The sequence below is a fragment of the Brachypodium distachyon genome, chromosome 3 (genome assembly GCF_000005505.3).
Source record: "Brachypodium distachyon strain Bd21 chromosome 3, Brachypodium_distachyon_v3.0, whole genome shotgun sequence".
Lineage (NCBI taxonomy): Eukaryota > Viridiplantae > Streptophyta > Magnoliopsida > Poales > Poaceae > Brachypodium > Brachypodium distachyon.
The window spans coordinates 15,882,162-15,952,939 of record NC_016133.3 but is presented as its reverse complement, the minus strand read 5'-3'; the positions used below and the strand labels follow the sequence as shown (position 1 = coordinate 15,952,939).

General features: G+C 45.6%; 5 protein-coding genes across 7 annotated transcripts; 3 read left to right on the top strand and 2 right to left on the bottom strand.

Annotated features, from left to right (window-relative positions):
* The first annotated feature begins 20,348 nt into the window (after positions 1-20,348).
* On the top strand, positions 20,349-23,206 carry LOC100821819 (F-box protein At4g22280). 3 transcript variants are annotated; one of them, XR_731400.3, is made up of 6 exons: positions 20,349-20,521; positions 21,177-22,029; positions 22,108-22,272; positions 22,353-22,576; positions 22,691-22,778; positions 22,934-23,206. XR_731400.3 is itself a non-coding variant. In XM_010236137.3 (6 exons), the coding sequence occupies exons 2-5, from the start codon at positions 21,199-21,201 to the stop codon at positions 22,698-22,700; spliced, it is 1,230 nt and encodes a 409-aa protein (XP_010234439.1). In that variant the 5' UTR covers positions 20,349-20,521; positions 21,177-21,198; the 3' UTR covers positions 22,701-22,708; positions 22,934-23,206. The 3 variants fall into 3 exon arrangements, 2 of the variants coding, with proteins under 2 accessions (XP_010234439.1, XP_003571515.1); XM_010236137.3 differs by having other exon boundaries at positions 22,691-22,708; XM_003571467.4 differs by having other exon boundaries at positions 22,691-23,206.
* A 400-nt stretch (positions 23,207-23,606) lies between these two features.
* Positions 23,607-24,940, bottom strand: LOC106866490. Its single transcript, XM_014900747.2, has 2 exons — positions 24,407-24,940; positions 23,607-24,322 (listed from the first exon to the last, which is right to left on the bottom strand). The coding sequence occupies exons 1-2, from the start codon at positions 24,567-24,569 to the stop codon at positions 23,892-23,894; spliced, it is 594 nt and encodes a 197-aa protein (XP_014756233.1). The 5' UTR covers positions 24,570-24,940; the 3' UTR covers positions 23,607-23,891.
* Positions 24,941-34,072: 9,132 nt separating this feature from the next.
* On the bottom strand, positions 34,073-37,562 carry LOC100821509 (leucine-rich repeat receptor-like protein kinase TDR). Its single transcript, XM_010238168.3, has one exon. It carries the CDS (start codon positions 37,243-37,245, stop codon positions 34,183-34,185), a length of 3,063 nt encoding a protein of 1,020 aa, XP_010236470.1. The 5' UTR covers positions 37,246-37,562; the 3' UTR covers positions 34,073-34,182.
* Positions 37,563-56,059: 18,497 nt separating this feature from the next.
* LOC100826882 (exosome complex component RRP42) lies at positions 56,060-60,507 on the top strand. The gene is made up of 7 exons (XM_003573470.4): positions 56,060-56,313; positions 56,426-56,482; positions 56,831-56,923; positions 58,050-58,128; positions 58,476-58,600; positions 59,415-59,558; positions 59,919-60,507. The coding sequence occupies exons 1-7, from the start codon at positions 56,188-56,190 to the stop codon at positions 60,153-60,155; spliced, it is 861 nt and encodes a 286-aa protein (XP_003573518.1). The 5' UTR covers positions 56,060-56,187; the 3' UTR covers positions 60,156-60,507.
* Positions 60,508-63,000: 2,493 nt separating this feature from the next.
* LOC100826049 (inositol 2-dehydrogenase) lies at positions 63,001-66,630 on the top strand. The gene is made up of 7 exons (XM_003573467.4): positions 63,001-63,359; positions 63,622-63,792; positions 64,717-64,881; positions 64,954-65,118; positions 65,400-65,534; positions 65,758-65,855; positions 66,195-66,630. The coding sequence occupies exons 1-7, from the start codon at positions 63,150-63,152 to the stop codon at positions 66,385-66,387; spliced, it is 1,137 nt and encodes a 378-aa protein (XP_003573515.1). The 5' UTR covers positions 63,001-63,149; the 3' UTR covers positions 66,388-66,630.
* Positions 66,631-70,778: the final 4,148 nt, after the last annotated feature.

The window sequence follows — 70,778 nt, the reverse complement described above, 5'->3', positions numbered from 1 at the left end:
AACATCATTGTTATGGGATGGTGTAGGAGATCGTAGCCTATTCGTCCCGGACATGATAAAGGATGCCGAGGAAAAGGTTAGACTCATCCGAGACCGACTGAAGGTAGCTCAGTCAAGACAGAAGAGCTACGCAGATTCCAAACATAGGGAGGTTACCTACGAGGCTGAAGATAGAGCGTATCTCGGAGTTTCATCGATAAGCGGAGTTAAGAGATTTGGAATCAAAGGAAAGCTAGCACCCCGTTTCATTGGACCTTTCAAGATCTTGTCATGCCAAGGAAAAGTGGCCTACAAATTGGACTTACCAGAAGCACTATCCAATGTTGTAACATCCCAAAATTTCAAACTTTTACATGTGCATTGCATCCATAAGCATCATGCCACAATTGCATGTTTGAATTCAAATTTTGAATCACAAAAGGCTTTAAGAGATTTTGATTACACCCCTGTAAACTTTGGATTTTCAAACCAATAAGGTTGATGTATAAAAAGGGTTTAATGCATATATAAGCTATCCCATAATTTTTGGTTAATTATTTGGAGTTGGAAAAAGTAAGTTTTATTCAATAGATATATAGCCCTAAAGGCATTTATAGGGCAAATATATTTTTGTATATTTTATTTTGAGGGAAAACTACTCCCAAAAGTTGTATCTTGATAGAACATGATTTTAAAAAAATTCTGGATTTTATTTGGACCATTTTGGAGTTCAAAATCAAAAGATATCAAAGATTTGAGAAAAACAGAAAAAGAAAAGAAGAAAACCGGACCGAACCGGCCCAGCCCGACCGAACCGGCTCGGACCGACCGCGTCCGACCGAGCTGGACCAGCCCGGTCCGCCCGCGCGCGCGCCCGGGCCGCTGACAGGCGGGGCCCGCCTGTCAGGGCCTTCTTCCCCGATGGAAGGCGCCGCGATCCCCGCATGCTTGCCGTTTTCGCCACCGCGCGCCGTCTCCGCCGCAATCCCCTCACTCCGTCCCGTTCTCGCAGCCCCGAGCGCGTCCCTATAAAGCCCTCGCCCCCGCCGTTCTTTTCCCCCTGCTCGCCCCCGCTCGAACGCCGCCAGGCCGCCCCGATTTCTCGCCGTTGAAGCTCCGTCCGCCGCCGTTTTCCCTCTCTCCGACGACGTCGCGGTGAGACACCTTCGAAGCGGCCGCCCTCTCTCTGTTTCCCTCTCTCTCGCGCTTCTTTTGACGCGCGCGCCGATGTTTTTGGTCCACTGCAGCGCCCGCCGACCGCCACTCGAAGCCTCGCCGGAGTCCGCCGCCCGCGCCGTCGCGTCTCCGCCGTCCTAGGCAAGCCCTCCGGCCTCCCGAAGCCGCACCGACCCCGTCCCCGTCTCCGCCGTGCCGCGCTGCGCCGACCCCGGCCATCCCCGCGTCGCCCGCGCCGCCGCCGCCCGTGCCGCGCCGTCGCCGGAGAAGGTCGCCGGAACCCTAGGTAAGCCCGAGAGCCCCCGTCCGTCCGATCTTTGATCAACGGCTCGGATTAGATCGGGTTAATTCCCTTAAGTGAACCGGTACGCGCCTATCAGAAGCTGCCACGTGTCACCCGGTTTCATAAAATAAAAATGTAATTTTAATTCCCCGGAATTAATAAAAGGCACTTTTGCAGATAGGCCCCTGTAACTTCAAATGATCACAACTTTAAATCTGTTTGGCCAAATTTAGTGATCCACACCTTTTTGGAATCCTTAGGAAATGTAGAATCTTTTGGAATTGTCCAAATTCAAATTTGAATATTTGAATCACATTCAAAGTACAGATTAGGGTTTTAAGCCATTTAAATCATAACTAATTATTTAGAAGTCCTTTTTGAATGAAACCAGTGCCCAAAATTTTGTTTTAATGTCCTTTGTCCAATGGGGCAGAGAAATAAATATTATGAATTAAATTGTTTTGCAGATGCAAATAAAACCTCATTTTAGGTTTTAAACCCTAGCTTTTGCTTTTTCTTAAAAACCCTAATTACATGTGTTTAATTCTCAAGGCATTGGATCAGCAGATCACCCAAATAAAATAAATCAAACTCATGTCACATGTTTTGCACCGCATCATAGCATACATATTCTTTTGTCATGTTTGTATTGTGTGTTTATGTGTGTGTATATGTTTGTTGATGGTATAGTATTCTCGGAGAGCGAACCTTGCGATTGTGACGAGTGTTTGAACTCCAACTACTATCAAGGCAAGTTCACTTTGATCATTTACCTATTATTTTATTATGCACTAGATTTTATTAGTTGCATTGTTAGGATTATTATTGTATCTATACTAGCTATGATCTATCCTACTAGTATAGGATACCTTTGCCATGACTTCACCACCAATTGCCATCGTAGTAGTAAAATGCTATGCTATGATAATATACGAGGGTGGTATTATTACAATGTGATACTATTGAATTACAAATATAGTTTTCCTAGTGTATGGCAAAACAAGTAATTCAATGAACCGTCCTGGGTGGGCTGCTTTGAGTATTCGGATGTAGTTACGTTAGGTCCATTTCTATGGGACCCGCTGAGTCGTCTCTCCGTGTGATTCGGGAGCGTCCATGGTCGTCTCCCCGTGCGATTCGGGGAGCGCCTGCGTCACAATGTGGGATGCCACCCGGGATAACCAGAGACTGGACTAGTTTCCTGTTTAGTAGCTTCCAGTACAACCACATGGTATTATGGGCTCTGCCAGGATGGATGTAAGAAATATGAACCTGGATCCGAGGTGACATCGGTATGTAGCAGTGTAGGTTGGAACGCGTCCCTCAGGTGGTTTGGGGAAATATGTTCTGAAAATTCCTGTAATCGATGCCGTTGCTACTCCATCTGGAGGACAGCAAGGGATTAACACGTCGATTTCTTGTGGGTAAAGTGTACCACCTCTCGAGAGTGTCAAACTAAGTACTTAGCCGTGTCCCCGGTTACGGACGATTATGAGCAACTAGATATTGAAGCTGTAAGGAAAGTCTCACTCATTCAAATTTCCTAATAAAATGAATGGTTTGAACTGGGTAGGAGCATTGATGTTTCTACTCAATGTGCCTAGGTTAATAGGAGCATGGGTGTTTCTACCCCGTGTCCAATAGAATTCAAAACTATTTGTCTAAAAATGATAGGATTTGAATAATGATGCTTTTATGCAAAATAGCCAAACCCCACCTAACCAAACTATGCATGTACTTGGTAGGACCTTTATAACTCTAGTGAGCTTGCCAATACATTCAAATGTATTGACCACGTAGTGGCTGCAATTAACAATGCAGGTGGATCCGACGATGAGTGAGGTTCGTCGTTTTGTCATGGGTCATGTGCTTACATTCCAACATGCTCTCACCTTGGAGTAGTGTGGCCCTTATGTTCTACCCTTTTCCGCTGCAGTATTTTGAAATATTTTTTTATGATGTTGAAACAGTATTTGTTTTATGATGGCCCCAGAGGTCATGCGAGGTTGTAAGTACTATTAAATTCTGGATGATGCGATGTAATAAAGTACTTTGACCTTTGTTTCTGTATATTTCATCATGAAACTGTGTGTGCTAGTGAGTTGATCCAGGGACTAGCACAGTAAGCACAGAGATCGAACCCTTGGCGAAGGGGAGGATCGCTTCAAATGTCCACAACGTCTTCCATGTATCGGAACTGAAGAAGTGTCATCCTGAGATGGCCGACACACCACTAAGGGTTACGATACCCCTAGAAGAAGTCCAACTGCAAAGTGACCTCACCTATGAGGAGAAACCGATCAGAATCTTGGATACAGCTGAGAGACAAACCCGATCCAAGACCATCAGGTTTTGCAAAGTTCAGTGGGACCATCACACTGAAGAAGAAGCCACTTGGGAGCGCGAAGATGATCTTCGAGAAGACCACCCACACCTCTTTGCTACCCACACCGAATCTCGAGGACGAGATTCATCTTAAGGGGGTTAGGTCTGTAACATCCCAAAATTTCAAACCTTTCATATGCACTGCACCCAAGAGCATCATGCCATAATTGCATATTTGAATTCAAATTTGAATCTCAAAAGGCTTTAAGAGATTTTATTTCAATTTAAACCCTAGGGTTTACACCCATTTGAGCTTTGGATCTTCAAACCAATAAGGTTTATTTATAAAAAGGGTTTATTGCATAAATAAGCTATCCCATAATTGTTGGATAATTTTTGGAGATGAAAAAAAAACTATTTTATTTAAATAGTTATATAGCCCTAAAGGCATTTATAGAGCAAATGTATTTTTATATATTTTATTTTGAGGAGAAATTACTCCCAAAAGTTGTATCATGATGGAACATGATTTTACAAAAGTTATCAAAGAAATGAGAAAAAGGGAAAAAGAAAAGAAAAAAAAGGGAAACCGGACAGGTCCGACCGCTTGGGCCGAACCGACCCAGAACCGACCGCGCCCGAACCGCCCTAGCCGAACCGGCCTGTGCGCGCGCCCACAGCCACTGACAGGTGGGGCCCACCTGTCAGGGCTTTCTTCCTCGTTAGGAAAGCCGCCCGTGTCACGCCGCCGAGTCCGCGCCGGACACCGCGCGCCGCCATCTTTGGGATCCGCCCATCCCGACCTTCCCGAAACTCGCCGATCGCGTCAGTACAAAGCCCGGAGCCCCCTCTCTTCTTTCCCCCACTTGCTTCACCGTCTCCACGCGCCCACGCTGCCGGATTTCACCGCCGAAGAGCTCCGCCGCCGCCACCTTTCACACGCCGTGCCGACCTCGCTGGTGAGCCATTCCGCCCGCATCTTCAAATTTCTGGAGTGCCTCGACCGTGCCCTTCTTTTGACACGCGTGGTTTTGTTTATGGTAATCCCTAGCCGCCGGAAACTGCGCTGCCCTTCCTCGCCCTCGCCGCGCCCTCGCCGCCGGGAGTCCCCGCCATCCTAGGCTTCGCCCTCGACCTCTTTTCGTCGCGCGGACCGCGTCACGGTCTTCACCGCGCCGTGCCGCCCTCGTCCGCCGCTTCCTCGAGCTCCGGCGACCACCGGAACGTCCCGCCGCCGCCTGCCCGTGCCGCGCCGCCGCCGGAGGCTGTTCGCCGGAACCCTAGGTTCCCGGAGGTAAACCCTAGCCCATCTCGACCGTTGGATCAACGGTCAAGATTCGATCGGGATTAATTCATTTAACCGAACCGGTACGCACAGATGAGAAGCTGCCACGTGTCACTGCTTAAATAAAAACGAGAATAAAATTTTAATCCCGGATTTGATTTAAATATCACTTTTGTAGAAAAGCCCATGTAACTTCAAATGATCATATCTTTTAATCTGTTTGGCCAAATTTGATGATTCACACATTTCTGGAATCCTTAGGAAACGTAGAATCTTTTGGCACTGTCCAATTTCAAATTTGAATATTTGAATCACTGTCAAATTACAGAATAGGGATTAATGCCATTTAAATCATAACTAATTATTTAGAAATCCTTTTTAATTGAAACCAGTGCCCAAAATTTTATTTTATTATCCTCTGTCCATTGGGACAGAGAAATAAATATTTTGAATTAAATTAATAGGCTGATGCCAATAAAACCTTATTTAGGGTTATTATTAAATTGTTTTTGCCCTTTTATTTAAAACCCTAATGCATTTGTTTTAATTACTTATACTTAAGATCAGTTGATCACCCAAATAAACTAAACAAAATCATGTCACAGGCTTGCATCGCATCATAGCATACTTTATTTTTGTCATGATGTGAATTGTGTGTTTATGTGTGAGTATATTGTTTGTATTTGAATAGTTTTCTCGGAGAGCGAACCTTGTGATTGTGACGAGTGTTTGAACTCCAACTGCTACCAAGGCAAGTTCACTTTGATCATATCATATTATTATTGTTTTTAAAATACTTATGCATTAGTGTTGTTTATAAAATGCATTGATAGGACTATTAATCGTACTTATGCTAGCTACGATTGACCTACTAGCGATAGGGTTACCTTTGCCATGAATCCTCCACCAATAGCCATCGTGATTAGTATTGCTTAGCCATGCTATGTTAGTAAACGTGGGAGGGAATCTCAATCACTGTGAACTGAAATTGTGGAGTAATTTTGGAAACTTGTAAAAAACAACCCTAATGAACCATTCTGGGTGGACTGCTTTGAGGATTTGAGATGTTATGCGACGTTAGGTCCATTTCTATGGGTCCCTTTGAGTCGAGTCTCCGTGGATTCGGAGATGGCTCGTCCATGGAAGTCTCCCCGTGGATTCGGGGAGCGCTTGCGTCGCAAATGTGGAATGCCACCTGGGGTAACCAGAGACTGGACTAGCTTTCCTTTTTAGTAGCTTCCAGTACAACCACATGCTAAATGGGCTCTGGCAGGATGGATGTAAGAAATATGAACCCGGATCCGAGGATGACATCGGTATGTAGCCGTGTAGGTGGGAGCGCGTCCCTCAGGTGGTCTGTGGGATTATGTTCTGAAAATTCCTGTAATCGATGCCGTTGCTACTCTATCCTGAGGACAGCAAAGAATTAACACGTCGATTTTTTGTGGGTAAAGTGTACCACCTCTCGAGAGTGTCAAACTAAGTACTTAGCCGTGTCCCCGGTTACGGAAAAATTTGAGCAACTAGATTTGGGGGCTGTAAGGAAGGTCTCACTCATTCCAATTTCTTAAATAAAATGAATAGTTTGAACTTGGGTTTAGGAGCATTGATGTTTCTACTCGATGTCCTTAGATTAATAGGAGCATCGGTGTTTCTACCCGGTGTCCATTAGTTAACAATGTTGTAACATTCAATTGTACTAAGATAAACTATGTTTTGCTACCACGCCATAAAGCCTGAACCCCACTATACCTCAATTGCATATACTTGGTAGGATCTGTTATAACTTCCAGGTGAACTTGCCAATACATTCAATGTATTGACCACGTAGTGGCTGCAATCAACAATGCAGGTGAATCTGACGAAGAGTGAGGTTCGTCGATGTTTCGTTGGGTCATGTGCTTACATTCCAACATGCTCTCTCCTCTGGGAGTAGTTGAGGCCCATTTGCTCTACCTTTCCGCTGCAGTTTTATGATACAATGTTTATGGTTTTGAAACAATATTTGTTTATGCTGGCCCGAGGGGTCATGCAAGTTTGCAAGTACAATTAAGTCCGGGAAGATACGATGTAATAAAGTACTTTTGACCTTTGTATCTTGGTATTACATCTTGCAACTGTGTGTGCTAGTGAGTCGATCCAGGGACTAGCACAAATAAGCACAGAGATCGAACCCTTGTAAAGGGGGCGGTCGCTTCAATGGCTAGCTTGGAAGGTGAGACCAAAAAGAGGTTTGAGGACCTCTTGGAAAAACTAGGTGAAGCTCAAGCTACCATTGATGAACATGATGAGCTCATGGATGAAAAGGTAAGATTTGAGTGCATTTCCGCTCATGAAATTGCGGAGCTTAATGAAGCTCTTGAGAAAGAACAAGCTATAGGGAAGCAATTGAGGAGTCACTTTCTAAAGATTTTGCTAAAATGAAAGATTTCTATGATAATGATATTTCCCCTGCTCATGAGTACTTAGGTAAAATATGTGAAGTTGAGGATGGTCATAGGAACCTCCTCGAGGACTTTGCCAATCTTGGAAGGGACCACAAGTCCTTGACAAGTGAGTACAAGTCTCTCAAAGAATCTTGTGATCATCTTTTATATTCTCTTGTGAAAGAATTAATCTCTAATGATAAAGATGCTTCAACTAACCCTTGTCGTAAGCATACATCTATAATTGAGAAGAATGCTAGATTGAAGGCCCAACTTGAAAAGGGTTTAGCCACTTGCTACCAAGGCGAGAAGAACCTACATGATCTTTTGATTGATCATAGAAAAGCTTTTGGATTAGAGGGAATTGGGTACAACCCCAATGAGAAGAGCAACAACAAGAAGAATGCCAAGGCGCCTCCCCACACTAATGCTTATTTTGTGAAGGAAGGGGAGGCGGCCAAGGAGAAGCCAAAGAACAAGGAGGGTGGCAAGGCCACCTATGATAATAGTGCCGGGAATTTCAACCCCTCATATGTTCTTTGTCGTACTAATGATGGGCATGTTTATGCCAAATTTGTTGGTTCTCCTTATGAATATGTTCTTGGTCTATTTGAGTTCCTGAGACCCTTGTTGCTAACGCTAAAGGACCCATTCAAAGATAGGTACCTAAAACCAAAGCTTAAACTTGTAGGAGGTTGCTTTCGGTGGATCTTCATGGATAGTGGATGTACTAATCATATGACCGGGAGCAAAGAATTGCTTGTGGACGCCAAAATGAGTACATCAAGGTCCAAGCAAGTTACATTGGAGTTTCTTCACAATCAACGGTATTGGGACTAGGCAAGGTTGTCATCTCTCCGGATACATCCATTGAGAATGTCATGCTTGTTGAGTCCCTTTCATACAATTTACTTTCGGTACTTCAACTTGCACATATGGGTTTTTATTCCTTCTTTGGCACAACTAGTGTGACCTTTTGTGGAGTAAGACTCTTAAAGTAGCCTTTGTTGGATATGTGGAAAATGGTCTCTATGTGGTAGATTTCGGTAAGAAACCCACTAGAAAAGAAACATGTCTAATGGATAAGGTTGATGTGGGTTGGCTATGGCATCACCGTCTAGCCCATGTCACTATGAGATCTTTGCAAAGCCTCCTCAAAGGTGAGCATGTGCTAGGACTAACCAATGTTTCATTTAATAAAGACCGTGTGTGTAGTGCTTGCATTGAAGGAAAGTTACATGAAAAGACACATCACCACAAGACAATTATCACTTCAATGAGGTCTTTGGAGCTCCTTCATATGGATCTCTTTGGTCCTCCTACATATGATAGTCTAGGTGGTAAGAAATATTGTTTGGTTATTGTTGATGACTATTCTAAGTACACTTGGGTATACTTCTTCAAGCACAAGAGTGAGACCCAATAAACCGTCATCGATTTTGCCAATGAAGCTCAACGCCAATACAATGCAAAGATTATGGCTATTAGGAGTGACAATGGCTCCGAGTTCAAGAATTACACCTTGATTGAGTTTTTGAGTGACGAGGGTACCAAAAGACAATATTCCGCTGCGTATACCCCTCAACAAAATGGTGTAGCGGAGAGGAAGAATAGAACTCTCATGGATGCGGCAAGGACAATGTTGGCGGAGTTCAAGTCTCCATACAACTTTTGGGCCGAAGCAATCAACACCGCTTTCCATGCTACTAATCGTCTCTATCTCCACAATATATTGAACAAGACACCTTATGAAATTCTCACAGGATGCAAGCCCAACCTCAAGTACTTTCGGATATTCGGTTGTAAGTGTTTCGTGCTTAAGAAAGGTGTTCGTTTATCTAAATTTGAGCCTAAAACTTATGAGGGCATATTTGTTGGCTATGCATCAAACTCCCACACTTATAGAGCCTACAACAAATCCACCGGATGTGTTGAAGAATCTTGTAATGTGGAGTTTGATGAGAATAATGGCTCCCATGTGGGACAAGTTGATGTTGTGGATGTACATGATGAAATTCCTCCCCAAGCCATACGAAGATCCCCGTATGGAAGAAGGAGAAGGACAATGCTCTATTCAAGTGGAGCACTCATCTCCACAAGATCCACATGCTAGCCAAGAACAAGAACAAGTCCCTCATGTTGATGAACAAGTTGATCAAGGACAAAATCAAGCAAATGTTGATGTTGGTGATTCTTCACCAAATGATGTTCAAGATCAAGATCTTCAAGATGTTCAAACTTACATTGAGCCTCAAGATCAATCTCAAGAAGCTATGGAACGTCGGGCCATGAGGATTGCCTCACGACTTCAACGTCAAGAACATACCTTGGACAATGTCCTAGGGAGTGTGAGGAAAGGGGTAACTACTCATAGACAATTAGCTAACTTTTATGAACATCATGCTTTTGTCTCTTGTGTTGAGCCCCAAAAGGTACATGAAGCACTCGAGGATCCGGATTGGCTTAATGCCATGCATGAAGAGTTGAATAACTTCGAGCGCAATAGAGTTTGGACATTGGTGGAGAGACCAAAAGATTGCAAGAATGTCATTGGCACTAAATGGATATTTAAGAACAAGCAAGATGCACTTGGACAAGTGACAAGGAACAAGGCAAGATTGGTGGCTCAAGGTTTCTCCCAAGTCGAGGGTATTGACTACGGTGAAAATTTTGCTCTCGTTGCTTGGCTTGAATCTATTCGTATCTTGCTTGCATATGCATCGCATCATAACATTACTTTACAACAAATGAATGTGAAAAGTGCATTTCTAAATGGACCACTAAATGAGTTGGTATATGTCAAAAAACCACCGGGGTTTGAGGACCCTCAATTTCCTAACCACATGTACAAACTTGATAAAGCCCTTTACGGACTCAAACAAGCACCTCGAGCTTGGTATGAGCACCTAAAGGAGCTACTAGTGGATCGTGCCTTTGAAATTGGGGTTATTAACCCACTCTTTTTACTAAGATGGTTGGTGGTGATTTGTTTATATGCCAACTATATGTTGATGACATCATATTTGGTTCTACTAATGGTGTGTTCAATGATCAATTTGCTAAGCTAATGACCGAAAAGTTTGAGATGTCTATGATGGGTAAATTGGAATTCTTCCTCGGATTTGAGATCAAGCAATTGAGGAATCTTTGTTAATCAAGCCAAATATACCCAAGACATACTCAAGAGATTCAAGATGAGTGATGCCAAGAATGACAAGACTCCAATGCCTACATCAAGCTCTCTTGATCTCGATCCCAATGGTAAAGATGTGGATCAAAAGGTATATCATTCTATGATTGGTTCTTTGCTTTACCTTTGTGCATCTAGACCGGATATTATGTTAAGTGTGGGTATTTGTGCAAGATATCAATCCGCACCAAAACAAAGCCACTTAGTGTCGGTCAAAAGAATCTTTAGATATTTGGTTCATACCCCAAACTTTGGCTTATGGTATTCTAAAGGATCAAGTTTCAAGCTCACTGGGTATTCGGATTCGGATTGGGCGGGAGATAAAGTGGATAGGAAGTCAACTTCCGGGACATGCCAATTTCTTGGTAGGTCTTTGGTGTGTTGGTCTTCTAAGAAGCAAAATTGTGTGTCTCTCTCCACGACGGAAGCCGAGTACATAGCCGCCGCAAGTTGTTGTGCACAATTATTATGGATGAGGCAAACATTGTTGGACTATGGAATCACTTGTGAAAGTGTGCTTCTTTTATGTGACAACGAGAGTGCAATCAAGATAGCCCACAACCCCGTGCAACATAGCAAGACGAAGCATATTGAGATTCGTCATCATTTCATTCAAAAGCACGTGGCCCGTGGTGATATTGATCTCTCTTATGTTGCCACCGGTATGCAATTAGCGGATATTTTCACAAAGCCACTTGATGAAGCAAGATTTCGGGAGTTAAGGCATGAGCTAAATATCCTAGATTCTAGTGTTGTGGTTTGATAAACTTGCACCTGTACCCACGGTTAACATTTGTCTAGTTTAGATGTGCGCATGAATGTAGGGGGAGCATAACTCAATTCATGAGCAAATGCTACTTCTACGATGCTAACATTAATCTTATACATTGATCTTCAATGTGAGTTTTGAGTCTTGAGCCCAAGAATCTATATTCGCGGTGTCAATGAAGCGATCCTCCCCCATACAGGGTTCGATCACTGTGCTTATTTGTGCTAATCCCTGGATCGACTCACTAGCACACACAGTTTCGAGATGTAATACCAAGAAACAAAGGTCGAAAGTACTTTATTACATCGTATCATCCAGAACGTAATAGTACTTACAAACTTGCATAACCCCTTGGGTCAGCATAACAAATAGAGTTCCAAAATACCAAAATATTGTTTCACAAACGGCAGCGGAAAAGGTGGAGAAAATGGGTCTCAACTACTCCCAGAGGAGAGAGCATGTTGGAATGTAAGCACATGACCCAAGAATAACGACAAACCTCACTCTTCGTCAGATTCACCTGCATTATTGATTGCAGCCACTATGTGGTCAATACATTGAATGTATTGGCAAGTTCACCTGGAAGTTATAACAGATCCTACCAAGTATATGCAATTGAGGTATAGTGGGGTTCAGGATTTATGGCGTGGTAGCAAAACATAGTTTATCCTACTACAACTGAATGTTACATTATTGTTAACTAATGGAAACGGGGTAGAAACACCCATGCTCCTATTAACCTAGAGCACAATGAGTAGATACATCAAGTGCCCCTACCCTGCTCAAACCATTCATTTTATTTAAGAAATGGAATGAGTGAGATCTTCCTTACAGCCCCCATATCTAGTTGCTCATAATTTTCCGTAATCGGGGACACGGCTAAGTACTTAGTTTGACACTCTCGAGAGGTGGTACACTTTACCGACAAGAAATCGACATGTTAATCCCTTGCTGTCCTCAGGGTAGAGTAGCAACGGCATCGATTACAGGAATTTTCAGAACATATTCTCCCAAACCACCTGAGGGACACGTTCCAACCTACACTGCTACATACCGATGTCACCTCGGATCCAGGTTCATATTTTTTACATCCATCCTGGCAGAGCCCATAATACCATGTGGTTGTACTGGAAGGTACTAAACAGGAAACTAGTCCAGTCTCTGGTTACCCGGGGTGGCATTCCTCAGTTGCAACGCAGGCGCTCCCATAGAACTGGCGAGACGACTCATAGAAATGGACCTGACGTCGCATACATCTCCAATTCCTCAAAGCAGCCCACCTAGGACGGTTCATTAAAGTTGTTTTTGCCATGTTTCCAAAATACTTTATAATAGAAGTTTCAAGGTAATTGAGGTTCCCTCCCACGTATACTAACATAGCATAGCATTCAAGTACTTACGATGGCAATTGGTGGAGGGGTAATGGTAAAGATAATCCTATCACTAATAGGTCAAGTCATAGCTAGCATAGATACGAATAATATCCCTATCAATGCAAAATACACAACACTAGTGCATAAATATCTAAAAGAAAGAATGTAATGGGAAATTATGATCAAAGTGAAACTTGCCTTCATAGCAGTTGGTATTCAAACACTCTTCGCAATCACACAGATCGCTCTCCGAGAAAACTAATCAAACACAAACAATGCATACATAAACACACAATACAAATAAAAGAAGATATATGTCATGATGCAATGCATAACATGTGACATGATTTGGTTTATTTTATTTGTATGATAAACTGATCCTAAGCATTGGTAATTAAAAATAATGCATTAGGATTTTAATCAAAAAGCAAAAGTTAGGGTTTAAACCCTAAAATAAGGTTTTATTTGCATCTGCAAAACAATTTAATTCAAAATATTTATTTCTCTGTCCCAATGGACAGAGGACATTAAAACAAAATTTTGGGCACTGGTTTCACTTAAAAAGGATTCCTAAATAATTAGTTATGAATTAAAAGGCATTAAACCCTATTCTGTAAATTGACTGTGATTCAAATATTTAAATTTAAACTTAAACAGTGCCAAAAGATTATACAGGTTGACAGCTTTCCAAAAAGGTCAAGTTTGTCAAATTTGGCCAAAGGGTTTAAAAGTTATAAGCATTTGAAGTTACAGGGGCTTTTCTGCAAAAGTGCCATTTAAATCAATTCCGGGATTAAAATTTTATTCTCGTTTTTATTTAAGCAGTGCCACGTGTCGTCCTCTGATTGGACGATACCGGTTCGTTTTAAAGGGCGCGAAGGCTTCTAATCTTAGCCGTTGATCGCGATCGGACGGCTGAGACGGGCTAGGGTTTACGTGGCGGCCGCGGCGGTCACCGGAGACGGAGAAGACGGCGGCGCGGGCACGGGTGCGGCGGCGGGCGGCGTTCGGGTGGCCTTCGAGCATCAGGGAGGACATGGGTGCACACGGCGCGACGAGGCGGAGACGATGACCTGCGCGGGGCGGCGACACGGGGCTGGGGCTGTACGCCTAGGACGATGACGAGCGGCGGCGGCGCCACGGGAGCTCCGGCGAGGACGGGCGGGCAGCGTCCGGCGGCTACAGTGCACAAAGCGAAGAACCAGCCGCGTCAAAAGAAGCGCGAAGGGGAGGGGAGAAGGAGGAAGTGTGCGGGGTCGCCTCATATGGTTCGCCGGCGGTGACCTCGGAAAGGGGCGGCAGCGCGAGCTAGGGTTTCGGGGCAAAATCCGGCAGCGTGGTCGCGCAATCAAGCGGGGGAGTAGGGGGGGAAAGGAGAGGGGAGCTCGCCATTTATGGTGACGCGCTCGGGCTGTCGCGGGGAGCACGAGGACGGCGAATCCTCAAGGATCTGATTTACTCTTTTGGTCTGTCCATCCGTCTGCGGATGAAAAGCTGTGCTGAACTCCAGTCTCGTTCCTAGAGACTCATGTAGTTGTCCCCAAAATCTTGAGGTAAATTGGGTACCTCTGTCTGAAACTATTTCCTTGAGTACTCCGTGTAAACACAATATTCTGGATATGTAGCGTTTCGCTAACTGTGCACTGGTGTATGTTGTCTTCACTAGTATGAAGTGGGCAACCTTAGTCAAACGGTCAACTACCACCCAAATGGAATCATATCCTGATTTGGTCCTTGGTAAACCGGTGATAAAGTTCATGCCAACTTTATCCCATTTCCAGTCTTGTATAGGCAGCGGTCTTAGGTCTTAGCCTCTCTAGTTCCATCGACACCCTGCTCCTGCTATTCCTTGTGTCATCGATCCTGCTCTGGTCTGCCTGGTAGGGATCCCCAACCCCAACTAGATCAATGTTCTTGTTCATTGTAACCATTGCTGATTTATGCCCGCAATACAGTGCAAATTTTTTCCTAAAACAAATTTTGAAACCCTGGTCAGGGGACGACCTGCTCTGCAATTGTCAAAGGAACTAGCAGGCTGTAATGAAGCCAAACTCTGAATTTAGTTTTCTGCACATGAATTGCCCCAGTCCTACCCACAGCGTATGTAGCTTAGACACACTAATAATCAATACACTGTGCATGTACACTTCGGCCATGATATTGATTCCCACATGCCTCCTTTTCCCAATATATGTTGCCACATGAACAACCCAGCTAGATAATGTGTTTTCTCCGCACACTTTTGTTAATGGAGCTATATAGAACGAACGACCGGAATTTTGGCATCTGACTATAGGACATGATCCACATATGCCTGCCCATCTAAGAGAGTGCCGGCATCGAGCTTGCATACATATAGCACCTATTTTGGGTTCATAAATTAATGCACATGTAAATCACCAACCTGCCGCAAGCATAAAAGTTTGGATAGAACTTTCTTGGGGCCGGCATGCTAAATTGTTGCATATCCAGTTACATAAATAGTCACATATGTCGGACTCATTACTACACCCTAGCCTCATTTCTGTAGCTTGGCAAGAAGTCGATCCCTGTACGTGTATTGCTTCATGCATATGTATATATACCATGGTGTACAATGCCAAGAACACACATAATCGTGTATGATATACGGAGTATAAATCAGTGTCTGGATGTAAGGGCTTTAAGCAGAAATTGAGGAGAGAGGGCAGTACTCCGTAGAATGGCATGTGATATCCAGAGTTCAAAACCTGTCTCGTGTTGATGTTTTTTAGGGGAATAGGAGGAATCCGGAATCAAAGTCCAAACCTGTTAGAACAATTAGTTTCTTATCCAGAATCGAAGCTAGCGGCTCCAAGATGCCAGATGAGTTTCCATCCGAGGGCAAATTGCCAGAGGTGTGGGGACAACCAGCTTACCATTAGGCGCTCGCCACAAATGACATTGGCTAGGCGTAGACGACGTACCAGATGTGTACACACTCCAACTACAACAACAGGGCTGTCCTGTACTCGATCCTAGAGACCTTGGCCTTGGTGGAGAGTTGCACGGTCGAGTTCTCCGACGACGGTCAGCATTTGAAGCAACCGTTCATAAGATCGATCCGTCAGCTATATACAGAAGCACGTGACCAAAGGAGACGTGGGACACGAAATACTTATGAAAATATAGGGGTTTTTCTTTTTGAGATTTTTTTTCTTGCAAACAACACTGAGTATTAAGAAAAATTGAGAGAGAAAAAAGACTAGAGTGAGGTCTAAAAGAAGAACGTGAAGCGGTTCGTTGGGCTCTTTAACCTTTAGGGACAACTGAGGAAAGACTCAAGTGAAGTCAAAACCGAAGAATGTGAAGTAGTTTGTTGGGCCCATTAAGGGACAACTGAGGAGGCCCGACCAACAGTTCAACTCACTTTCACTCTCACCGGCGTCACCACAAAAGAGAGCAAGGTTTACATAGGCTCCGTCGCGTAGTGTGATTTAGTCTGTTTTGTCTTTGCTCGGAAATCTGTATACGAGACTCAGATTTCCATTGTTTCCGTTAAGATTGGTGCCATTGGAAATGATATTCACACACAAGCTTGGGGAATTAATGTATACAAGACCCAGATTTCAACCATTCCGTGCAAGATTGTGTTTTCTTTGCCCACAAATTGGCAACCAAATTAATCAATGTTCTCCCGCGCTTCATCATCCGTCATTTTGTGTTCAGCTGAAAAGAATGATTACACATTGTTTTTTGCTTCCCTTGCGTGGAATTACTTGTTGTACCTTCGACAAAGTAATAATCACTACACTCAGCGAATTTTAATGGTCGTGGTTATATCTCAGTGGACGGTTTTTTAATCAAAAGGCTTAAATTTCAATGATCGTATCATAATCGTTGGATTAATATATGGATACCATTTCACTCTCCATTTTTCAACCGTTCAAACACAGACCATATCCATTGGCTGATAAATCGACTTATATCGACTTATCTCTAACTAAAAATCAATCGACTTAGATATAGCAAAACCGAATTTTAATTCGCCGAGGGAAACATGCATAGACTGTACATGTACACTTGAGCCATGATATTATCCGTTGATTACTTCATTGTCTTCTGCGGGTGCTATGATAACAATTGGCGAATGTAATAATCACTCGCACTCGTTGAGACAATGCCCATTTACAACTAGATGTTGAATCCCACATGCCTCCTTTTCCCAGTATATGTTGCCACATGACCAACCTAGCTAGATAGTGTGTTTTTTGTTTCTCCATATTAATTACTATGTGGTTGTATCGCTTCATATATCATTGATACCAATAAAACATTTCATTTTCAGAAAAAGAAAATATAAACATCGCACTCTACTCTTGTTGTTAATGGAGTTATATAGAAACGAACGACCAGGATTTTGGCATCTGCCTACGATATGATCCACATATGCCTGCCCATCTGCGAGAGTACTGGCATCGAGCACATATAAGGTACCTATTTGGGGTCATAAATTAATGCATGTATATCATTAACCTGCAGCAAGTACAAACTTTGCTTAAAAGTTTCTAGGGGCCGGCATGCTTAATTGCTGCATATCTGGGTACATAAATAGGCGTGTGTCGGCCTGATTTCTACACCATAGCTTGGCAAGAAGTCGATCCACATTTTCTTTCTTGATGCATATGTATATACCATGATGTACAATGCCAAGAATTAACTTAAGGAGATCAGGAGAGGGGGTAGTCATCAGAATAGCATGTGATCCAACCCTTTGTCTTGGTCGATGTTTTGATGGGAATAGGAGGAATCCGGAAACGAAGCTGAATACATCCATTCCGGTACAAATCTGTTAGATTGATTATATTTTATCGGGAATCAAACCTAGCAGCTCCAAGACGGAAGAAGACTTTCTAGCTGAGCTGATGGCCACTCCAAGAACAACAAAAGGTCCCCCTTCATGCTTGTGATGTTGTACGGCACGCTTCTCGGGCAACCAGTCAGCACTGCATGTGCGAAGATTATTTTTTTCATGACAGCTAACACAAAGCTATTAAAAATATTCAGAAAAAAAAAAGACTGGAGTGAGGTCAAAAAGAAGAATGTGCAGCCTTTTCTTTTTGAGCGAAAGAAGAAAATGTGCAGCTAAAAAAAAGTGTCACATGACTTGTTGGGCCCTTACATGGACAAATGAGGAGGCCCAAACAAATAGCCCAACTCACTCACTCTCGTCACAAGACAGAGTGAGGTTTACCCTAGGAGGCTCCGCCGTGTTCCTCTCGCCGGCGGCAACATCAGGCAACGGGAAATCGCCGCCGGCGTACTTCGTTTCTGTGGGCTCGCCGCTCCATCCTACTCGAGGTTGCTGCTCTAGTTCCACCCTGACCCTTCTCCCGCTAATCCATGCGTCTTCCTGGCTCCTGCTCTGGTCTGGTTGATAGGGATCCCCAACCACAACTAGATCGATGCTCCTGTTCGTAGTAACTATTTCTGTTATTCCCGCGATTTTCTTCCCAGGTGAACTCGTTGCTTGCCATGTAGTTCCGTCTTTGCTCGGAAATTTGTATACAAGACACAGATTTCCATTGGTGCCATTGGAAATAATATTCACGCACAAGCCTCGGTGAATTCATGCTATGCATAGCAGACCAAGACCCCAACCATTCCGTGCAAGATTGTGTTTTCTTTGCCCACAACCAGTCGATGTTGATTACTTGATTTTTTTTTCTAGAATACACAGAGGGCAAGCTGGCGGGTGCCGTTTGCAGGTGCCACAAAAACGGCCGGCGAATGTAATGATCACTCGCACTCCGCGAAACCATGTCCCAAGCCCGGCACCCATATTTACAACTAGATGTTGATTTCCCTATGCCTCCTCTTCCCAATATATGCCGTCGCATGAACAACCTTGGTAGACAGTACTGTGTTCCTTTCTTCATGTAGTTGTGTGAGTCCACTGTTGTCATTTGTCAATGGAGTTATATTGATTAACGCCTGGGGTTTTGGCATGTGGCTGTGAAATGATCCATATATGACGCAGCTACGAGAATGCTGGCAACGAGCTTGCATATATATAGGATAACTCTGTATATAGTACTCCATACTTAAATCAAAGACACTAATTATGAATTTTTCAGCCATAAGTTAGTCCACACATGCATTAACCTGCCACTCCAAGCATAAACCTTTGGAGAAAGTTTTCTAGCTAGCTAGGGGCCGGAATGCGTAGTTGCTGCATATCTAGGTACATAAATAGGCACATGTTGGCCTCATTACTACGTACTACCATAGCTTGTCAAGAGGTCGAAGCCCTGTCTTTTCCTCCATGCATATCAGCATTATGTGTGTGTGTATCCTGTGTTGATCTCTCCCATCAATTTCTTCTTAAAGCCCTTACATCCAGACAATGATTTATGTATCATACACAATCATGTGTGTTTTCGGGCTTTCGGCACATCCAAAGTCGTCTCAGGTCAATGTTTTTCATGGGAATAGGAGGAATCCGGAATCAAAGCTGACACATCCACTTTGGACCAAATGTGTTAGGATGATTAATGTCTTGTCTGGAATCAAACCTGGCGGCTCCAAGACGTTGCAAGACTTTCTAGCTGAGCTGATGGCCAGAGGCACGGGGAACTAGCTTGCTGTGCCACGCCCGCCGCGCACCGCTTGGGCTTGGGCTCCACGAGCTACCTGATCCGTACTCACTTCAAGAACAACAACAGGTCCCTCCTCGTGGGTGTGATCCTGTGGTCGATACATGTATATCAGCGTACGATGGACTGGTGGACGACCATGGACAGTTGTACGCCGGAGTTCTCCGACAACCGTGCAGTTCAGCACTCGAATCAACGCTATTGTTGTTCCTCGGCCATGCATAAGGGCATCCGTAATGGTAGAGTCAGTACTGATCGACTCTACACGTCATATAGAGTCAATGATAAAATAAAATGTGCAATGTCTTGTGTTTTTAAACTGACTCTAGATAATTTGTTATGATTAAATGCGATGTTGTGCAATGGTTAAAAGGTCGACTCTTAGCTAACTTTTAGCTGACTCTTATTGTCAAAAAAATACTTTTAGCTGACTCTTAGTCAATTCTTTCCTTAAGAGTCTGACTATTCGTGGTTCTCTCCTCTCTCCTATTTTTCTTTCCTCCACACAACTAAATTTTAAATAAGAGTCGGTTAAGAGTCTGCCTTTGCTGATGTCCTAAGACTCGACGGTTAATGATGCGTGTGACCCTGCACCGAGGAGTCATGAGACACGAGTCAACTTATAAAAATATAGAGTATATTACTCCCTCCGACCCATATTGCTTGTATCAAATTTGTCCAAATAAGGATGTATGTATGTTTAAAAAACGTCTATATACATGTAATATTTCGACAAGTAATATCTGTCGGAAGGAGTAAGATTTTTCTTGCATGACCGTTAACACTGAACAATTAAGAAATTGAGAGAACGAAGACTGGAGTGAGGTAGGAGTAAAAAAGAAGTATGTGCAGCTCAAAAAAGAAAGAAATAATGTGAAGTAACTTGTCGGGCCCTTTCGTGGACAAGTGAGGAGGGCCAGCCAAATAGCCCAACTCACTCTCACTCTTACTCTCACCGCGAAACAGAGCGAGCTTTACCCTAGGAGCCAGGGAGGCTCCGCCGCGTGCCCGCGTTCCTCTCGCCGGCGGCAGCATCAGCCAGCGGGAAACGGCCGCCGGTGTGCTTCGTTTCTGTGTGCTCGCCGCTCCATCCGACTCGAGGTAGCTCCTCTAGTTCCACCCACACCCTGCTCCTGCTACTCCATGCGTCTTCCTGCTCTGGTCTGGTTGATGGGGATCCCCAACCCTAACTACATCGATGTTCCTGTTCGCAGTAACTATTTCTTCCCACGTGAACTCGTTGCCAGCCAGCCATGTGCCTGTTTCAAGGATGGGGATTAGCCTTTGATGGAACTCTTGCGAGTATTTTCCTTTTGTAGTGTGATTTAGTCTGTTCTAGTCTGTTCTGTCTTTGCTCGGAAATTTGTATGCGAGACCCAGATTTCCATTGGTGCCATTGGAAATAATATCCACGCACAAGATTGGTGAATTGATGCATACCAGACCCAGATTCCAACAATTCCGTGCAAGATTGTGTTTTCTTTGCCCACAACAAGTCGATGTTCTCATTGCTTCATCATAGATCATTTTATGTCCAGCTGAAAAGAATGAAGGCACATTATTTTCTGTATGGATGCATGATTCTGTATATTCTGCTTACATTGCTGCCCTTGTGTGGGATTATTTGTTGTTGAACGAGTTGTTACACTCCTCTAGCCATGTACATGTATTCTGTTGATAGCAACGGCTGGGCTATGCCCGCCTATATTACTCTGTTTATTAATACAACTGGGTACAATTAAACTGTTGTTTGCAGGACACACGGCCTGCTCGTCGAAATGTCCAGGCGTAAACGCCACACCAGCGACGATGACTGGATCAGCACCCTCCCTGATGAACTGCTCCACCATATCATGTCATTCCTGCAAGCGAGAGAGGCGGTGCATACATGCCTTCTATCAAGGCGATGGCAGAATGTCTGGCCATCTGTGAGGTTCCTTAACATGGATGCAGCCAAGTTTGCAAGCCTTGCGCAGTTCAAGAAGTTCGTCGACAATTTCCTTCTGCACCGTTGCTGCACATCGCTGGATACGCTCTGGCTCCGCATCATCTATGACGACTCCGGTTCTAGTTATTTCAGTGATTATTCCCAAATCCAGCCATGGGTCTGCCACGCCCTTAGGAGTAACGTTCAGGTTCTTGGCATAGTTCATCCTTTCATGGCTCCATCACCACTTATTATTGAAGGCACTTTCAACTCGGCACACCTCAAGAAGTTACACCTTTGTAGATTTGAAATCATTGATGCGTTTGTCAGTAAGCTCTCTTCGGGCTGCCTGGCTTTGGAAGAGCTAGAGCTGATACATTGTGACATCTGTGTTACCGAGTTTTCCTCTACTACTCTGAAGAGACTTACTGTTACCGATTCACATTTCACCATTTGGGGCTGGCACGGTGATCTTCTTATAGATATGCCAAACCTAGTCTCCTTGTGCATAAAGAAGCTCCCTGTTAGTAATCCATATCTCGTGGATGTTTCGTCGTTGGAAACAGCCACAATATATCTTGACAAATACTCCTTCAAAAATTCTGATACTCACTGCAATGTTCTCAGTGCTCTGTCAAACGCCGCCAGCTTGGAGTCGCTGTATCTAACTGTTCATAACAAAGTATGCTTCCTGCTGTGATCTTACAATGGTTTTTATGTCTTATTTCTGTATATTTACTTTTTTTTGTCGTGCCTGCAGATTGCTATAAAGGTATTAGCAAGGGATGTGCTAAGGTGTGGGACACTCGGCAACCTCAGAACTCTGTCGCTCGGTGAATGGTGCTTGGGCACTGACTGCAGTGCGTTACTCCACCTGCTTAGACGGTCGCCTAAAATAGAGAAACTTATCCTGAATCTTACAGATGTGAGTTATATTTACTTATTTTCCATTTGGGATCGCTATTTTGCTAATGAATCTGATTACATCCTTTTCTCTCTTGCCAGTATGGAGCTTCCAACTATGATCATCCCAAGCATAATGCTGATGCAGAAGCAAATTCAGCTTGCAATGAAAGAGAAACTCCATTTAGTTGTGGAAGTCTTAAGAAAATTTTGATCAACTGCCCAAGAGGAGACAAAAGAGCCGACACCGTCGCAAGGATCTTGTTTGCCAATATTACCTCTAAGCCAGAATTGCAAATCAATCCATCAAAGCGGCGGCATGTAAGGTGAGTTTCTAAAAATCCAGAGTGCACACTTAAATTACTTCTTATGCTTTGACAGTTGGATCAGAAATTATTCTGCTGGAGGGAACTAACAAACACCATCTTCACTTCTTGTAGGCGATTCTGATCTTAAAGGTTGGGCTTATTTGTGGGTTAGAACTTGTGGTTAATTCCTAGAAGATCTGCGCTTTCTGCTCTTTAGACAGTACGTTTGATTAGGCTAGCATGACTGCTGGGATCATGTCATAGCGCTTGTTTGTGTTTACTGTTATGTTTTCATGACTTTCTCTACTCTGATTTTGTCATGTTGACTTAGCATGTCAGTACAGTTTACCCTCGAAATTTTCATTGCCATTTCAGGGAGCGCGACTATTATGGCATGCATTTCAGTGATAAGTGTTAATAGTAATCATAATCATAATTGAGCGCCCCTGGTGAACTAATTCCTGAAAGTACATGAGGTGTGTGCCGTTGCATCGTGTGAAACCCAGAATGCATGTCTGTAAACTGGTTCATTCTCCATAGCTATTTGTAGATTGTTGAAATTCAATTGTGCCGACCTGTAGCTATTTGTAGATTGTTGAAATTCAATTACAGTTTACCCTATATATTGGTCTACTGCAATTCCAATAACCTGGTGGTGCCGGGACCTGTCATTTTTTTTATTAAGTACTAATGTGTTAGCATGGACGCTATCCCACGTCTTTATCGCTTTCCAGAACTTTCTTACCGGAGTAACTGGATTAATCTCACGGCCACAGTGCAATAATGCATCTTTTGTTCGGATATGTACGACGTATGTCATATTTTAATTGGTTATTAAAACAAGATGTTGACTGTATTGGCCTAGGGATGCAAGCGGGATCCCGCTTATCTCCTGTTTCTACACCAATTTTCAAACAGTCAAATCAAAATTTAAGCAAGTTTTTAAACTAGCCGCAAATCCCTAGTGGGTAGTGGCCTCAGGAGGGAGAGATGAGTGGGATCACGCTTGCATCCCTTGCACACTGCGTAATTTACGTGGCACATACAGTTAACATAATCATATCCGTATTAGAAAAATTACAACTTACAGTTGCAATGTTGTGCGAGTATGTATCATCACATAGACCATGTATTACGATGTACTCCCTCCGATTCTAAATTTTTGTTTCAAATTTGCCTAAATATGAATGTATCTATTTTTAAAAAAAACGTTAGATACATGTAATATTTCGACAACAATTTAGAATCGGAGGAAGTAGCTGTAAGTGTTGATCAAACTGAGTTTTGCAACCTCAGTGTTCAAATGACAATACAAGAACAGATCGCATCCATATCATGTCCCGATAGAGCACATGCTGCTGAACTCTCCGGCGAGCGGCGGCGCCTCCCGGACCGCCGTCATCGGCAGATCCGGCGGCGGGCCTAGACCAGTCCAGTAGACGCGGCAGAGGCAGAGGTCAGGGTCCCTTAGCAAGTTGTTGATCCCCCTGGCGCTGGCGGAGTAGACGTCCATGGCCCAGCGGGACCTCCCGGCCCGTCCGCCGTAGTGCAGCAGCGTCGTCCTCCCGCCGATGCTTCCGCCGCCGCCCTGGTTGCCGAAGATCTGCTTGTTCCCCGTCGCCGCCTTCCACTGGCCCGGGTTATTGCTCGACGACGACGACGACGACAGCCAAGGCCCCCGCCGGAGCCGACGACGGGCCATCTGGCTGAAGAAGAAGACGCCGCCGTAGCCGTCTCGCTCTTCCGCCCCTTCCCTGAAGTCATCTGCAGCACGGAGAACAAATTAAGCTCCTATTTCATCATCGATGGAGATGAATCGAGGAGCCTGAAAGGTAGGTATGTAGGCACCGTAGAGGTGGGCGGGGTGGGAGCTGAAGACGTTGGCGTAGTGGACGGGGAAGGGGAGAGGCGGCGGGAGCAGGCCGAGCTGCCGCCGGGCCAGGGCCTGGACGGCCAGCCGCTCGTCTTCCGCCTTCAGAGGCATCATGGCGTCGATCCGGCCGGCAGCCATGGACACGACACGATCGTCCGTGCGTGTGGGTGAACGGATCGAAGAATTGACAAGGAAGGAATACGCGTGCGTGCGTCTAATTCGGTGAACTCGATCGATCGTCCAGCAGGGTACGTATGCGTAGAGAGACCCGTCTACATATATATGTACTCCAGTCTGAGTCGGTAAGCTAGGAATCCTGATTAATTAAACCCAGTTCGACTCGGATTCTAATTTGGAACCCTGATTACGTATATACGATATCACGATACGAACAGCCGGTCGGGCACAATGGCAGACGGTGATTGCGCCAGCGTCGACAACAGCCTTCGGAAAAAGGAATTCTACGGTCCGGAGCTTAACTGAGGCCCCACACTAAGTTGAGTAAACCATTACTGCTAATACGAAATTTTGAAAACCTATTACCGTATTTTTTTTAATTCTGATATCAAATCAATTTAACTCATGTTTGACAACTGAAATGAAACATCAATAATTTTTCGAAATTTCAGTTGAACCAGAGGAATTTTGTAACGAAAAAAAAAATCAGAGTACAACACAGATGAATTTTTTAAAAAAATGTTCAAAATTCCGGCTTCGTAGAAAATTAGAAGGCCGCCTGTGCTCTGCTCTGCTCTGATATAAGGACACATCTGCTAAGAGTAACTTTTCTACGCATGCCAGCCAGAGTTTCTTGTAAGCGAAATTTCCGTCCTTTACAGACATGAGGCTCGGCTAAAATTCCCCGAAACAGAACACACATGACACGCTAGTTTTACGGGCCGCGCTAGGCGTCGGCCGGGCGTCAGGATGCTCGTATCGGCCGCCTCCAGGGCCGTTAGATGAGCACGCAGCGCTGTCCAATTAGCCCCTCACGAATCCCTCCCCCGCAGTTGCAACGAAGAAAATCCCAAATCGACACAGGCGCCTCTGTATGGTTACTCCCTAGCGCAAGCTTTGCTCTGTCGCGGCGCCGCGAGGTGCACTCGCCGTAGATCTCGCCGGAGCAGCACCTAGAGGAATTGCACCTTGCAGCAGAGACGCCGTTGGCCTGCAGCATCGCCCGCAGGAGGCGTCTCCACCTTGTAGCACTGGCTCCATGGCTTTGTCAGATCCCGGTGGAGGAATCTGACAATAATCGAACTCCCTGTGTGGAGTACCCTCAATTACTTGGGAAATTTCTACAGGATAAATCTAGGTCTAGCTATGAAAGAATAAAGTGAGTTTTAGGGTTTCAATTCTTATCCTCATTCCTTCAGTCTCTGCCTTATATAGCCGGCGAGTTCACTTACAACCCAGTTCAGGTAAATGACAATTACCAAACGATAAACAGTAAACAGTAGATACTGAAACAGTTAAAGAGAAAAGGACGGGATAGATCTGAGCCGTCAATCTTGGCGATGCATCTGGGCCGTCCGATCTTCATTAAAGCACCAAGCGAAACGGTACTCTGAACAGACTCCAAAAGGGAGTTAACTGAACTTACTGAATAAGAGTCTTCAACAGCTGGGTGTTTGACAGGCTTCCAGCTCTACGCATCGCCCCTTGCAGCAGCGGCGCCGGTCACTTGTAACACCGCCGGTGGGAGGCGGCGCCGCCTTGTAGCAGCGGTGCCTGCAGTTCCCATCACTGCGCATCCCCTTGCATCACCGCCGCCCAATGGTCGCAACAACGGCGCCTCCCCTTGTAGCAGCACCGGTTAGCCTGACCTCGCAGCTCCTCGCCTCCGCCTTGCCGCACCGGCGGCCATCGGTCGTAGCACCCCCGGCCTGGCCTCACAACACCGTCGCCTTTCGCTTGAAGCACCGCTGGTTGCCGCTTGCAGCACCCATGGCCGGCGCTCGCAGCACGGCCGACGCCCTAGCCTCACAGCACTGCCATCTCCGCTTGCAACACCGACAAACGCCGCTCCCAGCACTGCCAGGCGGCCTGACTTTGCAGCTGTTGGAATTTTGGGTTAGGCCCAAGGCCCAATCTGAAACTAATTCCTGGAAAATCTCAAAAGCCCATTCATGTAGTGGGATGAGAAAGTGGGAATAGTCCCACATTGCTAGTTTAGGGGGAGTTGGACCAATATATAAGGTATGTTGGTTCTCACCTCTTGAGCAAGTGAGTAAGGGAAATCCCTACGCGCCCTCCTCCTCCTCCTCCGCTCGCCTCGCCACGCCGCGCGCGCGCCGTGTTTCAGTCGGAATCCGTTGCGGACGCGTAACAAATCCCGATAATTGCAGAGTCGGTTTTGGTTTCCTAAACCGAACTGAAGTCCGCCTGCGTGCCTATATAATAAGACTACCCCGGCCTCCGGAAAAACGACGCCACAACCCTAGCCGTCACGCCCACGATCCAATCTCGTTGTTCGCTGCCAACTGCTGCTCCATCCCGTCGATTGCGTGCACAGATCGCCGGGAGAGCAGGCCTCCGGAACCCCGACCTTCGAGATCCTGCCCGGGAGACGGTCGATAAGGTTTTTGGGGAGCGTTCTCACGCGACTGCTCGCTTCTTCACGTCTCTGTTTCGTCGGCATCTTCATCACCAATGGCCGACGACCTCGCAGATCCCGCGGCTCAGGCTGCCGCTTTAGCTCAGCAGCAGCAGGCTGCACAACTCCAAGCACAGCAGCAGGCTGCCCAACTCCAAGCCCAGGCAACTGCTGCTGCACAGGCGCAAGCGCAAGCACTGGCCGCTGCTCAGGAGGTAGTCAAGGCTGCAGCTGCTGCCGGCATGAACATCGACGCCACCGGACTCGTCACCGACCTCAACAAACAAACACAAGAAAAGAGCACAGCACCGTACGTAATCTGCTCTTTCTTGTTGATTTTGATTAGTAGTTCTATTATTCATGCCGTGAAATTAGATGAGTTTTATTGCTATGCGTTGCTATTTAATTTGTCTAGTTTGCATGATATAATGTGCTACATGTTTTACACACTGTCTTTCTGGATTAAATATTCATCAAAATTACCTAATTTTTTAACAATCCAAAAACCTTATGCGTGTAGGCAATTTTCGATGTCTCAATTTGCTGTCGCATTGAAACCACCTGTGTTTACTGGACTGCACTTTAAGAGGTGGCAGTATAAATGTCATATGTGGCTCGTGGCTATGGTCGCATGGTGGGCGGTACAACACGGGAAGACTCAAACAATTGCTTCTCAGCAGTTGTATGTTGAGGCTTGTGTTGTAGTCGTCGGTGCGATCTGTAGTGTGCTGGGAGATAAGCTCGTTGATGCTTATCTGCACTATCAGGATGCCAAAGAGTTGTGGGATGCGCTCGATGCTAAGTTTGGCGCATCTGACGCTGGCAGTGAGCTGTACGTCATGGAGCAGTTCTTTGACTATAAGATGGTTGCAAACCGATCTGTAGTGGAACAAGCTCATGAGTTACTGACTATGGCTAAGGAACTTGAGCAATTCAAGTGTCCACTACCCGACAAGTTTGTCGCCAGGGGCATCATCGCCAAGCTTCCTCTCTCATGGAGGAACTTTGCTACTTCACTAAAACACAAGAGACAAGAAATCTCTGTGGAGAATCTGATTGGGACTCTTGATGTTGAGGAGAAGGCGAGAGCAAAAGATGCTGGCCCCAAAGGCAACACACAAGAGGGTACGTCCACTGCCAACATGGTTCAGAGGAACAACCACAACAACAGTAACAACAAGGGAAAGGGAAAGGCATTCAATAATGCTGGTCCAAAGAACACTACCACTTTCAAGAAGAAGAAGAAGGGAGGCAACAAGGACAAGGATCCTTGCTTTGTGTGCGGAGGACTTGGCCATTGGGCGAGTAATTGCAAGGAGCGCAAAGAAGGACAGATTCGGCAAAAGTTTGCTAATTTGACCATTGGCAACAATGAAGATGCAGGCAGGTATGGTAATTTATTTACTGTATTTTCTGTATGTCAGTCCACCGATTGGTGGGTCGATACAGGCGCAACTATTCATGTGTGTGCTGATATTTCCTTGTTTTCTTCATATCAGGCCATCAGCTCCTCAGTGATGATGGGGAACGGCGCCCATGCTTCTGTTCATGGTGTTGGCACGGTGGATCTGAAGTTTACTTTGGGAAAGATCGTGCAGCTGAAGAACGTGCAGCATGTGCCCTCCATTCAGAAGAATCTTGTTAGTGGATTCCTCCTTTGCAAGGACGGATTTAAGTTAGTGTTTGAGTCCAATAAAGTTATCATGTCTAAGTATGGACAATTTATTGGTAAAGGTTATGAGTGCGGAGGTTTGTTCCGCTTATCCCTTTCGGATTTTTGTAATAAGGTCGTGAACAGCGCCAATTCTATTAATAATGAGTCTAATGTTTGGCATTCACGACTTGGTCACATTAACTTTGGTTGCATGACGTGATTAGCAAATCTGAGTTTAATTCCTAAAATCATTGTGGCTAAAAGTTCCAAGTGCCAAGCTTGTGTGCAAGCGAAGCAGCCTCGCAAGCCTCACAAGGCTGCTGAGGAGAGGAACTTAGCACCGTTAGAGCGCATACATTCTGATCTTTATGAGATGAACGGTGTATTAACCAAAGGTGGAAAACGTTACTTTATGTCTTTCATTGATGATGCGACTAGATTCTGTTATGTGCATTTATTAAAATCAAAGGATGAAGCATTGCATTATTTTAAGATCTATAAAGCTGAAGTCGAGAATCAACTTGAGAAGAAAATTAAACGTTTGCGGTCTGACCGCGGTGGAGAATATTTCTCCAGTGAGTTTAATTCATTTTGTGAGGAACATGGCATAGTCCATGAGAGGACGCCTCCCTATTCGCTCCAGTCAAACGGGGTTGCTGAGAGGAAAAACCGCACGCTGACTGACTTGGTCAACGCCATGTTAGACACTGCTGGTTTATCCAAGGCATGGTGGGGGGAGACGCTTTTGACTTCGTGTCATGTCCTAAATCGTGTTCCCACAAAAGATAAAGAAGTCACCCCATACGAGCTATGGGAAAAGAAGAGACTCACACTTTCTTACTTACAGACTTGGGGCTGTTTGGCGAAAGTCAATGTGCCAATCACCAAGAAACGTAAGCTTGAACTAAAAACCGTTGATTGTGTTTTTCTTGGCTACGCACTTCGAAGTGTTGGCTATAGATTCTTGGTTGTAAATTCTGGAGTACCTGACATGAGCATCCGTACAATTATGAAATCCAGGGATGCTACATTTTTTGAGGACATATTTCCCATGAGAGATATGCATAGCACATCTTGAGAGGATCATGATGTACCTGCTGAACTCGTTAGTTCAGAGGAACATCAGGATCATGGTGTAGCTCCTGAACCCGCCATCCCAGTGGAAAATCTTGGACAAACACGTGATGAGATTCCTGAGGAGTATGACAATGAAGCCCCTATTAGGGGTAAGCGACAAAGGGTTATTAAATCCTTTGGTGATGATTTCATTGTGTACCTTGTGGATGACACCCATAAAACCATTAATGAGGCCTTTGCATCTCCGGATGCAGACTATTGGAAGGAAGCCATTCGTAGTGAGATGTATTCTATCATGGCTAATGGTACGTGGGAGGTCGTTGACCGTCCGTACGGATGCAAACCTGTAGGATGCAAGTGGATATTCAAGAAAAAGCTTAGGCCTGATGGTACTATTGAGAATTACAAGGCGCGACTTGTGGCCAAGGGTTTTACCCAGAAAAAAGGTGAAGATTTCTTTGATACTTACTCACCTGTAGCTCGATTGACCACAATCAGAGTATTACTATCACTGGCTGCCTCATATGGTCTGATCGTCCATCAAATGGACGTTAAGACAGCTTTTCTTAACGGAGAGTTGGACGAGGAAATTTACATGAACCAGCCAGATGGATTTGTAATAAAGGGTCATGAAGGCAAAGTGTGTAAGTTATTAAAGTCTCTGTATGGCCTGAAACAAGCTCCTAAGCAATGGCATGAGAAGTTTGACAAAACTTTAACATCTGCCGGCTTTATTGTAAACGAAGCTGACAAATGTGTATACTACCGCCATGGTGGGGGTGAGGGAGTTATACTTTGTTTGTATGTCGATGACATACTAATATTTGGGACTAACCTCAAAGTGATTGAAGAGGTTAAGACTTTCTTGTCGAAGTGCTTTGACATGAAAGACCTTGGTGTAGCTGATGTTATTCTGAACATCAAGCTCGTGAGAGGCGACAATGGTGAGATCACTTTGTTGCAATCTCACTATGTGGAGAAGATCTTGAGTCGTTTCGGCTATGCTGATTGTAAACCTTCTCCAACTCCTTATGATCCAAGCGTTCTGCTTCGAAAGAATCACAGAATTGAAAGAGACCAACTGAGATATTCTCAGATTATTGGTTCACTCATGTATTTGGCTAGCGCAACTAGACCTGACATCTCTTTTGCTGTGAGCAAACTGAGTCGGTTTAATAAGAATCCGGGAGATGATCATTGGAGTGCGCTCGAAAGGGTCATGCGCTATCTAAAGGGCACAATGGGCTATGGTATACACTATACTGGGTACCCCAAGGTACTTGAGGGTTATAGTGATTCAAACTGGATATCTGATGTTGACGAGCTAAAAGCCACGAGTGGATATGTGTTCACACTCGAAGGGGGCGCTGTTTCATGGAAGTCTTGCAAGCAAACGATCTTAACCAGATCAACAATGGAAGCAGAACTTTCAGCATTAGATACATCCACAGTTGAGGCCGACTGGCTTCGTGAGCTCTTGATGGACTTGCCGATTGTTGAAAAACCAATACCGGCGATTCTTATGAACTGTGACAATCAAACTATGATAGTCAAAGTGAACAGTTCTAAAGATAACATGAAGTCATCAAGACACGTCAGGAGACGTCTGAAATCTGTCAGAGCAATGAGAAATTCCGGAATAATAGCATTGGGATATATCCCAACGGCTAAAAATCTGGCAGATCCCTTTACAAAGGGTCTATCAAGGAATGTGATACAATCTGCATCAAGGGAGATGGGATTGCGACCCACGTGAGTTAACATGGCGGTAAACCAACCTATGTGATCGGAGATCCCGTGAATTAGGACCTGGGAAACAAGTCATTGGATAACTGAGGAGAGTGTACATTCTTTATCCCAGTTCGTTGACGATGCATTACTCTCGTGTACTGTATGGTAGGTTGTTTAACTTAATGTGTTCTAACGCGTTGCATTAATTTGCAAGGGAGATACTGTCCTACAGAGTAGTCTCTAAATAACACACCTATATGAGCCTAATTGTTGGTCGCAGTCCATGAGATTTGGGTGGTCTCTAGTAAGCTCATGAAAAGGCCTGGAGAGTGACTTATATGCTCCACACCGCGGGGTAGCATTCGGCAGCCCAGTAGCTCTAACACAGAAAACTGACAATTCAAGGTTTGTCCATTGTTCAGTTGTGCGTGAGTGAAGCAATTTGTTTAGGTGGATGTTCAACCTTAACTGGTCTCCACTGAAACGTTGGTATATCAAAAACAGAGCTTTGGATCAACGAAAATTTTATGTGCTTATGAGATATTGTGGGGGATTGTTGGAATTTTGGGTTAGGCCCAAGGCCCAATCTGAAACTAATTCCTGGAAAATCTCAAAAGCCCATTCATGTAGTGGGATGAGAAGTGGGAATAGTCCCACATTGCTAGTTTAGGGGGAGTTGGACCAATATATAAGGTATGTTGGTTCTCACCTCTTGAGCAAGTGAGCAAGGGAAATCCCTACGCGCGCTCCTCCTCCTCCTTCGCTCGCCTCGTCACGACGCGCGCGCGTCGCGTTTCGTGGATCGAGTTCGAGTTCGAGCCGGGTCGTGCTTATCTTTTTGGCAGTCGGAATCCGTTGCAGACGCGTAACAAATCCCGATAATTGCGGAGTCGGTTTTGGTTTCCTAAACCGAACCGAAGTCCGCCTGCGTGCCTATATAATAAGACTACCCCGGCCTCCGGAAAAACGACGCCACAACCCTAGCCGTCATGCCCACGATCCAATCTCGTTGTTCGCTGCCAACTGCTGCTCCATCCCGTCGACTGCGTGCACAGATCGCCGGGAGAGCAGGCCTCCGGAACCCCGACCTTCGAGATCCTGCCCGGGAGACGGTCGATAAGGTTTTTAGGGAGCATTCTCACGCGACTGCTCGCTTCTTCACGTCTCTGTTTCGTCGGCATCTTCATCACCAATGGCCGACGACCTCGCAGATCCCGCGGCTCAGGCTGCCGCTTTAGCTCAGCAGCAGCAGACTGCACAACTCCAAGCACAGCAGCAGGCTGCCCAACTCCAAGCCCAGGCAACTGCTGCTGCATAGGCGCAAGCGCAAGCACTGGCCGCTGCTCAGGAGGTAGTTAAGGCTGCAGCTGCTGCCGGCGTGAACATCGACGCCACCGGACTCGTCACCGACCTCAACAAACAAACACAAGAAAAGAACACAGCACCGTACGTAATCTGCTCTTTCTTGTTGATTTTGATTAGTAGTTCTATTATTCATGCCGTGAAATTAGATGAGTTTTATTGCTGTGCGTTGCTATTTAATTTGTCTGGTTTGCATGATATAATGTGCTACATGTTTTACACACTGTCTTTCTGGATTAAATATTCATCGAAATTACCTAATTTTTCAACAGCAGCTCCATCGTGCGGCAATGGCGGTGCAGATGCGACTCGTGGCGATGGGAACGAGAGAAAGTATAAGGAAGAAGGGGAAAGCATGAGAGAAAGGATAAGGCCGAAGGAAAAGGTATGGGATATAGAGGATGTTGACTCATTTTGTTCTCGACGCGTGTCGAGCGTGGAACGTGGCCGACGCCAATTGAGTAATCGGTCGGGAGATGATAATCGTTTCCCCTAGTTTTAGCACCATCATTCCTGTCCGTGCCGTCCACTCTGATTAATGAGTAAAGTCCATTTTAAACCCTGTGCTTACAGAGGTGGACCCACTCGAATTCTGACCTGCAAATCCCTGAACTTAGCACCCTGAACTTACTAATCCCGATCATTAGTGCCCTTAAGTGGTTTGCCAAACAGGGATCCATGCTCCCACAGCCACCGAACTGTTCAAAATGAACACTTCAGAAAAAAAAAAGACAAAAGAGAGACTCTATCAAAATTGATACCAACGAGAAAAATTAACTGGAAATTGAGCTTATCAACGCATCCACACAGGATTTCGCGGACTCCATGAAATCCACCTCAGCGCCTTCACGCCGCGCGCAAAGGCAGTACTTCGCTGGCTCATACTCCATCGGATCTTCACGATACGGCACCGGCGAACGCCTATCTTCCACGGTGCCTCTCCCCCATTGACGACCGCCGCTCGACCCAGACTCAGATGATATCTCCACCGCCGACTGCAGGACGCAAATCCTAGTTTTTTTTCCCCGAATTGCAAACTGTTAGTTTCTTATTTCTAAGCGGTAAACCTTCTTATCCAGCGTGGCCTAAACAATCACAGCTTACACCCTGCCACGCTCAGCAATCCCGGGGCTAATCCTACTTAAGGGCACTAATGACCGGGATTTGAGAGTCCAGTGATTTGCAGGTCAGAGTTCGATTGGATCCACCTCTACGAGCACATGGTTTAAAATGAACTTTACTCCTGATTAATTAGCACACATGGGAGCATGTCCAAGGATCAAGCCTTAAAACTCCGATTAAATTAATCAACTCATCATCGATCGATCGATCTACGCCGGCACTTGCTCGGCGGCCTTGGCCTTGGCGGCGGCAGAGTTGCGGGCGGGCCTGGCCTGCTGCAGCATGGCGAGCACGTCCCTCATGGACGGCCGCTCCCTCGGGCACCGGCTCGTGCACAGCAGCGCCACCCGCAGCACCGCCGCCATCTCCTCCCTCTCCCCTTCCCCACCGCCGCTTCCCTGCTCCATCATCACCTCGCTCCACACACCACCAGTACCGGCGGCGGCGACCTTCCGCCTGGCCCAGTCCACGATGCCGCACCCTTCCCCGAACTCATCCGGCTCCACGGCCCGCCGCCCGGTCACGATCTCCAGCAGCACCACGCCGAAGCTGTACACGTCGCTCTTCTCGCCGTCCACCCGCAGCGTCCGCGCGTACTCCGGCGCCATGTACCCGTAGGAGCCGGCGACGGTGGACATGGCCATGGCCGCGCCGTCGCCGTGGAGCAGGGCCTTGGCGGCGCCGAAGTCGGCGACGCGGGCCTCGAGGTCGGCGTCGAGGAGGATGTTGCTCGGCTTGACGTCCCGGTGCGCCACGGCGGGCACGCAGTCGTGGTGCAGGTAGCTCAGCCCCTGCGCCACCCCGACGGCGATCCTGTGCCGCGTCTCCCACCACTCCGCCGCCGCCTCCTTGCTCGTCTTCTTCCTCCCGTTTTCCGGGTGCAGGAGGTCGTGGAGGCTGCCGTTGGGCATGTACTCGTAGAGCAGCATCGTGCTCGTCCCCTCGGCGTTCGTGCACCAGCCCAGCAGCCGCACGATGTTCCGGTGCCGGAGCTGGCCCAGCATCTCCACCTCGGCAACCACCCTCTTCTTCTTCGTCGGCGCCTCGTGGGACTCTGGACTAGCACTGTCCTTGTGCGACTGCCAGAGCTTCTTGACGGCGATGACGTCGCCGTTGGGCATCTTGGCGCGGTACACCGTCCCGGAAGACCCGGCGCCGACCACGACGCCGCCCACCTCCACGCACCGCGCCACGTCCTCCGCCGTGAACCCCAGCTTCTGGAACGCCGTCATCCGCCACGGCCCCACTCCCTGCTTGTCTCCTCCTCCGCCGCCGCTCGCCCCGGAGGAGCCGCCGCCGTCTTCTTCCTCCTCCAGGCACCGCAGCCAGCGCGCGGTGAGCGCGAGCACCGCCAACCCCGCCAACGCCACGGCCACGGCCGACACCCACATCGCCGCCGTGCGCCGCGTCGTCGTTGCGATCTCGCCTGGACCCACAACCGGCGGCGCTGCCTTCGACGACAAATTATTGAACGACACGTCGAATGTCTCCAGCGTGGTGGAGTTGGCGAACCCCGGCGGGACATCCCCGACGAGCAAGTTGTAGGACAAATCCACGTCCGTCACCGACGGCAGCGACTCGAGCGACGCCGGGATCTCGCCTTCGAGCCGGTTGTGCTGCAGCCGCAAACTCACCAGCCTTCTGCACCCGCCGACATCGCCGGGGATGGCGCCGCTCAGCGAGTTCCATCCCAGCTCTATCCCGTACAGGTTCGCGCAGCCCCCGGAAAACGCCGGAATCTCGCCGTGCAGCCCGCAACCGCTCGCGGAGAACACCTGCAGCCGCGGCGCCCGCCACGCGTGCTCCGGGATCTCCCCGCCGAGCTCCGGGTTGCTTGACACGTTGAGGAACTCCAGGCTCCGGCAAGCGAGGAGGTCCGGAGGGATGCCGCCGCCATGGGAGAGATTGTTCGAGCTCAGGTCCATGTACGTCAGATTCTTGAGCTTCCCGAACCCGGCCGGGATTGAACCGGAGAGCCGGTTCGACTCGAGCCGGACCCGCCACAGAGACGCGCAGCTCGCGAGGCTCGAAGGGATGGAGGACTCAAGCCGGTTCGCGAAGAGGATGAGCCGCACGAGCCGGCCGCCGGCGCAGAGTTCTGCGGGGATCGGGCCGGAGAGCGAGTTGGTCGACGCGTCGAGCCGGACGAGCCGCCGGCTCGCGGAGCCGAGCGATGCCGGGAGAGCTCCCGTGAGCGAGTTGTTCCACAGCTGCAGCACCTCGAGGTTTGCCAGCTCGCCGATGGTCGCCGGGATCGAGCCGGAGAGCGAGTTGCTCATGAGGTTCAGCGTGGTGAGGTTCGTGAGGTCGCCGAGGCCGGCGGGGATGGGGCCTGTGAGCCGGTTGTCGGAGAGGTCGAGCACCCGCAGAGCTTGCAGCCGCGACAAAGCCGGCGGGATGGCGCCGGCGAGCCGGTTCTTGAAGAGGAAGAGGGCTTCGAGCCGCCCGAGCCCGCCGAGCTCCGGCGGGAGCGCGCCGGAGAGGTTACCCTGGGCGATGTCGAGGTACTGGAGCTGTTTCAGCCCGCCGAACTCCGGCGGGATCCCACCGTCGTAGCCACTGTTGTAGCCGAGTTCAAGCCGCTCGAGGAGAGCCAGTTCGCCGAGCTCCGGCGGTAGCCGCCCGGAGAGCGAGTTCCCGGCGAGGTGGAGGAAGCGAAGGCTCCGAAGCTTCCCGAACTCGGGCGGGATGCTGCCGTTGAAGAAGCTGCCCCCCAGATTAAGCCGCTCGAGCTGCCGGAGCTGGCCAAGGCCGCGGGGAATCGGGCCCACGAAGCAGTTGCTGTAGGCATCAACGACGGCGAGGGAATCCCCAAGCCTGGCGATCCCGTCGGGGAATGTCCCGTTGAAGAAGTTGTGGCTGACGTCGAGCGTGACGAGGCGGCGGAGGAGGAGGAGCGCCGGAGGGAACTCGCCGGAGAAGGCGTTGCCGGAGAGGTTGAGGGAGGTTAGGGTCGGGGAGAGGAGGGCGGCGGCGGTGGGGGAGAAGCTACCGGAGAGGTTGCGGCGGGAGAGGTCGATCCCGACGATGGCGGCGTCGGCGGTGGAGCAGGAGACGCCCGGCCAGGAGCACCATGGTGGGGAGCGGGCGATGGGGGATGTGGATGCAGCGGAGGCGTAGGTCCATGGCGTGAGCGCGCCGGCGGGGTCGTGGAGGGAGGATTTGAGGGCGAGGAGGGCCAGGAGCGGGAGCGGGGCGGAGGAGGCGGCGGTGATTGTGAGCAGCGGGAGGAGGAGCAGGAAGGGGAAGGGGAGCTGTGTGGTGGCGGCCATGGCCGTGGAGGTGGGGGTATGGTGAGATGAGGAAGAAGGGGGGCGGCTGATGGTGAAATGGATGTGGGAAAGGTAGTGGCGGCGGTGGACGCCATGATTAGAGATTTGGAGCAGGAGGATGGTGGAGGACAGGAGGAGTGGAATGGAGAAGAGAGAGCTTGGCGCCCTTGGTGGTGGAGGAGGTGATGATGGCGGGCCTGGCTTTGCAATGCAAAGAGAGAGCAGCAGCAGGCCAGGCAGCCGCCATTGCTAGCCAGCTTTTTCTTGTGTGCCATGCACATGCCAAATTGACAATTGTAAAATTGTTGCAGTTTCCAACATGTAAGTATAGTGGTTTGAAACTCGTCCAGGAATCAGGATTCGAATTTCGAAATGTATTGGAAAATTGAAATTCCTCAAGAATTTGGCCAGCAAGTTTTACAGCAGTCAATATAATGCCGTTCCAAAATTCGGTTTTGGAAATATTTCACCACTGAAATAGGTACTTTGTGGAATTCGGTTGTCAATTTGGCCAAATGACCGAAGCGATCACGTACCTGAGTTCTACTGAAACGGAAATCCAAACCGATGTTTGGAGTAGTTTGGGAACTGTTTTCGAATTTGACTTGAATTCACGTCTCACCCGAATATTTTGACCCAAGGGGAAATAATATTTCAGCATTTCAGCATGCACTGAAAATGATGGAAATTTCACTCAAAACCAGAACCATCTTGGAATCGATAAGGAAAATCCTATGAATTCACTAGTGCTTTTTAGCCTTTTGTCATGTATGCACGCGACAGTGCAACATCGTCAATCCATCTGTCCCCCATTGTCTCTCTCGCTTTAGCATCGACCGATCTAGCTACGGTTTGCCCTCTCTTTCTTCCTTCCTTTCCCCCTTTTCCCCTTTCCTGTCTCTCCCTTTCGGAATTAAAGTCTCATCCTACCTCCAGCTAGCTAGAGCTCAAGGAGAAAAGCTTCTGGCCATGGCCATGGCCATGGCGTGCATATGGCAATGGGGTCAGGGAGCAAGTGGGGTGGTGATCGATCGATGGCGCTTTGATTGTTTTTGAGTGAGGCATGGGGTGAGTGTACTCGATGGCTTTGCCAGGGTTTTGATCCTTCCTTCCCTGCAGGTGCATGCCATGCTCTTTTTGTAACTTTGTAACTTTGGCACACAGCCTGTCTGAAGAACTCCAAGTGTACATGTCAGGGTACGCTCTTGCTCATCCGGATTAAGTAATAAACTGTTTACTGTTGTCTCTGAATTTTGCACAGTTTGTTGTCTGAACTCGCTGGATGCATATTTGAGTCCTCTTACCAACTCCTTAGCATAGGATAGTTTCCTCATGTTAATTACTATCTGTTTGAAGGGGGGAGATTTGGTTGGAAATGCAACCAAATGCTACCAGAGATGATGATACATTTTGATTACTGGTTACTAGAGTAGTACTTTGACAGTTATGACCAAGTGAACATATATAAACAGTTGAATCAGGGCACAAAGCTTGACTTCTAACATCACCAATTTTCTGATCAATATTCACCATTCCCAAGCATTGACCTGGATGGGAAACAATTATGCTAGTACAATGCCAAGAAGGATCATGACATGGGTGTAAGTAAAAGCTAATAATCTTACCAGGTAGTAGTAGGAGTTGTACCCCAGATGGAGCACTCAAGTGTACCAAATTGTCACCTGTCCCTTTTTCTTCTTCTCTTGATGCATTATGGGTGCAGAAATCAAGGCACATCATACGCTGATCCAAGAACTTCGAACTTGTACGAACGCTCATATTGTCTTATTGAACAAAATAAAATATGTAGCCTGCAGTTTAATTGGGCTCATGCTTATGCAGTGCAATGTCTGCATGCTGCATTGAAGCTGCAGCTAGCAAGTAACAATTACCAACTACATGTACCAGATTTTATACTGAAGTAATGGTATAAACTAGGGTGTAAAAAAGATTTTGGATGGAGCCTTCAATGAATATTTTGTCTCTTCTAGCTTGATAATTCTTCAGTGGGTTGTTGGCCAATTATTAGTTTTTCTTCAAAAAGCAGTTTATCGATTCTGATCGTCGAATTAATTATTGATAACATGTTACATAGTCATACAGTTGATTAGTAATTGCATGCAATCCAACTTATCTGAAGTCTTCCCTGCTTTTCGACAAGAATCTGAACTCTGATAATCTTTTTGGTTAGTCATACAGTTGATTAGTCATACAGTTGATTAGTAATTGCATGCAATCCAACTTATCTGAAGTCTTCCCTGCTTCGACAAGAATCTGAACTCTGATAATCTTCTTGGTTGATAAACCAGAACTTTCTGCACTAATTCTATATTTGTAATTGTTTTGTTTTGGCATTTCCACCGATGATTCTTGGGGGGATCACAGAGAACAACAGACCGTTAAACCTTATAATTTCTGTTCTGACTCCCAGATCTTGCACAGTTTGTTGTGCCTACATGATAGCGTGATTAGTTCCCTTTACTCAGTGATTTACAATCACCGTACATTAACCTGCAATCCTGCATATAGAATAAGAATGATCATCTTATACCTTGCAGATACCAGATGGAGCACTCAAGTGTACACAAGCTGGCGCCTGTTCTTTATTGTTCTTGATGCCTTCTGGGTGCAGAAATCAATGCAAGAGCTAATCATAACTCGCGTGCAGCAACAGATCGGCCACTGCTGACCCAAGAAATTGAGCTGATAGATCTGATGTAGGAGTACATGTCCACTGTCTGAAAACAAGACAAGCATCTTGTTTGTTCTCTCGGAGGAACTAAAATAGCTGGCTGCAGATTTGGCACGCATTTTGATGCAGCTCTTGCAGTGCGCTGTCCGCATGCTGCGCGGCAAAATGGATGATGGACGCCGCAGTGTCTGCATGAAGAAGAAGGAAGAGCTTTTGCTGGCAGAGGAAGCAAGAGCACGGAGATCTGAATTTTTTTGTTAGTATTATTTGAAACTTGAACAGCAAAGTTGACCAACTTTTGGACAGAATTAGTACCAGTTTAAAGTGGGGTGTACTATATTTAATTCACTCCGGTGCTCTGAATACATATTACTCTTCAATTAAGTAATCTTCTGACAATTGGCTTCATTGGCTAATCAGTACTTGTTGTATTTTTTGTTCAGGTAATCTGTTTGGCTCATGAACCAGAAATATCATCTGGATATTGGTATAATATTATGTGTATCTTTTTATGTTCTTGGAGAAAGCAACATAGCTTTGAAAACCTTGTATTGCCAGTTTGGATTATCATTTTTTTTAAGCAAGTAAGCAACACTTTGGATCATCATCTAATTATTGCGTTTCAGTTCTGACAGCCCGGTTGTTAACTCTTGCTTCTCCTGTCGCTGCAAAATACCAGGAGCATAACAAATTGATACGCAAAAGGATAGCCTGGATTAAACATTTTCATTTTCTCAGCAAAGTTAATCATGGTATACAAGGCCTTTTTTAACCATTGCTGTGTACTAGTCAAAATACTAGTCTGGAGTATTTAGTTTTAGTTCTACGATTTCTGCTTACTGACCAACTTTCTTAGTGATAAAGTAGTAAAGTATTAAAAAAGGGAATTATATATGTTAACTGAATGGCAGGGCTATCTAGAGAGAAAGAAAATGATGATTACAAGCTCATGCATGCATCAGCCTTTCCAATCCCTTGCGTGCTCAAGACTAAACAAATCAAGAAAGGCGTTCGCTGATTAATCTTCATTCCCAAGGTACGTCCAGCTGAGTGTCCATCAGAAAGATACATAATCATCAGTGGGCTGATCTAACTACCTCCCCTGCTATGTATATCCAGTAGTAGCCACCATCAATGATGATCATGATCTACGTACATTGCTTTCTGATGCAACAAACAGTAAGCATGATGTAACATAAGACAGCCGGGATCATGTGCTGTTAATTGGGAGTGTTTTTTTCATTAAGTTTTGTCTGTCATGCCGCTGAAGAAATGCAGAGTAGGAACAGAGTTTTAATCTGCCCTCCCTTTTCTGAAGTAGAACTGTAAAACAGTAAAAGCTTATGCAGACTTGACCAGTTCAGTCTAATTTTCGACGAAAAGTTTCAAATGACATTCGAATTTCTGTTCCGTAGAAATTCAAGGAACACTTTCATCAGCCATTACAGGCACCGGCAGCCAAAATCCTTCTCCAATTCCCTCAAAAAAAAAACTTCCCTAAAAAAAATCCTTCTCCAATCTGAACACTTCCATCAGCAAAATGCACTCTGTCACCGTGGATGAAAACTCGAAATGAGGGTGCTGGTTTCGTCGGAGAGGGGAATGATGGGGGTTTGGGAAAGCCTTTGGTTCTTCTTCTTCTCCTGGTGGGCCGTGGGCGTGAGATTAATCGAGTGGCTTCCATGGCGTGGCTGAAAAAAGCAGAGGAAAATGGATGCCACCATTCTATGCAATGCATGAGACACGCGCGGGATTGGGTTCGGTCGGAGGCGTGCGTGCGCAGTCGGATCACTGTAAATGTCGCCGCTTTTTGCTCCGTCTTTTTCCGGCTGGAAAGGGACAAACTCGAGTCAGCCGTTCCGTTCAAAGGGAGAAGCATCTTTACTTGCATAGTTTCACTGTCCACACTCTGCTAGCCAGGGGCGGAGCGCCCAGTATGGCAAGGCGTGGCACCTGCCATACCTTTGGTTTGGTGCGTCATTAGATCAGGGTCCCTTCTGTTAGGAATGAGCAACTTGGATTGATTGAAGTGCCAAAAGGCAAATATACATGTACATGTGTGGAGGCAAATAAGCAAAGAGACCCTTATACAATGGGCATATACAAGAGAAATATACATCCGTAACACCCCCCCTCAAACTCATGGTGGGTTAACAACACTGAGTTTGGATAGAAAGAAACCATGTTGCGCTCTAGTCTGCGCCTTCGTGAAAAAAATCTGCCAACTGTAACTCGGAGGGCACATATTGAAGAGCGAGAACCTGATCTTGCACAGCAGTGCGCACAAAAGAGGCATCAACACCTATGTGCTTGGTGAGCTCATGCTTCACCGGATCACGCGCAATGTTGATAGCACATGTACTGTCTAACAAGAGGGGAGTCGGTGTAGTAGAAGAAACACCAAAATCCTCCAGTAACCAACGTAGCCAAGTCACCTCTGTCGTCAAAAGAGCCATGGCTCGCAACTCAGCCTCTGTACTCGAGCGGGAAACCGCAGTCTGTTTCTTCGTCTTCCAAGCAATGAGAGAACCACCAAGAAACACACACTAAGCAGAGAGTGAACGACGATCCGACGGATCACTAGCCCAAGTAGCATCTGAGTAGGCCTGGAGCTATAACGAGGTGGAGCGAGGGAAGAAAAGACGGTGAGAGATCATGCCACGAAGATATCGTAGTACACGAAGAAGATGACTGTAGTGGACTGAAGTGGGAGCAGAAACAAACTGGCTCAAAATGTGGACAGGATAAGAGATATCAGAACGAGTGACAGCAAGGTAGACTAGGCTCCCAACCAGATGGCGGTAGCGTGATGGATCAGATAAGGAATCACCATCAGAGGCACGAAGCTGAACTTTGAGCTCCATAGGAGTCTCAACAGTGCGCTCATCACTAAGAGCGGCACGAGCAAGCAGATCCTGGATATACTTCTCTTGGGAGATGTAGAAGCCATCGGAGGTAGAAGAAACCTCAATCCCAAGAAAATAGCGAAGAGGACCAAGATCAGACATACGGAACTGCTCACGAAGACGAGCCTTAACAAAAGCAATGTACTCAAAGTCGTCGCCAGTGATGATCATGTCATCAACATATGGAAGAAGAAGAGTCCGCCCATGAGTAGAGGTGTGGACAAACAGAGCGGGATCATGAGTGCTGGGCGAGAAACCAACAGCAGTCACCACGGAGGCGAAACGCTCAAACCAGGCACGAGGGGCTTGCTTAAGGCCGTAAAGAGAGGGTCGAAGACGGCATACCATGCCATCAGGGACAGAGTACCTGGGGGTGGCTGCATATAAACCTCCTCACGCAGCTCACCATTGAGGAAGGCATTCTGAACATCAAGTTGAGACACAGACCAGTGGCGAACGGAGGCCACCGCAAGAAGAGTGCGAACAGTGGTCATATGAGCCACGAGAGCGAAAGTCTCATCATAATCATGACCCTGCTCCTGCTGGAAGCCACGAGCCACAAGACGAACTTTGTAACACTCAAGAGAACCATCAGAGCAGGTCTTAATCTTATAGACCCACTTGCACGTGATGGGACGAACATGGGGTGGAGGAGAAACCAGATCCCATGTGCCAGTGCGTCCAAGTGCAGCAATCTCCTCAGCCATCGCAAGCTGCCACTCAGGGTGAACGACAGCATCCCGATAAGAAGTCGGCTCAAGGACAACCGCAGAAAGACCATAGTGGTTAGGAGAATATCTGTCAGGTGGGGGGCGAGGTCGGGCACGAAGATCATGAGTTGACTTAGAGGAGGAAGACGACACATCAGAGGTAGACGGCTCGTCAGTAGAATCATCCACAACACGTGAACAACGAGAATAGTAGAAAGGAAAGGAGGGAAGAGGAGGAATCGCCAGAGAAGGGGAAGATGGGAAAGGTATCGGGGATGAAGGTGGAGAATCAGGCAACGATGGAGGAGAAGAAACTGTGGAGGAGGATGGTGTCGGATTAGCAACATCGAGGTGCGAAGGAGTAGGAACTTGAGGCACGAAGGGTGGTCTGTCAGGAAATGTGAGAAAAGATATGTCCTCCAAAACAAAGGTCGAGGAGGATGGACGTGGGTAGAATGGGTGAGACTCATCAAAAGACACATCCTGTGAAATGCGCATCCGACGAGCAATAGGATCCCAGCACCGATAACCCTTATGCTCATCACTGTAGCCGAGAAAGACACACTCAACAGACTGAGTGGTCAGTTTGGTGCGTTCACGAGGGGCTAGGAGAACATAGCAAACACAACCAAACAACCGAAGCACTGAGTAATCAGGAGAACGATCAGAAAGACGCTCCAAAGGAATACCGCCCTGCAGAGCAGCCGAGGGCTGAAGGTTGATGAGATAGGCAACAGTGGAAAACAGCCTCAGCCCAAAAATGAGGCGGAAGAGAGGCAGCGATCATCATCGCACGAGCCGTCTCAAGAAGGTGGTGGTGTTTGCATTCAGACACACCATTTTGGGCATGAGCACCAGGACAAGAGAACTGGGAAAGAGTGCCCTGCTCAATAAGAAAACCACGCAGCATCTGGGAGATATACTCACCAGCAGAGTCTGCACGAAACACATGAATAGGCATGGAAAATTGAGTGTGAACCATAGCAGCAAAGCGCTTATAGATAGAGAGAACCTCACTTCGAGAAGTCATAAGATAAAGCCAAGTATAGCGAGAAAAGTCATCAATAAAAATAACATAGTAGCGATGGCCCCCTTTCGAAGCAAGGGGAGCAGGACCCCATACATTAGAATGAACTAAATCAAATGGACGCTGAGACACTGACTCACTAGTAGGATAAGGTAACTGAGTCTGTTTTTCAAGGCTACAACCCTGACACGGTAGAGAGACATCTCATGAGACAGGCCCCAGAAGACCTCGACGAACTAAAGATGACAGACGAAAACCATAGAGATGACCGAGTCGATGATGCCATTGCTGGAAGGAAGCGGAAGCGGAAGCAGCAAGAGCATGAGAGCTGGTGGGTGTGGTGGTAGGAGAGGGAACACGAAGCCAGTCGAGCTCCCAGAGCCCCTGAGAGTCATGGTGCCGTGGGCCAGCCCCAACCATAACCTTCGTGCGACGATCCTGGACAGAACAGGAATCGGTGTCAAGAGTAACACGACAACCAAAATCAGTGAGTTGAGCAGCAGAGAATAGGTTCATGGCAAGACGTGGAACATGAGAAACATTAGAAACAGAAAAGGAAGAAGTGGAAAGAGTGCCTCGACTAGCAATGGGAAGAGAGGTTCATCAGCAGTAAGAACATGAATATGAGAATCAAGAGGACGGGGAGGACGGGGAGAGGATAAAGAAGAAGAATCATAAGACATATGAAAAGAAGCTCCGGAATCAAGAACCCACGGGGATGTACCTGACTGAGTAGACGGTGGTCCCCCAGTGCTAGAAGCACCAGTCACAGAGCCTGCAGTGGCCGTCTAAGAAGAGCCAGAAGCAGCCAGCAAACGCTTCAGCTGCACAATGTCCTGTTGAGTGAAGGACACAGTAGAAGGCATCAACGGAGGAGCACGTGACCCAGAAGAAGATGCACGTTCCTTATTGCGCATGCCACGCTGTTTCTTGAAACAATCAGACTCAACGTGGCCAGGCTTCTGACAATAGTTGCAGTAAGGACGAGGACGAGAGCGGACCGCACCACCGGAATTAGGACGGCCCTCACCACCAGGATTGGGCAGAAGCAGAGGAGTACTGTAACGAGAAGACACTGGTGCAGCAGACGGCATAGCAGGAGCCCGAGCAGCAAGTACAGAAGGGACAGCAAGCAAACCAGCACCACGAAGGCGAGCCTCCTCAGCACGAATCTCAGAAAGCAACTCCGAGAGGGGTACACGGCCCCGAGTGAACAACTGAGCACGACGGGCCTCAAACTCTGGACGAAGCCGAGACAAGAAATCATGGATGCGCTGAAACTCCAAGTCTGACCTCATAATCTGGCAGCACGTGCAAGAACCACAAACAGCTGTGCGGAGGGAGTCAAGCTGACGCCAAATAGCAGAACTCTATGTGTAGAACTCATCAACAGTGGAGTCGCCCTGCTGAAGAGCATGCTCCTGACGAACCACTGATAAGTAGATAGAATCACCAGTGGGTTGATACCGCTGGCGAAGATGAGTCCACATCTCCACAACAGAACCAAGACCCATAAACTCAGAGGCAAACTGAGGAAGAACGCTAGCAGTGAGAACCGCCGCAGCACGAGCGTCATCATCACACCACTGAGTATAAGCAGCCAGATCATCACGATAGGTGGCAATAGCATCAGAATAGTCCGACACCTGACGATCATAAGTAGCCATCGCAACATCACCAGCAGTCTTGGCTGCAGCCTTATCAGCCTCAGAAGCATCAGCAGTCAGAACCGGTAACGTCGGCGGAGTAGGAGCCACAGGTGCAACAGGTGTCGGCGGACAGGGTACCTCGCCGGAAAGAACACCCCAAAGGCGAATGCCACGCATGTGAATGCGCATGAAGGCAACAAACTCAGCATAGTTGGTACCATCAAATGTCACCGGGCAGCGAGGAACAGCAACGTAGCCGCCCGAAGAAGACATTATACCACCTCTGTATCTCCCTTAATTAGCGAGCCAGAACAAGGTCGGCCTTAAGCAGCAGCAGCAGTGCAGAACCAGGAATTCCAGATAGCACAAGGCGGGGCAGGGGAGCCGGATCCCAGGCGGCGGCTGGCGGTAGAAATTGGAGAGCAGGTGGCCGGAATCGGAACAGGGGCGGCCGGATTGCAGAAGAGGCGGCCGATTTCTGCCGATTCCCGCCGGAATCGAGGCAGCAGCAGAGGGGAGACAGCCGGATTTGGGGCAGCAACGCTGGGCAGAGGAGCAGCGCTGGGCGGAGGAGCAGCGCTGGATCTCGCCGGCGGCCAGCGCAGCAGGCGGCCGGGACAGCACGAGTTGCGGCGTGCGATGGTGGAGGCGAGACCTAACGTGGCTCTGATACCATGTTACGGATGAGCAACTTGGATTGATTGAAGTGCCAAAAGGCAAATATACATGTACATGTGTGGAGGCAAATAAGCAAAGAGACTCTTATACAATGGGCATATAGAAGAGAAATATACATCTGTAACACCTTCTAATTTGTGTTTACTGCAGGACAGTGGGTTTTTTCCTTTTTCCAGATTCTCACAAAAAGAGGCTGGTACAGTAACCGATCGACTCCCCGATTTCTTTTGAGGAAACACAGTACAAACGCAGACGCTCACAAACACGCACGCACTCTCACCCCTAAGAACGCACGCACACTGAGCCGGCAGGATCTTGAAATTGACGAAGTCACCACAGGCGCCTCGTAGTTGACGGATATTGAAAGAACAATGCCGATTAAACCCTGTAATAAATCCAGAAAATGCGAGTACCCACGTCAAGTCTAGGACTTTGAACCTGGGTGGGCTTGTTTCCACCACAAGAAACCAACCACCTAAGTTCGCGATCGACTCCCCGATTGCTGCTACTGTTGCTGGACTTTCCCCCTCAAACCCTCTTATTGGCGGAGCAACCGGCATCGGCGCATCGCCAAGGCGTTGTCGGGGGGATGACCCCGGGTAGGGTCATGGCGACACAACTCTAACCGAGATAACGGAGACAAAGCCGGCATAGCAACGTATGCCGGCATCTTAAAGTTAAACTAACGCTAAGCCGGCATCCCGGGCATATTGTAACATCCCAAAATTTCTAAACCTTTCATATGCATTGCACTCATGAGTATCATGCCACAATTGCATATTTGAATCAAATTTTGAATTCCAAAAAGGCTTTAAAAAGATTTTATTTCATTTTAAACCTTAGGGTTTTCACCCGTTTGAGCTTTGGACTTTAAAACCGATAGGGTTTATTTGTAAAAAGGGTTTATTGCATAAATAAGCTATCCCATAATTTTTGGGTATTTATTTGGAGTTGAAAAACTATTTTATTTAAATAGTTACAAAGCCCTAAAGGCATTTATAGGGCAAATGTATTTTTATATATTTTATTTGGAAGGGAAATTAGTCCCAAAAGTTGAATCATATTATAATATGATTTAACAAATTTTCTAGAATTTATTTGGATCAATTTGGAGTTCAAAATCAAAACATATCAAAAAAATCAGAAAAAAGAAAAAGAAAAGAACAAAAAAAAGAAAACCAGACCGGCCCGGCCAAATGGGCCAAACCGGCCCAGCACCGACCGGCCGGCCCAGCGCGCCCGCGCGCTGCGCGACTGATAGGCGGGCCCCACCCGTCAGCTTCGTCCTACCCGAATCACCGCCGCGACGCCCGCGCCTGCCTAACTCGCCGGCCACGCCATCCCCGCCGGGATCTCCTCGCCTCGTCCATTAATCAGGAGCCCGAGCGCGTCTTTTTAAAGCCCGCGACCCCCTTTTTCTTTCCCCTCTGACCTCCCTCTCGACCTCGTCGCCAGGCCGCCAAAATTTCTCGCCAAAAGGATTAGATCTCCTTTTTGTGAACCGGTATGGTTAAATTTGGACCGCCCGTGTTATGTAAGTGAGATCCAACGGCTGAGATTAAAGCCCTCACCCGAACCGGTACCGACGAATAGGAGAGCGCCACGTGGCCTCTATTAAAATGAAAACTTAATCCCCGGTTTATAAATGGCAGTTTTACAGAAAAACCCCTAGAACTTCAAATGCTTATAACTTTTAAACCACTGGGCCAAATTTGACAAATTTTACCTTTTTGGAAAGCTCTCAACCTGTAGAATCTTTTGGCACTGTTCAAATTCAAATTTGATAAATGATTTCCGGAGCTATTTACAGAATAGTGTTTAAAGCCATCTAATTCATAACTAATGATTTAAAAATCATTTTCACATGAAACCAATGCCCAAGAATTTGTTTTAATGTCCTCTATTCATTTGGAATAGAGAGATAAATTTTTGATTATATCTTCTGGCTGTTTCTTTTAAAATCCTTGTTTTAAGCTTTAATTTTGCTTTAATTTGGAAACCCTAACCTAGCTTTTCTTTTGGTTTATTTTTGATTAAAGCTTTTGACCAGAGAATTAAATGTTGTATGCCTAAGAAACTGAAACCCTTACTCGACAAATAAAATAAACCAAATCATGTCACATGCTTGCATTGCATCATAGCATACTTTCTTTTGTTGTGATGTGAATTGTCTGTTTATGTATGTGTCTGCTTGTTTATTTTAGTTTACTCGTAGAACGAATCTTGTGACTGTGACGAGTGCTTGAACTCCAGCTGCTATCAAGGCAAGTTCACTTTGACCATCATCCCATTATTTTATTATGCACTAGTTTTTCTTATTAGTTGCATTGTTAGGATTATTATTGTACCTATGCTAGCTATGATTCTCCTAATAGTATAGGATACCCTTGCCATATCCTTACCACCAATTGCCACCGTAGGTAGTCCAATGCTATGATATGATAGTATACGAGGGTGGTATTATTACAATGTGATGTTATTGAATTAAAGTAAGGGTTTCCTAGTGTATGACAAAATAAGTAATTCAATGAACCGTCCTGGGTGCGTTGCTTTGAGGATTTGAGATGTTATGTGACGTCAGGTCCATTTCTATGGGTCCCTCTAAGTCGAGTCCCCGTGGATTCGGAGATGGATCATCCATGGACGTCTCCCCGTGGATTCGGGGAGCGCTTGCGTCGCAAATGTGGAATGCCACCCGGGGTAACCAAAGACTGGACTAGTTTCCTGTTTAGTAGCTTCCAGTACAATCACAAGCTAAATGGGCTCTGGCTGGATGGAGTAAGAAATATTAACCCAAATCCGAGGGATTGTAATGAGATAACTGTTTAGGTGGGAGCGCGGGTCCCTCAGGTAGTCTGGGGGATTATGTTCTGAAAATTCTTGAAGTCGATGCTGTTGCTACTCTACCCTGAGGACAGCAAGGGATTAACACGTCGATTTCTGGTGGGGAATGTGTACAACCTCTCGAGAGTGTTAAACTAAGTACTTAGCCGTGTTCCCGGTTACGGACAATTTTGAGCAACTAGATTTGGGGGCTACAAGGAAGGTCTCACTCATTCCAATTTCTTAATAAAATGAATGGTTTGAACTGGTTAGGAGCATTGATGTGTGTACTCAATGTGCTCTAGGTTAATAGAAGCATGGGTGTGTCTACCCCGTGTCCAATAGAGATAAAACTATTTGGTTAAAAATGATAGGATGAAACATTGATGCTTTTATGCAAATAACCAAACCCCACCTAGCCAAATTATGCATGTACTTGGTAGGTCCTTTTATATCCTCTGGTGAGCTTGCCAATACATTCAATGTATTGACCATGTAGTGGCTGCAATTAATAATGCAGATGAATCTGACGAAGAGTGAGGTTCGTCGATATTTTTTGGGTCATGTGCTTACATTCCAACATGTTCTCTCCTTTGCGAGTAGTTGTGGCCCATTTTGCTCTACCTTTCTGCTGCAAGTTTTGAAACATTATTTTGATATGTTGAAACAATATTTGGTTATGCTGACCCAAGGGGTCATGCAAGTTTGTAAGCACAATTCAATTCAGGATGATACGATGTAATAAAGTACTTTGACCTTTGTATCTTGATGTTACATCTTGGAACAGTGTGTGCTAGTGAGTCGATCGAGGGACAAGCACATTAAGAACAGAGATCAAACCCTGTACGGGGGCGGTCGCTTCACGTATGCCGGTATAGTTCTCTTATCTTGTAAGTTTGCAGGATAAGGACGACCCCTTGACCTCGGCGGTGCCGAGATCCTTCAACGGTCTTATCCTGACCACGCGGTGCAAAGTAAACAGCGCCATCATCATCTCAAAAAAGCAGTCAGCGCCTGAGTACCGGTGTTAGGTGACCACACTAGAGAAGCACCAAAAGGGAATCTATGATGGAAGCCGGCAGAGGACAGCTGTACCTGTTGCAGGCTGGCAGGAAAAAGTAAAGTTGTCTTGTCCCCTGCGGTACTGCCTGGAGGGAACCGAGCCGCGTGCCCGACGGGGCCCAAGGAAGGTGACGTTAGACTCGGCCCGCATGTCAGTGTGACATGCCTGGCCCATAAATAGAGCACTACCCCTCCCTGGAGAGGGGATCGAGTACTTAGACATTTTAGGGTTTCCCCTTACTCTTCTTCTTCCTCAAGAATACAGCTCAAGGAGCACCATTGTAGAGCTTGCCTATCTCGGCTAATACAAAAAAGCAGGAGTAGGAGTCTTACCTCGGCAAGAGGGCTCCGAACCTGGGTAAATCTGTGTGTTCCACTGTGAATTGTGCGTGTTCCTCTTCACGTCCTCCCTCCTCCGGTTCCTCCTTCGTCCATCGGCCCTAAGTTAAGGCTTATATTGGACAAAGGAGTCGGGTTGAACCGAGATAAGCTTATATTGGACAAGTGTCGGCATAGCAGTATGTTGAATACAAGCATGAAATGAGTAAAAGTTAAGGCTTACCGGAGGAGCGAGACGATCCCGGGCATATGCCGGCATACCCCACGCCCATTTTTCCGACATTGGTCTTGGCGATCGCCTTGACCCGGCGCCGAACCTCAGCATGGGAGAGCTTGATGGTCGACACCCTATCCAGGTCAAATTGGCCGCCGTAATAGCACATCTTGCCTGGAGCGGGCATAGGCGCCGGTATACGAAGGTTGCCAGCAGGTCGTCGGCCGACATCCCCTTCTCCTTGAGCTCGAGGATCCTGGCATGGATCTCGACACCTTCCAGGAAAGAATCCTTCGGGTCAAAGGACCAATGCCTCTTCTCTTCTGGGGGGCCGACCTCGAATCCCGGAAGGTTGATGAAGTCGGTGGCGGCGGAGTTCTTGATATAGAAAAAGGTCTTGAGCCATTTCTTACATGACTCAAGACCCTGGATCCTCAGAAAATCCGAGTTGCGGCGAGGGACTATGGTGGTGGCGCCGCACTAGGTCATCGGCTTTGGAGCGCCGGGATTGTCTCTGTCGGGGAGAACTTGTGGCCGAAACATGAAGTACCGGGACAACAGGTCGATGGATGGCCAGAGGCCGAGATAACCCTCACAACAGGTGACGAATGCTGAGAAGGTGAGAATGGCGTTTGCCGGAAGATGGTGCGGCTGGAGGCCAAAGAAATCTAGGAAGGTCCTAAAAAAATCACTGGCCGGAAGGGCAAACCCGCGTTCGAAGTGCGAGAGAAAGACAATGTGCTCACCAGCTTCTGGAGTTGGCACGGTTTCTCCGTCGGGAACCCGGCACTCAACCTCCTCCGGGACCCGCCGGGAGCGGCGGAGCCACTGGATGTCCGCCGGGGTCACGTCGGAACCCTCCCAGGTGGCGCGCTCGGAGCTGGTTTTTTCCTCCGCCTGAGCAGCAGGGTCGACAGCCGGATTGCGAGAAGAAGACGCCATGGAGGAAAGTCGATCTAGGGTTTGAGCTTCTGCGAGGGAATGCTTGTGCAAAGTCCTGAGCTTGCAGGCGGGTGCAGCGGAAGCTTAGCTAGGTGCGGGCGAACCGGCATCTGCGAGTTTGGAGGTGAGTAACCGCGGCGGCGGGCGAGCTTGCTGCTAGCGGTGGCGGCGATGTGCGCGAGGAGCAAGAAAACAGAGGAGAACGAAGGGGCGAGGAGAGCGAATAGTGCAAAGGGTTTTCTGCTCACGCCCTCCTCCTCCTTTTATACCCAAGGCGCAGTAATGGGGTGCGTGTTTCCCGTGCCACCACCTTAGTGGCTAACGGGAAGATTGCGCACGATTTGGGCAGTTATGCTCATCAACGCGCACGCTCGGTTACTGCGCGGCGTGCCGCCGAGAATCTCGCGAGATCCGGAGGATAAGTTTTTGCGTGGGAACCGAAGTTCTATCTTTAATGGCTCTGTCGGCTTTACTGCCTGATGGGACGGCACGCTCGCCCCAAAAAGTGCAACGGCAGTAACTCAAGCCTTATCCTCCCGTCAGAAGTGAAGAGTACAAGTCACGGACGGCCGTATATCGGCCGAAGTGAGTTTTCAACTATCGGTTATGAGGAAGAACGAATCTCGGCTGAGGGCTGGATAAACACGCCAACCCGGAGTCCCGGAATGAATTGATCCCGGCTAGGAGGACCTGGGGTTGTCTCGGCATCCTTCTCGGCTGGACCCAAGTAGGTGTTAGTGGTCTGTCTATGGAAAACTGTTGCCGCCCGACATCCTTCTATGCCGGACCACAACAGCTTCGGGGACTAGTGTCAGGGGGATGACCCCGGGTAGGGTCATGGCGACACAACTCTAGCCGAGATAACGGAGCCAAAGCCGGCATAGCAATGAATGCCGGCATCGTAAAGTTAAACTAACGCTAAGCCGGCATCCCGGGCGTATGCCGACATAGTTCTCTTATCTTGTAAGTTTGCAGGATAAGGACGAGCCCCTTGACCTCGGCGGTGCCGAGATCCTTCAACGGTCTTATCCTGACCACGCGGTGCAAAGTAAAGCGGCGCCATCATCATCTCAGAAAAGCAGTCAGTGCCTGCGTACCGGTGTCAGGTGACCACGCTAGAGAAGCACCGAAAGGGAATCTATGATGGAAGCCGACAGAGGATAGCTGTACCCGTTGCAGGCTCGCAGGAAAAAGTAAAGTTGTCTTGTCTCCTGCGGTACTGCCTGGAGGGAACCGAGCCGCGTGCCCGGCGGAGCCCAAGGAAGGTGACGTTAGACTCGGCCCGCATGTCAGTGTGACATACCTGGCCCATAAATAGAGCACTACCCCTCCCTGGAGAGGGGATCGAGTACTTAGACATTTTAGGGTTTCCCCTTCCTCTTCTTCTTCCTCAAGAATGCAGCTCAAGGAACACCATTATAGAGCTTGCCTATCTTGGCTAATTAAAAAAAACAGGAGTATGAGTCTTACCTCGGCAAGAGGGTTCCGAACCTGGGTAAATCTGTGTGTTCCACTGTGAATTGTGCGTGTTCCTCTTCACGTCCTCCCTCCTCCGGTTCCTCCTTCGTCCATCGGCCCCAAGTTAAGGCATCCTGTGGCATCTGTCGTGACACCACCACGACAGGCGCCGAACAAATATCTCATCTGTCCGTTTCCTGCATGTCCCCACTCTTCCCACCGTGGACGGCCAAGGACGGTCATTCCGCACGTGGCCACACACCGCACTACGAGTCGACTACCTTGTGTTGCTACGGACTAAAAATATATAAATTATTTAAAGAGGATGTTGTACCACCATCTTATCTTAAATCATAATCCATACGTGTTCTCATTGAAAGTGTCAAATTAACAAGTGATGTGGTACAAAAATGTAATGGACCGCCGCCGCTAATCGAGTCTTTTTTGGGAGTAAATATATTTTTGATAAATTGGTGGGCTTCAAGTATTATTGTCATGTCTAAATATTTTAGTGTATCCTTTACTTTTACATTGTACGCATCATCACTTCCGTGTTACCAATTCGCCACACCAAAAAATTAGTTCGTCCTCCGCCACTGCTGCTAGCTCAGGCAAGAGATTCATATATATATTGATTTGCCATGACAAACTTGATTGGAACTTTTTTTTTGTTCCGGAAGAAACTGTCGGATATTTAGGCCCTCGTCTATACATAATTTTTGAAAAATTACAAAGGGCTGGTGGAATAGCAAGAGTGCCAGGTTTAGTCCCACCTTGCCGTGAGAAAATGGGTTGTTGCACCATCTTATATAAGCATGTGCTTACTCACTCACATGCATCGGGCCCATGATGCGGCGTCAGCAAAGACTACCATGAATGTGTTTTTTTAATGTAAAATCCATGTATTATAGCTGAGTGGAATTTCAGAAGCAAATAGACAGTTTTAAAAACATAGGCCCTTCGAAATTTTTCAACCTCCTTTTCGGTAAAAAAACAGTTTTACAAACTGACATTATATTTACGTCACAAAAAATATCCCACTCTTGACAACATCTCATAATTCAAATACTCCCTCTGACCGGAATTACTTGTCAAAATATTACATATATCTAGACGATTTTTACACGTACATACATTCGTATTTGGGAAAATTTGAGACAAGTAATACCGATCGGAGGGAGTACTATTATTTAGCTAACGTGCACATGAAAAATGTATTTATTTCCCCGACGTATGTGCTAATTTTGTATTTAAAATTTTATTTATCTCAACTTCTAAAATCATATACTTTTCGCTTATCTAGATTTCAACAATTTTGGAGATGACGTGTCACGGCTTTGATTAAGACCTTCACACATGATATATTTGACCATTGACTCCTTCGCCTCATATGTATCCTAGTTAGCATGTCCGACGTATCCATGGTCATCTCCTAGTCTCCCGGCTTGAGATGTGGAGCACCATGCCATTGCCCTCGTGCCATGACATCTATGAGTAACAAGGCATTGAAACACAAATAAGAACTAAAAAATGAAAAAAGGAAAATCCATCCTGGCATCGATGTTTTTTTAAGGCATCAAAACATTGATATGGTATACCTGATTTTCGAAGTCTCGTTGAGAGAAATCCAGGAAAAGACCGCTCACAATTTGAACATTAGCTTTCAATTTTTTTTTTATTTCAGAAAAAAAGCAACTTTGAGAGACTCCCCTCGCCGGGTTTATACATGGCCATCGGGCTAGGCTTTTTTCAAAAGCCCGAAAGCCCAGCTGGCTTGGCCCGAGTGTGCTAGGCCCGACACAAAATTAATCGGGTCGGGCCGGCCAGAGGCCCCGCTTAGGCCTCATCCTCAGGCCCTTAGGCCTGCCCGGCATACGGCCCATTTATATTTTTATTTTTAGTTTTTTAGTTTTCCTATATTTGACCATCAATCCTCAAAATTTCAGCCGGCCCAACAACTTTGGTCCATTACGTGTCCAGTTTTGACCTCTTCTAATCTTTCTTTATTTTTTCTTAGCTGGGCCTTACGCAGAGACAGGCTTTCCTCAGGTCCTACGGAGCCTTAACGGCCCCGGGCTGTCCGACCTCGCCTGTACCTCGCCTGGGCCACGAGGAGGAATTTTGGGGCTAGCCGGGCCCAGCCCCTATATATCCGGGCTTGAGGGGCCGTGCTCGGGCTAGGCCCGTTTAACAGTAGCCGGCCTGGGCCGGCCCGTTGGCCATCTATTGGTGTTCCACAGACATATTGGATCAAAGGATAAAGCCCATTGTCCAGCCGGCCCACGGTCGCTCGTTAGCAAGGCGGAAAATGCAAATCCCGACCGCCGCCGCCGCCTCCTGCTCCTCCGTCTCAACAGACCTAAACCCCCGCAGTACCCTCCTCCGCCTCCCTTGGACGCCTGAGCAACCGCCGGGCTCTGCCGCGCACTGGCCGCCGATACGATGGTGGGGCTCTCGGAGGGGGAGAAGCACTTCATCCGCGGGGGCATCGCGCAGGACCTCCGCGCCGACGGCCGCACGCGGCTGCAGTTCCGACCCGTCATCGTCGAGACCGGTGTCATCCCCCAGGTACTCGGACCTCCTGCCGATACCTTGGTCCTAAATCCTACTACTTCAGATTGCTTGCTTCTGTCCCTGAGAATCGAAGAATCTTACATCGGATTGGTGGTGGTGGTTGTAGGCGAACGGCTCGGCGCGCGTTAGACTCGGTGCCACCGAAGTCATTGCTAGCGTCAAGGTATGAATCACCCCTTATAGCTAAGTGCAGTGTGTGTGTGTTGTATGCTCTGCCCTATGGAAGAAATCTTCGTACCACACTTTTCTGCTTTAGAAATCATAGCAAACAGTACCCGTCCGAATTGAACTTATCAGTTAACAGGCTGTCATTGAGCATCATGGACCTATGTAGCCAATTTGACAATCCTTCTAATTGATTGTTCCAACCATCCAATGTGAATCGGGTTGATGATTTGTGTGTGTGGAGAGCATTAGGATGATATGAAAAACCTTGGCATCTTCTGTTTACTTATTCGTCTCCTGTAGTTTTATTATACTCTTTTTGCTTATTCTGAATATTCATCTGCAGGCTGAGTTGGGGAAACCAACCGTTCTTCATCCTGACAAAGGAAAAGTTTCCATTTATGTTGATTGTAGTCCAACCGCTGCACCTATTTTTGAGGTTAGTAATGTGTTGCACTTGGATTAAACTCAAAGCATCCTTTAATCAGTTACATTAAATGCAAATGTCCAATATATGTCTGCAGTATGGAGTTTATCCCGTGCTGATCTTTTACGCAATAGACATGAGCCTACCAAAAATTTTCACTGGATAATGGATACTAATTTTGTGATGAGAAAACAAACAGAAAATTATTTCTTGGCTATGAAGAGTCATGAGGACATTAGTGATTATGTGACGAAACACTATTAGTGATTATCTGAAATAGTGTTTTTACAAATAGTGATATAAAGCTATTCGATATTTTATTCTCAGTACTTCAGTATGCCGTCTCATGTACTCTTGCAGATTGCTCCCCTTGTAATGATTCACTAATTAAGCTAGTTGACAGAAACATGCTCTCTGTCTTGTATTTTTTCTTTGGACTATGAGTCTCACATATCCTGTATTCTGGACATGGTGAAGTTCAAAACATTGTGGGGAATGCATTTTGTAGGGAGATTTATAGTTACTTAACAGAACAGTCGGTAGTTCTTATAGTCCTCTTTCCCGCACTATTGTCATCTCACTGTTATTCTGATTGAGATATGAGACATGTGAAATATTTAATTCGTTCTCCAACTCGACATGTAAAATTCGAATGTGTCATAGTTTCAGTAAAGCACTAAGCTGGCCCTCGTTGCAGTTTAACTTAAGTACTACCTTTTAAGCTGCTTCTAACAAATTGAAATCAACTCTAGATTCATACTATTTTCCATAGCTTGAGAATCATGTTTAGAAATAGCAGTAAACCTGTGCAGTTGACTCATCACCGAGCATTTTCGCTGTGTGCATTCTTGGATGTAGCCTTCAGGACAAATTGACTATTTAAACTAGAAACTTATATCTAGAATTTCCTTGAATGCATGACAATTGTAACTATGTAAGAATAGTACCCCCAAGTGTAAAATGTGTTCCTGCTATGCACCATAAAACAAAAGCTTGCAGTTATTGCCTGTTCATAAAATACATACAATTAGTAAACACCTTCAATTTGTATTATTTGTTTTCTTTCCGATCATTTCTTTTTTCTATGTGCTTTTCTTGCACGTGATTGACTGATTTTCATTATATTTGAAATTTTTAGGGAAGAGGTTCTGAAGATTTGTCTGCTGAGCTCTCTGTTGCGCTGCAAAGATGTTTACTGGGTGGTAAAAGTGGGGCAGGTGACATATAATTTTATTGTTTGCAGTTATCCGTGTCTCCTTTTTTTAACAGTAGCCTTCGATCTGCCAGAGTTGTGTCTGACTGTCTGCTCTTGGATTTACCGGGTTAGCTCTTAAGAGAAGATTCTATTTAGGGTTTCACAATTTGACCAGATTTACCTCGGTTTCTGTTGTCCTCTTGTTGCTTGTATTTAAGTAATCAGTAACGAAAAGTGGATTCTCATTATGTTGTTGGCTGGCTTGCTTTTATATTCTTCAGGAAGACTGGAAATAGATGACCATGGTTACTATTGCTCTCAATCATTGTTACAATCTCATTGACCCCAATGCAACGAACCATATTTCAGGGGCTGCAATTGATTTATCGTCCCTAATTGTTCTCGAGGGAAAAGCCTGTTGGGATTTGTACGTCGATGGACTTGTGGTCAGTTCTGATGGTAATTTGGTTGATGCACTAGCTGCTGCAATAAAGGTAATTGGTGGTTGCTTCTACTTTCACTTGCAGTCTCAAGTTATATTTTTTGTTGTATGTTTTGGTGAAGCCAGGAAATTCAAGTCAGCACATTTATTGGTTATAGAGTGTCATCAGTTATGTTGTGATCCAACTTGCAAATTCTGAGAAAGACAAAAAAGTATGAATTATCCAATGCAATGATTTTTGTTATGCTTCCTCATTCATTGTAAAATAAAACAAATGATGTACTTTCTTCATTTCTCTGCTAGCACACAGAGCTTGTCAATACCAGATGAGTTGTGTACAAAGGAATAACTGGATAACTTGTTTTGTCTCATTCGTTGGCATACAAGAAGAAATAGAAATCTGTGAAAGTTAAATCATACTTCCAGGAGGCTATATTTCTCTTCTGTTTCAAGAACCAATCAATTGGACAATTTCAGGTTCTACTTGAACTTGAATCCCTTGGTAGATTCTCAAATGGTGCTATTTGAAACAATATGGTTTCTGAACATAGAACGTGAAGCATGATCAGAATCAGTAAATCAGGCATAAATTGGAGTTGCTTTGTAAAGCTTTGATGAATCAGTACAATTTTGTTGCCTGTTGGCACCCAAATTCGAGCAGTTACTGTGAGAACAACTGGTTTTTGGTAATTTGCTGGTGGTTTCTGGTACCCTTGGTTGTAGCTGTACTATCAAGTATCAACTATTCATATAATGCTTGGTGATTGTGGGCCCCTTTCTGGTGCACATTACATTAGTTGACACAATGAAGACAAAATAATTTGTACATTTGTGGGGGTACTAATACTTTGTATACTTTATTACAGGTTGCTTTGAGTGATACAGGTATACCAAAAGTTAATGTTTCTCTTAATGCTGAAACGGATGGAGAACCTGAGGTTGATGTCAGTGATGAAGAATTTTTGCAATTTGACACTTCTAGTGTGCCTGTTATAGTTACATTGACCAAGGTATATGTTTTCCTGTTTGCAATTCGACACTTCAGTTTCCTCTGTTGATGAGTAATGTGCTTATTTGTGTGATAGTTGAATTGTTTAGATATGCTGTAGCATCATAATAATAAAAGCATGGTAGAGTTAAGTCTTTTTTTGGATATCCACTGATGTTCCACTGCCAAGCATGTCTCAAAGTGTCACGTAAGACAATTTTTTATAAACTGTTTTCGTGCTAAACTTGGATTGAACTGACTAGTTTCCCTCGCTTTTTTGTTGGTTTCAGACGTACGTTGCTTATGTAGCAATATTTCTAAATGCATTTCTGTGTATCTGTATTACCTTTTCTGATTTGTGAACTACTTGTCCTTAAGCCAGGTTGGTAAGCACTACATTGTGGATGCCACCTCGGAGGAGGAATCCCAGATGAGCTCTGCGCTTTCGGTTTCAGTCAACAGGCGTGGTCAAATATGCGGGCTGACCAAGAGGGGAGGCACAGGGTTGGATCCAACCATAATTTTCGACATGATATCTGTGGCCAAGCATGTAAGCCAGCGGTTCATCTCTCTCTTGGACTCGGAGATCGCAGCTGCTGAAGTGGTAGCGGACGAGTGAAAAAGAAGAAGCAGAAAAGATGTCCTGACCACTACTGACTAACTGCCCTTGCATTTGCCTCACAAGATTTTATTGTCTTTCTACTGCAGAATACTTTGCACAGGCTTTTGGTTTTGGTATTTTGTAGTGTCAAGTGCAAAAGTACTATATATATTGATTAATCAAGTGAAATATGCCACTTCTGTTGAAGTGGTAATTGTTCCAAGGTTAGATTGGAATTTGGAATCATGTAACTCTTGAGTAGTATCAAAGAGTTGCTACCAAGGCATGTGAGTTGCCTAGCATTCAAATGATATACGTAGTATATGTGAAACTCTTCTTTACAGATGCAACTTGTTGTACATTTATATACTGCTGCTACACTAGGTAATACTACAGATTACCAGTCATCATCATAGGAAAAGTGTACAAAATATGTGCATCAATAAATGATGGCGACCAGCCATCATCATAGAAAAAGTGTAGAAAATATGTGCATCAATAAATGATGGCGACGAAATTTGTCCATTTGTGATATGTAAAAGAAAAAGGTTGAGATGAATCGCCTGTCATGTCATTGTGACACATCTACCTCTCCTACCCTCGTACCTTCGTGATAAATAGATAGACTCTTGATTGGTAGAGCCGAGCAGCTTTTATGTGTATATATATGTACATGGTGCGAAAGTAGCAGCTATGTGGACACGGAGAAAAATGAAACAATTAGATACTCTACATGCATGTACCTGTATATTTGGGAGGGAGGTGATGAAGATCAAAGATTTAGGAATGTGAGGTATCAGAAAGCTGCACCCTAAGTAATATGCAGGATGACGCTTATAACTTGATAAATGACCATGGCGAAGGCATTCTCCCCGGAGACAGCCACCAACAGAGCGCAAAAGGCACAAGAAAGTTGGTTCAGCAGATCCAAATCAGTCGCACGATATTCTTGTGGAGATCTTTTGCACTTACAAGCCCGTCGTTGCAAGCCTGTTTCACAGAACAATCTGGGTTGCAACGCGATGTTTGGTCTTTTTCCGCAGGAGCACGCAGAAGGACGACCATGAACAGCAGCGAAGGTGACACCGAGACAAAATAATGCCACGGCAGAGAAAGCGAGACGAAGTCGACTTGAGTCGGTGCGCCGCGCGGGGGGGGGGGGGGGGGTTGCACAATTCAGCACCTATGACATGATCGCAGGAAACTGCTGGAAGACGAAGCCAAGAGACGCATGATTGTTGAAGTAACTCTTCATTGGCAAATTGTACTACGGAGTATTTTTTCTAGTTTTTCTTGAACTATTTCCAGTCATGGCTTTGCACGAGGCGATTCTTGACCATCCATCCACCATCCAAGGGCTGGGCTATTGAGCCAGTTTCTTACAGTCAGATAGCGAAGCGGTCATAATCACTAATCAGCGGTCACTTCTCTAATTAGACAGATGTGCATTCTTCACTGGAATCCCGTCCAGATTCCTTCGAGAAGGCAAGAGGGAGGCAGCCATGGTGGAGGTGGCAGAGGTGAGGTACAAAACAGTTTGGGTGGGGATGATGGGTCAGGAACACCTCCAGACCCTCTCCGCACCTCACCGGACAAGTCGAACGGGCCGGGATGATGTGTGGTTCTGTGAAATTTTACATTTTTTACCGACGCGACATGTTTTAGATTTATACACTGTTGTATGTAAGATAGATTACCAATCATTATCGCATCTTGTGCAAAAGGTGTACATTGTACCAAATATATGCATCGGCAAAAGATGGCGACGAACTATGTCCATTGTGATGTGTAAAAGAAAACGTTGAGAAGAATCCTCTTGGGTCACTGTGACACACCTACCTTTCCTAACCCATTACCTTCGTGATAAATTTCAAGATCCAAGATTTTCAGAGCCTAACTAACAACCTTTATATGTATATATGTTGCCAAAGTTACATCTATGTGGACAGGGAGAAGAGACGAATTAAACAAACGTGAAATTCTATCCGCATAAAACCAATATATTTGGGAGTGGAGGGAGGTGATGAGATCAAAGATTTAGGGATGGGAGGCATCAGAAAGCTGCACCTAGTGTGATATGAAAGATGATGAGCGTAACTTGGAAAAGGTCCATGTCCCAACCGTAGTCGCCGGACAGCACAGCAACATGCCGTGACAAGTAGAAAAGAAAAACAATAGGCGGGTATAATTTATTCACTTTTTTTGGCTCCTATCTATTCTACTCCCTCTGAAATATTACATTTATTTAAAACTTTTTTTAGGTACAGATACATACATATTTGGACAAATTTGTGTCAGAACAAACACCAGACCTGCAGAGAGAAGTTGTTGCAAATACATGTTTTAGATTTATACATTGTTGCTATCCATGACATATTACATTATCGTCACATCTTAGCGTATCGAAATGTACATTGTGAAAAATCTGTGCATCGGCAAAAGATGGCGACGAAATATGTCAGTTTGCGATCTATAAAAGAAAGGATGTGGATATTTTTAAGTCGTCTGCTTTTTTTAAATGAGCCTACAAGGTTGAGATGAATCATGTTAGGTCATTGCGAGGCACCTGCCTCTCCCGCCCTCTTACCTTTGTGATAAATAGCTAGCCTCTCGATTTTTAGCCTCTCCTACCTTTTCATATTTTGATAAATACTACTTCATCCGATCCATATTACTAGATGTTTTTTAAACATACATACATCTCTATTTGGACAAATTTGAGACAAATAATATGAATCAGAGGGAGTATGAAATTTTACATGCATGAAACCTGTATATTTGGGAGGGAAGGGAGGCGGTGGGATCAAAGATTTGGGAATGAGATGTACTAGTATCAGAAAGCTGCACTCAGCGTCATCTGACCAACCATGGACATCGTGAGTTCGTGACCGTCCATCCGCCATCCACGGCTGGGCCATTGGACCAGTTTCTTACGCTCGGCCACCTCTGATTAGACAGACACCCGGCCGCTCTTAACTGGAATCCCGTCCAGGTTCCTTGGAGAAGGCAGCCATGGCGGCGGCGGCGGCGGACGTGAGGTACGGAATAGTCGGGGTGGGGATGATGGGGCGGGAGCACCTCCACAACCTCGCCCACATCGCCGGACAAGTCGAGCGGGAGCAGTCCGTCCGCGTCCGCGTCACCTGCCTCGCCGATCCCCATCCGGAGTCCCTGCTCCTCGCCCTCCGCCTCGCCGCTCAACTCGGCCTCCCTCCTCCCCAGGTACACCCCACAGCCCCTCCAATCCACAAGAACGATGAATACGATTTACTCTCCGCCTCTCTGCTTACTGTTTATAGAGCACTAAGTTAGCTACGTTCTGTAGTCTCCTTTTTTGGCATGTGTATGGAAATTTTGTTCAAGTTTAGTTGATCAAATACTGGGATTATTACTCATGAATGATGATAGACTGGGTATGTACAGTACATTTCTGCGTGTTTTTTTCATTTGGTTACAAAATCTTTAAAAACTAGTGGGTTTCAAGACGTTTTCAGGTCATCACGAGTTGCTGGACAGCGGGCTCTGCGACGCTGTTATCGTTTCGTCGCCGAACATGACGCACTGTGAGATACTCATGGACATCATCGGTTACCCCAAGCCGCACCACGTCCTTGTCGAGAAGCCTCTGTGCACAACGGTACAGGACTGTCAGAAGGTGAGGTCAAGTTCTAGTCAGCCTTTATTCATTATAACTGCTGTAAAAATACCTTTTTGGTAGATGAGGAGAAACTCCGGTATAATTTGAGGAAACCATTACAGGAACTGAAAAGTAATAAACAGAAATGTTTTGTGTCACAAAGCCTGCTTAAGCATATAGCAAAAACCTCTTAAAAGCAAACGGAACATGGAGCCAAGAAGATTATGTGCTGCTGATAATTATAACTCTGCTACCGTTTTATGGATATTATCTCAATGCTATTTATATGCTATATCTATAGTTTCTTGTCTTCCTATCATCCTAGCAAGAGAGGCCAGTGGCCATACTCTGGAAAATTGTAGATGGGTATTATGTTGCCTCTGATTAAGTCAGATCATGATGTACAGTTATGTTTTGTTGAGTAAAATCAAATTATCTTCAGGCCTACATGCTTTTATATATCCTAACCCAAGAAATTATCAGGAATCCTTCTTATCCAATCCAATTTTTTTTTATCAGGAATCCTAATAGACTCATTGCCAGTACTTTTTCGGAATCTCTTTTTCCTTCTACAAGAAACATCTCTTATTACCTTGTAAGACTATGCTCCGCCTAAAATCTTTCACTTTTGTTAACTTCTTTGTGACATCTTAGGCATTTATTGAATAACTTAATTGGGATTCTTGAGAAACTAAGGTAACAGAAAGGATTGTTATTCTCAAAGAAACAAAAGAGAAAGTAGGCTAGCAAGGTTATTGGAACCAATTTCGTTGTAATTGGTCTTGATTCCACCAGGTTTGATCTGATGCATTTGTTTATCTGTCATGAAGTGCTACCGACCTTAGAGGATGTTCATGTGTTCTCTTGTCAATAAATGATTTGTCAGTTCTGTAAATATCTGCAACCTTATTCATTTGGATGTATTTCTATGTTCCCATATAGGTCATAGAAGCTGCTAAACAGAGACCGGACATACTTGTGCAAGTTGGATTAGAGTACCGGTATATGCCTCCGGTGGCTAAGCTGATAGATATTGTTAAAAACGGTACACTAGGGCAAGTCAGAATGGTGGCTATTCGTGAACACCGGTTTCCTTTCCTTGTTAAGGTACACCAAAGGATGTGATATTCATGATAATTAATAATTTCCTTCTCTCTGTAAGTGCTAAAACTCTTGCAGGTGAACAACTGGAATAGGTTCAATTGCAACAGTGGGGGAACTCTGGTTGAGAAGTGCTGCCACTTTTTTGATTTGATGAGATTATTTGCAGATGCAAATCCTGTTCGTGTGATGGCCTCTGGAGCTATTGATGTTAACCACAAGGATGAGGTTTATGATGGAAAGGTCTGGTTCATCGGATACAAGCTTTCTTCCTCTCATTGTACTACCCATTATGGTCTTGCAAAGTTAAAAATATGCACCTTGAAGCAATAGCAGAGTGAAACTAATTCCTTATTTATATTTTGTTTTTTTAATATATTGAATACTGGGTGGCATTTGATCTCCTTAAGTGCTTGGGTGATGGTGATAAATAGATTTCCGAGCTTTTGAGCTTTTTGTATTATGGTGGATACTATTCAATTGAAACACTAGTGTTTGATTCCTGCAATTTTTTCTCGATGCAGGTGCCAGATATAATTGATAATGCATACGTAATCGTAGAATTTGATAATGGCTCTCGTGGCATGCTTGATCTCTGCATGTTCGCTGAAGGTAGTAGAAATGAGCAGGAAATTTCTGTTGTTGGTGACATTGGAAAGGTACAACAGGATGTTTTTGCTTTTTAATTTTCCAAAGTTAGATGCATGTACCAGATAATAGAGCAATGAGTCTTCTGCTGCCAGTGTGTGCTGGCCAGAACCTTTCAGATTTTTAATGGCATATCTAGGGTTAAAGAATACAAGGTTTAGGCACTCCGGAATTCAGATATGCAAGGCTTGTATCAGTTCAAATTATGATTTTATAATAGAAATTTGGAAATAGGGGGAGGCTTTTGTTCCTGAGAGCATTGTGAAGGTTGGAAATCGAGCAGAAGGCAGAGATGGAGTTGTAACCATAAAGGCTGAAGATGAGCGAATCAAGTATGTTCTAGTTTTCCACTATCTACGTACGTTTTTTTCTTCTTAATGTCTAAAATATAATTTTATGAAGGGGTTAATTTATATTTTGGCAGACCCAGACATCGTACTAGCTTCAATAAAAGTTTGGATATACTACCTTTTTGTAAAGAAAGAGCGGGAGTGGTTGTACACCATATGTTAATGTATTTATTACTTTTGGAGGATCTCTGCAATGAAAATCAAACCTCATCTTTAACACCGAACCGATTATTGTAACTTTCTGAGAAGTGAGGTTATGGAACATAATAGTTTGTTAGACATATATGCTGCTAGTATCTTAACCACCTGTATATTTCTTAGGTACCAGGGGCTTCATCATGGATCTAGCTACTTAGAACACCTCTATTTCTTGTCTGCCATCCTATCTGAAGGTGCTTCTAACCCATCCATCAACTTGAATGATGGTTTACTATCCGTTGCCATTGGCGTGGCTGGCCAATTGTCGGTGGAGAAAGGCCGTTTTGTCACCATTGAAGAGGTGCTATCAAGCTGATAATTCGTGCCAAAATTTGGCTACACACTGTTTCTGCTAGTTTTGGATATATTGACAAGATGTAATAACTGTTGTGTTACACTTTGCTACATGCCTGGTACTCCGACTCAAGAAACACTAGAACAGTTCTGTAACTGTACATATGTAATAACTGTTGTGTTACACTGCAAGATGCATCGAGTTATTCCTTGTGTTGTAAACTATTAATGGATCACGGTTCTTTTTAATTCTGCTTGAGATCAACCGACCTTCAAACCGGAAAACCGGATATGATGATCACGTGTGTATATGCAGCTGCTTAAATAACAGGTGATGATTCCCTTTGCATTACATCTAAATCGAGTAAAGCTTGCTTACCCTTTTTGAGAAAGTGGAATAAAGCCTACTAAATCTGTAGCTTATTTATTTTCAGAGCAAACCTTGAGGTCTTCAATTTCTTGGGATCTGATCAATTTGTTGTTGTAGAATTCAGATATATATCTAGTTGTCCTAGAGATGTACTTCACATTTGTTGCGCACTACACCATACGTTTGGGTATATAGATGGCAGGTGAGACAGTATGTGGTTATATATACTCTGTATATAGAACTCTTGTCATGCAAGGAGATCGATAAGAACACAAGTGTCCAAACTGCAATTGCGGCCGGCACATTTGAGAGTGAGGCAACAAACTTTACTTCTTGATTTAGGCTTGTGAGACATCAGGAAGTGAAGTCTCAAACTACACAGGCATATTGGATGGCATTTTCTGCACCTTCCAACTGGCAGAAGGCGTAACCCGGCAACTCGGGCAGATGAACACCGTCTCAAGCAGATGACAAGCCTTCATCGTCGTCAAGCGAGCTCCCAATCAGCCGAGCTTCGATTTGCGAAACCGCATTCAATTCTCTATGACTAGCTTGGGCACGTAGGATCTCCTTGTAGTCTCGATCAGTCCCTTGTACTGTGTAAAGGACTATAAGTGTCTTGTAGATTCGAATTTTTCATCATGTTTTTTCAAAATATATCTTGTTACGGAATACCCCGCATCTTAGAAACTGCCTACTATAATGCATGAATGCTAATTTAATTACTATGAAATGAAATCCTTGAAAACATTTTTCGAAGTGATAACTGCCAAGGGAAATCCACTCCTCTCTCATAGAAACAGAGGAAAAACAGAGTACTTGAACCAACAATTGATATTCCTTTTCTAAAAAAAAGCAATTGATATTCCTCAAAGGTGACGAATTGTTTTTCTACGCTAAAAATAACAGAATGGTTTCCCTGTTATGTTAGAAACTGATAACCGGCAATAGGAGGGAATCGACGGTTTTCCTGTCCAGAGTTCTCAATGTGGCATGTGAGCTCATGGAGCTTCAATCAATCCCTGTAGTGTTCGATGCACGTCAACCGTACCGTGTAAAGACACTACTTGTCGCAAATAGCTATATATGTTTTCTCGGTGATCAGGATTGCTGTGTTCCTTTTCCAGAGCTATGAGCCTGCTGTTGCCGGTGTGTGCTGGCCATAACCTTCTAAAATTTTAATGGCACATGTCTAGGATAAAAGAATACATAGTTTAGGAATGCCGGAATTCAGATATGCAAGTCTTGTATATCAGTTCATGAACATGATATGGTATGGTTTTGTAATAGAAATTGTGAAGAGTTCCGAAGAGCATTGTGAGGCCTGGAAATCAAGCAGAAGGCAGAGATGGAGTTGTAACTATAAAGGCTGAACATGAGTGAATCAAGTAGTTCTAGTTTTCCACTATCAACATACATGTTGTTCTTCTTAACATCTAAAATAAAATTTTATGAAGGCGTTAAATTATATTTTGGTGGACTCAGACGTCGTACTAGCTTCAATAAAAGTTTGGATATACTCCGTACCTTTTTGTAAAGAAAGATAGGGAGTGTTGTACTGTAGTCAGTAACTGTACATCAAATAGTCATGTGTTTATTACTCCATGTACATCTCTGCAATCAAAATCAAATCTTATCTTTAACACCAAACCTGATAATCAATTATTGGCAGCCTTCTAAGAAGTACAGTTAGAATAATAGTTTGTTAGACATAAGGATATGCTGCTAGTATCTTAACAACCTGTATATTTTCTTAGGCACAAGGGCTTCATCATGGATCTTGCTACTTGGAGTACCTCAATTTCTTGTCTGCCATCAGGGCTCAAGGTGCCTCTAGTCCATCCATCAACTCGAATGACAGTTTACTATCCGTTGCCATCTGCATGGCTGGCCAATTGTCGGTGGAGAAAGGTCATTTCGTCACATTGAAGAGGTGCTATCAAGCTGATAATTCGTGACAAAATTTGGCTGCATACAGTTTCTGTTATTTTTAGATATATTGAGAACTAAACTCCACTCTTAGCTACATGCCTGGTACTTCGACTAGGAAACGCTACAAGAGTTCTGTACACTGCACATTTATAATAACAGTTGTGTTACACTGCAATATGTATCCAGTAATTCCTTGTGTTGTAAAGTATTAATGGATCAGATTTTTTTTTTGCAGTCTCCTTGGGATCAGCCGATCCTCAAACATGTTGTGATGATCACGTATAGATATGCATCAAAGTTGAGTAAAGCCTTCTTTATTTTTATTTTTTTGAGAAAGTGGATTAAAACCTACTATTGAATTGCATCGTTAGCCATCTCAACCAAAAATCCGAACTGATGGAAAGAGACTAGTCAATTTATTTCAACACTCACCGTACGTCGGAGAATTCAGATATATATATATATATATATATAGTTATATATCTAGTTGTCCTAGAGATGTACTTCACATTTGTTGCCCACTACACCATACACTCGGGTATATAGGTGGCAGGCGAGACAGTATGTGGTTATATACGCTCAGTGTATAGAACTCTTGTCAAGGAGATCCATAAGAACACAAGTGTCCAATGCAAGTGTCACCGGCACATTTGAGAGCGAAACAGCGAGGTTTATTTGTTGATTTAGGCATGCGTAGAGGTAGTTCATTTGGTTGAACTAAGAAGAGCCAAAGGATACCCTGAGGGTCGCAAAGTTGCAGCTCTAGGCATGCGAAGCATCGGGAAGCTAAGTTGGTCTAATGTGAAATACAAATATACAATACAAGTTGGATACCGTGATGATTTAGGCATCCGTGGCAGCAGGAAGCCAAAGTTCCTCCTGGAGCGTGACTGTATGCACAAGATGGTTTGACAAAGGAATGCAAGCAACGCATCAGCATGAATTTTGGGATTCCACCGTGCGCATAACAGCTGATAGATTAGGGTGAGCGTGTAGTCGCGTGTTGTATTTTATATTTATACATGTTTTGTAAAACCACAATAAATAAAATGAAATATATGCACTGGCCAGAAGCATGCTTTAAAAAAAATCTAGGTACTTCAAAAAAGATATATTCAACAATTTGGAAACAAATATATTTCTTTACTGTAACTATTTGTACATTGATTTTCTTAACATTGTAGTATTCTTAATTGAATCTCCGTGACCAGAAGCTAGATTTTCCAAATGTTTATGAAGGAACTAAACCAATATTTTCTTAATTTTCCAAATGTTTAGGAAGTACTCCCTCCATGCCGTTATTTTGCAAAAACACCCTCACCTTTTGTTTGTATCATCCCACACTCCATTTCTTCAAATACCAAGGCAGAAACCTCTTCGTCTCCTCCACCTCCCTCTCGTCTCCTCCGCTCCCTCTTTATCCCAGGCGACTTCGGCCCCTTCCCTCAACCTCCCTCTCGTTTCCTCCGTCTCCACATCCAAGAAGGCAAATTGTTAATTGAATCTCCGTGGGCAGAACCCCGGCAGCGCGGCGAGATCATCACCGCCGCAAGCGGCCGTCATCATTGTTTGTATCGTGCGTGCTCCCAACCCGTCGATCTTTGATTCAGGAAACTGCATTCAATTGCTATCACTACTCTGAGGAAAAGTTCCTTTCTTATTATCAGCAAAATGTAACTGTATTGTCTTGTACTCTTGTTGCAGTTTTAATTTTTCATCTTGCTGCAGAGATGTACTAATTGCAACAATTGCAACTGTTCGTGGGGTGGGTGGGGGGTGTGGGGGTGGGTGGTGGAATATATACTTTTATGGAAACATATATTTTACCTAATAGCCAGCAACATGTTAGAAAATGCGTACCACGATGCATGCTTTAATTACTACTCCCCCGTTCCATATTAAGTGACTCAAATTTGCTCAAATATGGATGTATCTATGTCTAAAAAGCGTTTAGATACATGTAATAGAAAGTCACTTAATATGGGACGGAGGGAATATATATGAAATGGAATCTTTCGTTTATAACTGACAAAAGTAGGGAAATCTACTCTCCTCTCACAGAAACAGAGTACTTGAACAAAAAATTGATATTCCTCAAATCTGATGAATTG

Coding starts and splice junctions, on each gene's coding strand:
- LOC100821819 (XM_010236137.3), top strand. CDS start 21,199: ATGTCCAGGCGTAAACGCCACACCAGCGACGATGACTGGATCAGCACC. Junction 22,030..22,107: donor ATCTAACTGTTCATAACAAA/GTATGCTTCCTG, acceptor TCGTGCCTGCAG/ATTGCTATAAAGGTATTAGC. Junction 22,273..22,352: donor TTATCCTGAATCTTACAGAT/GTGAGTTATATT, acceptor CTCTCTTGCCAG/TATGGAGCTTCCAACTATGA.
- LOC106866490 (XM_014900747.2), bottom strand. CDS start 24,569: ATGGCTGCCGGCCGGATCGACGCCATGATGCCTCTGAAGGCGGAAGAC. Junction 24,323..24,406: donor CCACCCCGCCCACCTCTACG/GTGCCTACATAC, acceptor TCCGTGCTGCAG/ATGACTTCAGGGAAGGGGCG.
- LOC100821509 (XM_010238168.3), bottom strand. CDS start 37,245: ATGGCCGCCACCACACAGCTCCCCTTCCCCTTCCTGCTCCTCCTCCCG.
- LOC100826882 (XM_003573470.4), top strand. CDS start 56,188: ATGGTGGGGCTCTCGGAGGGGGAGAAGCACTTCATCCGCGGGGGCATC. Junction 56,483..56,830: donor AAGTCATTGCTAGCGTCAAG/GTATGAATCACC, acceptor ATTCATCTGCAG/GCTGAGTTGGGGAAACCAAC. Junction 58,601..59,414: donor CACTAGCTGCTGCAATAAAG/GTAATTGGTGGT, acceptor ACTTTATTACAG/GTTGCTTTGAGTGATACAGG.
- LOC100826049 (XM_003573467.4), top strand. CDS start 63,150: ATGGCGGCGGCGGCGGCGGACGTGAGGTACGGAATAGTCGGGGTGGGG. Junction 63,793..64,716: donor CGGTACAGGACTGTCAGAAG/GTGAGGTCAAGT, acceptor GTTCCCATATAG/GTCATAGAAGCTGCTAAACA. Junction 65,856..66,194: donor GCTGAAGATGAGCGAATCAA/GTATGTTCTAGT, acceptor TATATTTCTTAG/GTACCAGGGGCTTCATCATG.